Below are 72089 nucleotides of genomic sequence, written 5' to 3'. Positions count from 1 at the left end.
TGAAGTCTACTGCCTGTTTTTGCGGGGTGGATTGGAAACGCTGGCTTATATTCATGTCCCAAAGCGAATCTAATATCATTTACAAAAAATGACATTAAGAGAACCTAACGTCATTTTACCTGCACGCTGACGAAACGACGAAAACAAGAGTAATATTAAAATGATGGCCATGACCCTAGGCCGCTGAAGCTGCGCCTTTGGGAAAAGTAAAGAACTATTATAGTGCCTAGAATATTAAGATACACTTACATGTGTGCCGACCGCCGAGCGCTTACAACGGGAGACACTGGCACTGTCGATGATGCTTTCCTCCGGAGGCCACCAGACGGCGACACCTTTAGGGACCATGCTATCCGAGCAGCGGAGCGCACCGAAAGTGCGCGTTACATGCGCGTAGCTTGCTCTTTGAATGCACTTCGAATGCGCGTTCGTTAACCCAGTTTGTTGCGTTTAGTTGAGAGGCATTTCTGCTGTTGCACACATCGCATGCCTCCGCATGTCTTTGCAGTGTTTTTTTTCTGTGCGCGCTGTTCACGCTTGTGTCCATTCAAAAAACCGGGATGTCGTCGCAGAAAAGGAGGCGCAAGGAGAGCGCCCGTTTTTTTTTTAAATTTGTGTGAGTGGATACTGCTCTAACAACGAGCGCATCTTATTACTTAGCGGCCTTCCAGACCGAGTCCGCTGAGTCGAGTAGGATAAAACATAAAGTGAAAGGATCGAAGACTAACTGCAGCGGCTGTCGTCAGTGAGAAAGGTTTTAGTGATTGCTACGGTTAGCGCTCCTTCAAAATTACAGTCAATGGTGGGATCAATAAAATTTCTCATGAAAGTCTCAAAGAAAGAATAGACTTTATTTAAAGTCCAGCAGTTTTACCGGGTGAGGTGGGAAAAGAGGAGATAAACCCCTGTTCTTCTCACTCTCTGTTAATTATGATGGCAATACCTCAGGTGACCACTCGAAGTCCTTGCACCCAGTCGGCATCTTCAGCTTGCCGGACGGCCCAAAGCTGATCGACCAGCTCGTTGCTTGTGAGTGCCGTCTCCCAGCGGCAGCACAGCGTACGCCGCCGATCAGCAACAGTGACCACAGCCATGGCGGAGGCCGGCCCCTGCCTTAGCGCGGTGGGTGGTAGCAGCAATTGGCCTCGGTTATCGTCCCTGCCTAACATTCGTCCCTGGTCACGAAGGGAGGGGTGGCAGTGGCGTTAACTTTTTCAGCACACTCTCAAAGCATGTGCAGCAGTGTGGGCCTTTCCCCGCACGCTTTACACGCGTCCGTCGGGTATAGATGAGGATAACACAGGCGTAATATCACCGGGCTGGGGTACGTATTTGTTTGTAATAACCTCAGATCTACGGCCTGTTTTTTGTCCAATTTCTTCTGTGGTGGTGGGTATTTTTGTTTGTTTAGCCTGTAATGTTGTGTAATGTCGTTGATTGTGGTCAGATGATCACCCCACGACCATTCCAGTTGTTGTGTGGATAGAGGCATCACCCCGCTCTTGGAGGTGAAAGCGGCCACCGAATCAGCCGCGGCTCGGTGAGTGAGATCTCGAGCCGCGGCGTAGGCCACCTGCACGGTTTCCTGCGAGCGGGAAGCTGGTGTGAGCCGGCGTCCACAGAAGGAAGACATTCGCATTTTCAGTTTTTAGATACGAGGACGACGACGACGAGGCCATCGCTCCTCGAAGCTCGCCGCCGTCCTTGTTGACATTACTTGATTGTAGTATCCGGGCCGCCAGACACGAGATGCGACCGCGCGCGAAGCCACGGACGGCCCCTTGCGAGTCGCTGATCACGACCACAGCCTCCTGTGCTGCGACCAGTGCAAGAGCAATCGCCGCCTCTTCCGCCGCCTCTGTGTGTTCCGTACGCACCGTCGAGCTCGCCAGGTATTTGCCTGTGTGATTCACAACGGCGATAACGTGAGCACGCCTTCCCTTTGGGTATCGCGTGGCGTCCACATACACCACTTCGCCGCTGTTTCCATATATTCTTTCGAGGTCACTCGCTATTTTGTTGCAGCGCCCGACGTGGCGTGTCGGGTGCATGTTCTTGGGGAGCGGTGGGACGATCAGACGGTCGCGGATCGCGGTAGGAACCACAGTCTCTCCCCGCATCGCGTGTGGCATGTAATACTTAGAGATTCGAGGATGCGTCTGCCCGTTTGAGACTTGGACAATCGCTGGTATTGCGCAATGTTGTGCGCCTCCATCTGTTCGTCCAGGGTGTTGTGTAGGCCCAGCTCGAAGAACATGTCGATGCTCGTGTTGACAGGTATGCCAACCGCCCTATTGAACGCCTTGCAAATCATGCAGTTGACCTTGTTTTGTTAGGACGCCAGCCATTTAAGATAAGGGGCAACGAACGTTATGCGACTGATCGCGTACGCCTGTACGAGGAGGATCGCACAGCTTCCCGCATACCGCTGCGTCTGTTCGTTATGCGGTGTAAGAGTCGAATCGTGTCGCCTACTGGACGTTTAAGTTTTCGAACTGTCTCACCCTTGTGACCGTTGGCCTGTAGATGTAGTCCCAATATCATTGCGTTCTCTGCGCTTGGTATGGGAACGCCGTCAGCCATTATTACTCCGATTTCTGATCTCCCTCCACCGAGAAGGACGGTTTTGCGGCCTCTCTCGTAGGTCTGTGTATCAATAGCTTGGACTTAGCCGCCGAACATTCGAGGCCAGTACATTTCAAGAATTCCTGCACCGCGTCCACGCCCATCTGCAGCGTTCGCTCCACGTGGCCATCACATCCTCCTCCGGGGACCCAGAGGGCGATGTCGTCCGCATAAAGGTGGGGATAAAGACCCTCTATTGTCGCTAGTTTCTTGGGTAGGCCAAAGAGGACGAGGTTAAACAACATGGACGACAAGACGGAGCCCTGCGGCGTACCTGTAGGACCCGTTTCGAATTCCAGTGATTCCACGTTGCCGACAACGACGCTCGCACGCCTGCCGGTGAGGCAGTCGCGTATGTAATTATAGCATTTTTGGCCTAATTTCAGTGATCAGACACGGTCGAGAATCACCGCATGCTCGACGCTGTCAAAAGCTTTTTCAGATCAAGGCTAAGAATTGCCTAGGTGGAACTAGAGGTGCTGTCTACAATCTGATGTTTCAGCTGCAGCATCACGTCCTGTGCGGAGAGGTTGCGGCGAAATCCGACCATCGTGGGGTGGGGCAGACATCAACGTCATCGAGGTAATCAGTAACGCGAGTCAGGACAGCGTGTTCTATGGCTTTACCCACGCAGGACGTGAACGAGATCGGCTTTAGATTATCGATTGTCACCTGCTTGCCCGGTTTGGGGCTCTCTCCCCTTTTCCATGCATCGGGGAGGGAGCCCTCTGGCCAGCAGCCGTTAGTGTATTCCGTTAGTTGCGTAATTGACTCATCGTCCAGGTGCCGTAGAGTCTTGTTGGTTACCCGATCCGGGCCCGGAGCAGGCCTGGTGATGAGGTTGCTTAAGACCGCCCCAATTTCGGCTTCACTAAAGTCCACTTCTAGCTTCTCATTGTTGTCTTCCTCATACATTGCGTGCTGTATTCTTTCTCCGGCTCTAAAATAGCGCTCGCGAACAGCCTCAAGAAGTTTATCTGGCGTGCCCCCAAAGTCACGTACGAGCCTGATAATCTTGTGCCCCTGAGCGCTCTTGGTCTTTTCCGGATCCAGAAGGTGCCGAAAGGGGCGCTAAGCGTTCGCACCACGCATCTATTTGTCTCTCGAGGCCATTGCACGTCTCTTCCCAGTGTGTGCGGCATACCTAAAAAGCGTTTTCTTCTGTCTCCCTGTCCAGTTTAGCTATGCACCTACGTAACGTCCTATTATGTCTTTGACGTTTCCATCTTTTTAGCAAACACTGCTTGGCCTTACACATGTCTAGGAGCCGGCTATCTATCACGCGAAGGTTTGCCTCAGGAGGGTTCTCGTGCGTTCTTGCCTCCACGTCTGCCCTGAGCGTCTCGGTCGATTCTTCAATATTCGTTATTGATTGGTCGCCTTGCTCATGTTCCTTGCGTGTCTTAGGGAATGCATCCCATTCCACGAGACGGAGCCTGCGTCCTCTGGTCTTTCCTTCGCTCTCGAAGTGACACCCGCTAGCACGCAATCCCATATGTATTTTAATCTCTATCAAGGAATGATCACTTCCGAGATTCTCCTGCGTGTTGTGCCACTGCGCGTTGGTTATGTTCGCCACGAACACAAGGTCTGGTTGCGTGTCAGCGCCGGCGCTGTTGCCCCTGCGCGTGAGATTGGCAGCCTTCGTGATGAGCTCTAGTCGCTGGTCTGCCGAGTCCTCCTACAGGAGCCTGCCCTTGGGGGTTTATCGTGGATTTCCCCAGGCCACGTGAGGGGCGTTGAAGTTTCCCGCTACGAGTAGCGGCTGATCACCGCTGACTGCATGTACCTTGCGGAACCGCTCCCCAAATCTGTGCTGCAGTGAGGGCTCGCTGTATACGTTCTATACAAATAGTTCTTGACCCCTCCTCGAAATCATCTCTACGAGCACGTGCGTTATCTTCACCCCTTGAAGCTCACGCTCCCGCACTTTGAGGTTGTGACGAACGAGCACCGCAGCGGCCAGTGGCATCACCCCAACACTAGTCGACGCAACTTGGCGTCTTCTTTTCCTTTGCTCTTTGTTAGACACTGCTGCATCTATGGCTTTTTTACACGGTAGTTTGACCTGATAATTTGTGTCCTGTAACAAGATAACGCCCGGCTTCCTCTCACAGTTGTAAACAAACTGCTGGAGATTGCCCCTCTTCTTTCTGTAACCTCAGCAGTTGCACTGCCATATTGTGTACTTTTGTGGATGTTGTCTAGTGTGTGTGTGTGTGTGTGTGTGTGTGTGTGTGTGTGTGTGTGTGTGTGTGTGTGTGTGTGTGTAGTTTGTCGTGCTTAGCCATCGTGATACGTGCATGTTAATGCAGCCCGTCGCCCGATAGACTCGGTTGTTGGTGCTGTGTTTCTGTGTCTGTCAGTGGTGATTATTGGTGCTGCTGTTGTAGTGTCGCATATGGTTTACTGGTTGCCTGCATTGACCTGCCCGCAAGAGGTGGGGGCCTAGCTTCGATTTCGTCTATTCGCTTCGTAAGCGTCGCAATCACCTGACTCATTTGTTCCGCGAGCTTAGCCACCGAGTTGTCGACCATTGTAAAAATTTTGTTAATTTGTTCCGTCTGGCTCACGAAACGCTCGCGTAGGCTTGTCTCAATAATCCTTATGCGTTCTTTTAGCTTTTCGTAGGAGGTGTTGATGATGTCGTCGGGTCTCTCTTCATTGGAAATGCCTCTGATGAGCCCTTTAAAAGTGTTCTCAGGGGCGGCTCTGTAGGCGCTCGCCTCAAACTCTCGCTCTCCAATGCGGAGTTTGCTGACGGCTCCATATTTCTCGGCTCAGTTTTCCGACGGTGTGCTGAGCGCCACAATGTTCTATTTGTAGTTGAGGCAGATACTATCCTCTTCGACTGCTTTGCGGCCCATCTCCACCGCATTGCGCAGGCAGCAGAAGATTCGGTCCGTTTTGTAGTCGGAGACGTTAAAGCCACCTCGAGGGCGCACGACGACATTATAGTCGTTCATCGGTAGAACTGGCATCCGGCTGTCCTTGACTATCTTGCGAACTTGGCGGGCGCTCTTCCTGTTTCGCCTCACCACTGTCCCGGCAGCCGTCAAGATTTCTGTGGTTAATAGAGTAGCCATCTGCTGCTGCCCTCGCTGAAGCTTTTTCTGTGTCTTTTGATTTCACACCATCCCGAGCCCTCGCGGAACTCGTCAGGATCCATCTCCTGTCTGTCGACTTGTACAACTTCCATTTATGCCTAAGTGCGCCTCCGACGTCTCTGAAGAATAGCGGGGGTCTTCGAAAAAGTCCGGTGACACGTCAAGCCTAGCCCACTCAACCACCTAAGCGTCCGGGCAATGGTGTCGTATGTGTTCGATTTAGCCTTCTATTCGCCACTGACGTGGCGGCACACAACACCAAAAATGACCGGAAAATGGGACCACCTGCAAAACTGTGGTACCAGAAAGGTCCTCGCAACTTCCGTCGATGACTAGTGATACAGATTCCTCAAAACATTTAACAATCCACAAAAAACGTAGGGTAATCACGGAGCGATACGATATGCGTGAGCACTCCGTGGCCCCCTAGCGTTGACCTTTTCACAATCTCAAACTAAAAAAAAAAATGGCAGATCCCATACACAGTGGGAATTGATTATATGTGAACCACGGATGAGAAATGTTAATATGTCACTTTAAATTAGCACAACGTTAAGAGGTGGACATAAATGATGTCGGACATGACTTGTGCGCATGATTATCATGTATGGATGTGTCGCTTAGCTTCGTCACCTATTCACGTCACGTGATACCAAATTTATTACATGTGGAGCTTGCAAAACGGCCCCGAGCACTCTGTGAGCATGGTATGTTGTCATGTTCTTACATGACACGCGTGTGAGGATTCCAATATTTGCACCAGTCATATATTTCGTCATGCATTGACGTCACGTAACATCAAATTTGGTATACATGGAGCTAAGAAAATGGCTGTGAGCGCATCATGAAGCGCCAAATTAACTCCAATGTAGCGTTGACGCGTGCGCACGCTGGGCACAGTGACGCTACGTTAGCAAAAGGCGAGTACTTTGTAGTCTGACGCCAGGCGCAACCAGCGTCCGTCAACACGGCCTGATGAAATGTGGCATGCTGCATTTCGCGCCGATGCGTTATTTGGACAACACTGTGTCTCCCTCTTTTAGGAGCCAAGCTCCTTATAGCGGCACCCGTTCGTCCCTCGTAGTTGTAGTAGTAGTCGTAGTGTGTATGCAGTCTTACATTTTGACCTCCAAGGTGGTGCCGGTGAGATATTTCTTCTGTGCGTTGTTGAAGAAGAAGAATAACTTTATTTATGAAGTCCAGCGAAGTTGATTTGGGGCGGGCCTAGGCGTCGGCCACGAGCCCTTGGGCTCGGGCGGCTTCCTCGGCTCGCTGGACGGCCCACAGTTGTTGTTCGAATGAGGAGCTGAGCAGAGCCCCCTCCCAGCGTGTCCTGCGGTCCGAAACTGCCTCTTCGTGGTTTTCATCGTTGCTTTCATCTAAACTCGAGCATTCCCATAGTATATGTGAAAGTGTCGCCCTTTCATCGCAAACCTTGCATTTTTCTGTTAAATACAGATCAGGGTAACAGAGACTAAAGAGAACTGGATTCGGATAAGTATATGTTTGCAGTTGTCGCCACGCAACTGCCTGTTTTTTATTTAACCTGTTGTGTGGCGGAGGGTACTTTCGCCTTTCTAGCTTATAGTGCTGCGTTATTTCGTGGTGTGCGTTGTTGAACAATAAAAAATTCCCAGCGTGCGCGTTAACTAATAGCCGGACTCTCCTGTCTTTCATTCCCCCTTAGCAGCCATTGGCATGTACATTGAGCATTATCTGACAAGAACGGGTTGCTATGTTATACTCGCTGGGCATAACCTCCTTGGTTTTAGAAAGATTTAGCGAGCGTTGGGCCGCAGTGCCATGAATATAGTGAACTAGTATATACCATGAACTCGAGGTGGTTAAAGGTGGGAAGTAGACACGAAGCGCAAGCCGTAAGAACATGTGTGTGTACCACCTCTCGGTTAGTCCTTGGAATGTCCGCTGGATGGCGGTGCATATGCGGAATATATGATGAAAACATGCGAGATGGTGGTACTTGGTGCGTTGAATAGATGGACGAATGGACACACAGACAGATGCATGGACGGACTCACGGATGGCTGCACCGACGGATGGACGCATGGACAGACGCAGCGGCGTTTGCATGGACGAACGCAGAGACGGACGAACAGATGGACGTGCGGACGCACGAACAGACGCACGCACGAACTAAGGACGGGAGAATGAACGCACGGATGGTCACACAGACGGACGCATAGACAGACGGAAGTAAGAATGAATGAACGGACGGATGCTTCACCCCACTCTCCATCATTCACTCTGTGGATATGCTGCCATTCTTGTGACAGAGGTGTGCCGGACGCGTTGAAATGCGCATACGTCAAAGCAAGTCAAAGCAACGAAGTGCGCCCCAAGCATGCGAATATATTGTTACGTGAAAATGGCACGAGGCGTGTCTATTTAAAATCTATATTTAAACTGATGCGTATGGCGTCGACTAAGATGGAAGCAGCACGCACAACCAACAGACCACTTCCTCGTTGTCGTCTCCTGACTGCTGATACATCAGCTACGTAGCATTACCCGCCCCCCCCCCCCCCCCCCGGCGGTAAAAGCGCCGTCTCGGTGCACATTAACTACGGTCTTCAGTAGACAGGTGGTAAGGTTTTGGCCTGCTGACGTGCACAACATCACTGGTGTGGTTGCAGGCAGGCTTGTGGTCTCAGATGCAGGGATGGTCTCATAGGTGACGTCGGCTACCTGGCGGATGATACGGTAAGGACCCATGTAGCGAGACAATAACTTCTCTGATAAGCCAACTCGACGAACTGGGCACCACAGGAGAATAAGAGAACCGGGTGAGAAGTGAACGTCAGCATGCCGGCTGTCGTAGATGGCTTTCTGGTTGGCTTGCGAAGCCGAAAGTCTAGAGCGGGCGATTTGACGTGCGTGGTCGGCACGAGCAATAGCGTCGCGTGCATATTCGGTTGACGGCGTTGTAGTGGTTGGAAGTAAGGTGTCGAGTGGTAACGTCGGATCGCGGCCATAAAGCAAATAAAAGGGTGAATAACCAGTGGTGTCGTGGCGCGAAGAATTGTACGCGAAAGTCACTTGAGGTAGCACCAGGTCCCAGTCATGGTGGTCGGAGGACACATACATCGCGAGCATGTCCGTTAGGATCTGATTGAGCCGTTCGGTAAGGCCATTTGTTTGGGGATGGTAGGAAGTGGTCAGCTTGTGGTGCGTCGAGAAAGAGCGCAGAAGATCGTCGATCACACGGGACAAAAATGCGCGGCCACGATCCGTGAGTAATTGGCGAGGAGCGCCATGGTGTAGGATGACGTCGTGGAGCAAAAAGTCCGCAACGTCAGTAGCGGTGCTGGTGGGGAGTGCTCGAGTGATGGCATACCTAGTCGCTTAGTCTATAGCAACGACGACCCACTTGTTGCCCGATTTCGACTCGGGAAAAGGACCGAGAAGATCTATACCAACACGGAAGAAAGGTTCGGTTGGGATGAAGATCGGTTAAGAAGTCCAGCCGGGGGCACAGTAGGTCGCTTCCTACGTTGGCATTTATCGCAGGAGGACACGTAACGGTGAACGGACCGGGCGAGACCGCGCCAAAAGAAGCGGCGACGCACGCGGTCGTACGTCCGAGATACACCCAGATGACCAGCAGTTGGTTCATCGTGAAGCTCGTGCAGCACGGTTGAACGCAAATTTTTCGGCACGACAAGAAGGAGCTCAGGGCCATCTGGCTGGAGGCTACGACGGTACAGCGTGCCATTCAGGAGGACGTACATGCGAAGTGACGTGTCGTTCGGAGCAGATTCGAGACGGTCAATAGGTTGTCGCAGAGAAGCATCACGACGTTGTTCATCACGTATCTGAAGAAACTGTGACATTGACATGACGCTGAGGCTAGGCTTGATGTCTGGTTCGTCGGGCTGATCAACAGGGTAGCGGGATAAGCAATCGGCGTCCAGATGGAGACGTCCAGACTTATAAGCAAGCGAGTAGGAATACTCCTGTTGGCGTAATGCCCAACGACCAAGTCGTCCAGTGGGGTCCTTCAGAGAAGAAAGCCAACACAGCGCGGGATGATCTGTGATGACACGGAAAGGGCGGCCATACAAATAATTGAAGTTTTTGCGCACACACACAAGGACACAGAAGAAGGGAACACAAGGACCAGCGCAGACTAACAACTGATTTTTATTCAGTAAGAAAAACAGAATATATACGCTTACTTGCACCCCATGATCACCGCGCATGAGCAAAAACGGCATCGTACAATCTTAAAAACCAAATATCACATGTTGTTCAGCAATTCAATTTCTTTTTCACTAAGCGATATCGACGGATGGCTGACGCACATATCTTTAAGTCTAGAGATGTGCCACGCTTCTACTATTTCTCTTGTTGTCTGATTTGGGTGTACATACACCACCTCAGTTTGATCAAACAACGGCTTACATGCACTAAAAGAACAACGCGCACAGTGCAGTGCTAAATGTGTTTCCGGCCTCCCTTTCAAGTTGGTCATGTGCTCCTTCAATCTCACATTTAAGCATCGGCCAGTCTGACCGACATAAAAGTTCCCACAACTGAAAGGGGTCTTATAAACTACCTTTCTTTTGCACTCAACCACCTGATGACCTGCACGCTTGGAACAATTGCCTCCGATATCTCTCGTCCTTTCCTCGTACAGATTATTTACAGCCGGACACACGCCCCCTAGTTTGTTCTTTGCCGAGAATACAACTTTGACACCATATTTAGCTGCCACCTTCTTAAGTTTATGGGAGAAACCATGCTCGTAGGGGATTACCGAAATTTTCTTTGTATCTTGGCTTCTTTCCTCTTTCTCCCCGGATTTCATTTTCTTCATTAATCTTTCGCTTGCAGTTAGAAGAAACGAGTTAGGGTATCCTGCCTTTTCCAGCTTTACCTTCTGTTCAAGGAAAGATTCTTTTAACTTGTGCTTACATGTTTTTGTAAGAGCTGAATTGAAACACCCCATTGCTATACCGTTTTTTACTATCCTTGAATGGGAGGAAGCGTACTGCAACAGGGGCTTCTCTGTTCTAGGCGAATACTTCCAACACACATGGTTCTTTTCAAAAACAAGCTTCATATCTAGGAACTGTAAACAGTTTTCGGTGGGTTGTTCAGATGTAAAAACTAGGCCTTTGCCTCTCCGTCTGAAAGTCTCCATTACACTTGTGGTGACAGCATCCCAGTCTGTGTCTACACCCAAAATCAAATAATCATCAACATATCTGAATATTTTTAAGGACTTGCCACCCAATTCAGAATCAACCAGTCTGTCAACTTTGCTCAAAAAAATTGTACTCAGTACAGGGGCTACCTTGGATCCAATACACACTCCATTCTTTTGACGGAACAGTCTATCTTGAAATAGTACAACCGTGCTGTCCAAGTACATGCAAAGTAATTCAAGAAACGTTTCTATTGACATTCCACTGCGATTACGGAAGGCCACTTCATTATTGTCCCGTTCAATGCACTCTTTCACAGAAAGAGTGCTCATGCGCGGTGATCATGGGGTGCAAGTAAGCGTATATATTCTGTTTTTCTTACTGAATAAAAATCAGTTGTTAGTCTGCGCTGGTCCTTGTGTTCCCTTCTTCTGTGTCCTTGTGTGTGTGCGCAAAAACTTCAATTATGCAGCAGTACCAACTAGCCCGTCTTTCCGTATTATTGCATACAAATAAGGATGGAATTTCGAAACCGCCCAAACAAGAACGAGACATTCCCGTTCTGTTACAAAATAATTGCGTTCAAACTTGGAAAGCAGACGGCTTGCGTACGCGATTACACGGTCGTTTCCCCGCTGAATTTGCGCCAAAACTGCACCAATTCTGTGACCACTCGCGTCTGTTCGCACTTCTGTGGGAGCATCGGGGTCGAAATGTGCAAGAATAGGAGGTGTCGTTAGAGCAGTGATTAGCTGAGAGAAGGCGTCAGCTTGAGGAGGGCCCCAAGAAAATGCTACGTCTTGTTTGAGAAGGTCAGTGAGTGGCCGGGCGAGTGCCGCAAAGTTTTTCACGAACCGGCGAAAGTAGGAGCAGAGGCCCACAAAACTGCGAACATCATCGACAGAGCGCGGGACTGGGAAGTTTGTTACAGCGCGTACTTTCGCCGGGTCTGGCCGTATGCCGGCAGCGTCAACAAGGTGACCCAATACGGTAATCTGAGGAAGACTGAAGTGGCACTTGGAAGAATTGAGCTGCAGGCCGGCCCGTCGAAATATAGATAGAATGGTCGAAAGGCGTTCAAGGTGGGTTGCAAAGGTAGGTGAAAAAATGATCACGTCTTTCAGGTAACACAAACATGTCGACCATTTAAATCCTTGTAGGAGCGTGTCCATCATTTATTCGAAGGTCGCTGGAGCGTTGTAGAGCCCGAATGGCATGACCTCTAATTGGTAAAGACCGTCAGGAGTAACGAAAGCGGTCTTTTCTCGATCCATTTCATCTACAGCAATTCGCCAGTAGCCAGATCGGAGGTCGAGAGATGAAAAGAAGGTGGCGCCATGGAGGCAATCAAGGGCATCGTCAATGCGTGGTAGAGGGTACACGTCTTTTTTGGTAATTTTGTTGAGGTGGCGATAATCAACGCAGAAATGCCATGACCCGTCTTTCTTTTTTACTAATACCACGGGAGATGCTCAAGGGCTTGTTGATGGTTCGATTACGTTTTTCGTAAGCATTTTGGCCACTTCTTTCTGAATCACTTCTCGCTCAGACGCTGACACGCGGTACGGCCGACGGTGAATGGGCGCAGAGCCACCAGTGTTGATTCGGTGAGTGACAACTTTAGTCTGGCCCAAGAGACGATCGTCAGTGTCGACAATGTCACTGTATGAGGCCAAAACTCTGCAGAGGGCGTCGACCTGGTGAGGCGACAGCTCCGATTCAATCATGTTTCGAAAAATAGCATCGTCTGATCTGGGTGACCGTGAGACTGTGCTTCGATCAAGAGCAGATACAGCGACAACACTGAGCATCGTCCTCTGTTATGGCAGTTAGCTGGGCTAGAGACATCTGGCAGGGCAACACTTGAAGGGTAAAACCAAAGTTAAGGAGCGGAAGTAACACACAGTTATCCGCTATGGTCGCGATGGTATAGGACACAGTAACACTGCGCGTCAGCCGAACGTCAGTAATTGGCGTAACGATATAATCACCGTCAGGAACGGGAGGGGTCGATGACAAAGACAGGTACGTGACGGCTCGAGGTAGCAGGCGAACGAAAGTGGTTGGGCTCAAGCGGCTGGTGGGCTTTGCAGAGTAGTCGGCAAAGATTGGTAGATCAAGGCTGAGGGTACCAGACGAACAATCAATTAAGGCCGAGTGTGCCGAAAGGAAATCAAGGCAAAGTATGAGGTCATGAGGGCAGCAGGCTAGCACGGCAAAAAGGACCACGGCGTGATGACCGGCAATGCTGACACGAGCAGTGCACATTCCGATTACTGGTACAGTACCACCATCGGCAACACGTATTGCCTGCGTCGTAGATGGCGTCATAATCTTTTGTAAGCGGCAGCGTAGAGAAGCGCTCATAATAGACAGGTGCGCACCTGTGTCAATGAGGGCGGTCACAGGAATATGGTCGACTTGTACTTCAAGCAGGCTATTGTGCGTGGGAAGCGTCAGTAGATGATTTTCGGCCGTCATTGGTATTGCAGCTTCACCTCTATAAGCTGCAATATCTAGTTTTCCTGCTGCGGTCGTCCAGAGAAGCTAAGCTCGGCGAGGAAAAGCGCCGAGGTGGCGGAGAGCGGGATTGGCGACGTAGCGGCGACGGGGAGCGAGAACTGCGGCGACCGGACGAAGGGGCGTCAGGGTAGTGGCGACCGGGCAAAGGGGCGTCAGTGGAAGGCTCGTAAGATGACGACGAATAGAAATTGAAGGGTGCGGCGACTGAACGTCGAGGGGTCGTCGGATGCATGAGCGCCGAGGTAGAGAAAGTCTGACGTGGTTAGTTTGACCAACGGCGGCGGCAATAGCGAGAAACGTGCCCAGGCTGGTGGCAGGAAAAACGAATAGGCCGGTGGTCGGGTGTTCGCCATTCCGAAGGGTTACGGAAGGGCATTGTTGGAGGTGAACGGCGAGCGTGTCCTCGGGAGTAGGACGGGGCTTCAGCGCGAGTCAAGGGACATGCTGATGGAAGTCCGAGATTCGCAAACTCCTGCCTCACCACAGCTTGTATTAACGCCACTGACGGCTGTTGTTGGTCAGAGGCGAGCGTTGCGAAAACGGGTGGCTCAAGAGGAGCCGGACAGGCGGCTTCGATTTCCCGACGAACAATGCGTGTGACGTTGTCATACGTGGGGGACTGACGGGCGGCTTCACACGATGAGGTCGCGGCCGTGTTGGGCAGCCGGGTGAATCGCTGAGTAATACGGCGGCTCTTGGCTTCTTCGAACCGCCGGCACTCTTTAATGATGGCGTCGACGGTGGCAACGTCGTTGTAAACTAGAAGATTAAATGCGTCGTCTGCTATGCCTTTCAGCACATGGGCCACTTTCTCCGACTCACTCATGTGCTCGTCAATCTGGCGGCATAGGGCGATGACGTCGTGGATGTACGCGACGTACGACTCCGTCGACGTCTGTGCACGAGCCGCCAGTTGATTCCGCGCTGTGATCTGCCGCCCAACGGTGTCGCCAAAAAGGTCGCGGATCTTCTCTTTAAAGAAGTCCCAGCTCGTAATCTCCGTTTCGTGCGTCTCGAACCACACTCGCGGTGGGCCATCGAGGTAAAAAAGCACATTGGCAAGCATAAGAGTCGGGTCCCACCTATAATTTGCGCTGACCCGTTCGTACCGGTTGATCCATTTGTCGACGTCAACGCCATCCTTACCGGAAAATACACCGGGATCACGAGCAGGAGGTAGAACGACGTATGTAGAAGTCTTGGTAGGGGCAGGTGGCGAAGACGACGGTTGTTCAATCTGTGACATGGTTGGACCTATGATGATGCGGCCGTTGCGGAGCTTCGTAATGAAGATGGGGAAGTACCCAGCACGTCGACCAAAAAGATGTTACGTGAAAATGACACGAGGCGTGTCTATTTAAAATCTATATTTAAACTGATGCGTATGGCGTCGACTAAGATGGAAGCAGCACGCACAACCAACAGACCACTTCCTCGTTGTCGTCTTCTGACTGCTGATACGTCAGCTACGTAGCAATATATTTCAGGACCGGCACCTGGCATGGCAATGTCGGCGTGACGCGACGAAATGAACGCTGGCAAGCACGCGCACCGCGTCACGCCTAAATGTATTGGCCCCTTGACTGCGGCATGTAGTCATGCTCTCACATGACACACATCTCATGGTTATCATGTTTGCACCGGTCACAACTCTGCATCACCATGCCCCTTTCCTTCGAGAACCTCTCAGGGCTTGCTCGGCCGCCGATGGAAGGAGGTTGGTCGGCGAAACTACGCTTTCGAGGGGGGGGAGGGGACAGACGGTGCGCCCGAGGAGTCTCTGGATGCTTGTTTTCTTCTTTATCGTTGACCTTGAGGCGCCTCTCTGGCGCTTGGTTGCTAGAATGCCGCGGCGCGCCCTTTTTTTGAGCGCTCGTTTTTGAAACTGCCCCTTACTTTAAGAGTATTATCTCATAATATTCAAAACCACACAAATGAGTGCAAACAGTCGGCACACAACAACAGTCCGTAACACAGTTCATCGCTCACGGCGTGTCACACTCATAATAGAACACTCAATACAATTGCACATTGCGATTCTATTGCACAACGCATGAAATATAAACACAGGTACTTGAGTACGACTCTCCACTCACATTTCAAACAATAAAAATGTACAAATGGCTGTCTTGACAACAATTGTACAATCCTACACATCACGTCACCGCAACTAACACTTTGACTCGCTCGACATACACTTGTGACGCAGGATAACTACAATACAACACCTTAAGGCTCAACACTACCAAACACACTCCGATTCGAACTCAGAACCTAGCCTGTGTACTTCGAGCTGCGCTGGCTCCGTTTCTGCCGGTGCTTGCTGGATCTCTTTTTATTGTTCTTGTTTCCGTTTCGATACGCCCTTTCCAATGACGGTATCTGAGGCGGTGTCTCAGCCATCGTTGTCTGTGTTGCCACCGTTAACGGGTCATAACGTTCAACTGATCCTGTCTGGTTATTCACCAGCTTGTTCACGTCGCGACATTGGGCCTGGCTGGCCGACTTCCTCACCTTTTCACTGTTGGTCGGTTGAGGTCATGCCGCCGTAAGTACAGCCCAGCTGCACGGCACGTTCTCTCGATCAACACGATCATCACCCGATTCACTGTCTTTTGCACCCGGGCTTCATTTTGAGCTCGGGTGGAATCTTTCGCCAGATTCTCTTCCACTCTAACTCTCGAATGTTGGGTTGCTGGAGGCTGCAATTCTGGGCCTTCCCCCAAACGTTCGGGATTGTTCGGCCCTCGCGCTCCATCAATATTTCCGATGACGATGTCGTACAGGAGGGTCGTCATGCACAGAGCAGTTACCCTTCACTGAAGTACGGGGTTTCAACTTCAATCTTCACTTCAGGAAGTATCCGAATCGTGCTGTCAATTAGGGAAACTGGTTTCGTTTTGCCTGATAATTAACTTTCCCGAACCAAGTTTCTCTGCACGATAACAGTGGAGCTACCGGCGTCTCTTAACACTGTAACCTTCTTGCCCGCAACTTCTTCAGGCAGCTTTGGCATTCCCTTCGTAATAACGGTTGGCCATTTTGTCATTACAGCACCCACAAAAGGAAGTTTCTTCCCATTTTTTAACTCCATGAATCCATCAGTGAGGTCATCATCATCGGCTTTTCGTGCCGCTTGCACACAGAATACCTGGTGAGTTTGACTCGCTCCTTCACGACATGCGTCTGCTTTGTGCCCAGTCTGACCACATTTGAAATATTTTACAACAGTAGGGCTCGTAAAGTTATTTCGACAGTTGCTAGCGCGATGACCCACTCGTTTACATAGAAAACATCGTGGAACGCTCTCCGGTGCACGCTTCTTTTGTTCGGGTGCCGATTTCTTCGAATCTTCGGGACGCTTCTTCTTAACTTTGACGAAATTTGTGCCACCTTGCGCTTCCAAGAATCGGTCGGCCAATTCAAGCATGTCTTCAAGTGACTCAGATTTTCTCTCTTTCAAGTACAGCGACAGGCTTGGGTGGGAACTAGTGAGAAATTGCTCTCTAATAAGAAGCTCTCTAAGCTCATCGTACTCCTGTGCTGTCCTTGAAAGTTCGATCCATCTGTCGAAATAATGGCTAGGTAGGGTGGCGCACTGCGTAGCCGTCTCGCCATCAGCTGGCTTTCCTGTCCGAAATCTGTCCCGGAAAACTTCCACATGTCATGCAGTTTATTTCAGTACAGACCTACTGGAAGGCCGAGGAACGCCAGAAGAGCGAGGAACGCAACAGGCCGAAAATACAAAACAAACGCCAGCTCGGGTAGCGCGCGTGCACCAACGCTGTGGCTTGCCGTTTCATGCTGCTTCGTCGTCGTTCGCATAGTTCCCTACATTGGCCCCCGGTGAATAGCATAGCCAACCTGGCGACGTAAGGCGTAGTCACCATAGCGGGGTCGTAATACGGCTTCAGGCGACTCACATGCACAATTTCTCGGCCACGACGGCGTAAGTCATGAGACTGTCAAAGGCTCAATCTCATATTTGACTGGTGACGTACGGGCGAGAATGCGGTAGGGCCCGTGGTATCGTGCCAGTAATTTCGACGAAAGGCCAGGAGTGCTCGGTGGAATACAGAGCCAAACGAGAGCACCAGTCGCGAAAGTAGAGAGATGTCGGTCGGTGTCATGCCGTAGCTTCTGGTGGCCTTGGTCCTCGGTGGTCAGTGAACGGGCCAATCGTCTGCAATCTTCTGCGTACCTGGCAACATCAGAAATTGCAGTGTACTCAGAGGAGTCGGGCGTGTATGGGAGGATAGTGTCCAGCGTGCACGATGGTTCGCGTCCGTACGACAAAAAGAAAGGGGAGAACCCTGTTGTCGCGTGCGTAGCGGTGTTATACGCATACGTGACGAATGGAAGGACAGTGTCCCAATTGGTCTGGTCTGAAGCTGTGTACATCGTCAACATATCACCGAGAGTGCGATTAAATCGTTCTGTGAGGCCATTCGTCTGCGGGTGATATGCTGTCGTCATGCGATGAACCATGTTGCACTGAGCGAGCAACGCTTGAATGGCGTCAGACAAGAAAACACGCCCCCGGTCGCTCAAAAGTTCGCGGAGAGCACCATGGCGAAGAACAAAGTTGCGCAGGATAAAAAACGCAACTTCTCTTGCGGTTGCTGCGGGTAGTGCAGCAGTCTCCGCGTAACGCGTTAGGTGGTCCACGCCGACAATTATCTACCTATTTCCAGAAGACGACATGGGAAGTGGTCCGTATAAGTCGATACTGACGCGGTGAAACGGACGCGCTGGACAAGGCAGAGGCTGAAGTGTACCGGCAGGGCGTTGAGGTGGGACTTTACGTCGCTGGCATGCAGTACAAGCACGTACGTACTAGCGGACAAATGTGTACATGCCGCGCCAGTAGTACCGCTGACGTAAACGGTTGTACGTTTTGAGAGCGCCAGCGTGAGCGCTTTGCGGGTCGTTGTGAAAAGCAGTACAGATTTCCGAGCGCATGTGGTTGGGTATCACTAACAGCCACTTCCGACGTTCAGACGTGTAATTCCGCCGATAGAGTAGGTCGTCTCGAATAGCGAAATGTGTGGCTTGACGGCGGATAGTTCTTGAGACCAAATTAGCTAACGGATCAGTCAGAAAGGCGAGGAGTTGGGAAATCCACACATCTTTGCGTTGTTCCGATGCCATGTCTGTGAAGTCGATTGGTGTTATGACAGCTGAAGAAGGTGACGAGGGGGTTGGGTCAGCCGGTAGCGGCGAGCGGGATAGCGCATCAGCGTCGGAGTGCTTGCGGCCGGATCGGTATACAACACGAATGTCGTATTCCTGTAGGCAAAGTGCCCAACGACCAAGGCGCCCCGACGGGTCTTTGAGCGATGATAGCCAGCATAGAGCGTGGTGATCCGTGACGACTTCGAAAGGGCGGCCATAAAGGTATGGGCGGAACTTCGTCAAAGCCCAGACAATTGCGAGGCACTCTTTTTCCGTGACGGAATAATTACACTCGGCTTTCTTGAGAGTTCGACTCGCGTAAGCGACAACGTATTCTTGGTACCCTGGTTTTCGTTGAGCCAATACAGCACCAAGACCGACACCACTGGCGTCGGTGTGGACCGCGGTAGGCGCAGCAGGCTCAAAATGACGTAGTATTGGAGGTCATAGTAATAACCGCCGAAACGCGGTGAAGGATTCGTCGCACTCTTTTGACCAAGCAGAAATGCCTTTGGAAGTTGTCAACAGGTTCGTAAGAGGCGCGATGATGGAAGAGAAGTTGCGCACAAATCGACAAAAGTATGAACACAGGCCGATAAAACTTCGAAGCGTCTTGATGGAATTTGGCTTCGGATAGTCGGCCATGGCGCGGAGTTTCGCCAGATCCGGGAGAACACCCTCTTTGCAGACGACGTGACCCAGTATAGTGAGGTGACGTGCGGCAAAATGGCACTTCTTGATGTTAAGTTGAAGGCCAGCAGAGGTGAGACACGTGAAAATAGCACGAAAACGAACAAGGTGAGTTGAAAAGTCGCGAGAAAAAACGACGATGTCGTCTAGGTAGCAAAGGCACGTGTTCCACTTGTAGCCGCGAAGGATGGTGTCGATCATCCGTTCGAAGGTAGCTGGGGCGTTGCAGAGTCCAAACGACATGACGTTAAACTCATACAGCCCATCAGGTGTTACAAATGCAGTCTTCGATCGGTCAGGATCAGCCATTGGAACTTGCCAATATCCTGAGCGTAAATCTAAAGAGGAGAAATATTCTGCCACTTGCAAGCAATCGAGAGCGTCGTCGATGTGTGGCAACGGGTACATATCCTTCCGAGTTATCTTATTGAGCCGGCGGTAGTCGACACAGAATCGGATAGACCCATCCTTTTTTCGCACAAGTACAACAGGGGACGACCAAGGGCTCTGCGATGGCTGGATGACACCACGCTTGAGCATATCGTCGACTTGTTCGTTGATAATACGGCGCTCATCCGCTGAAACTCGATATGGTCATTGGCGTAAGAGAGCATGAGTACCGGTGTCAATGTGGTGCGTGATGTTCGCTGTGCGACCCAAAGATGGTTGAGCGCAATCGAAGGCAGAACGGAACTCTCGAAGAAGGGACAAGAGTTCCCTTCTTTGTGTCGGCAATAGCTCAGCGGCAACAGAGGGCTGGAATGAGTCTCGCGCGGGCAGTGTGGCCACAGGTGGCGCCATAGCATTGAGCTGGAGGTGAGGTGCGTGTTCGCCGAACTCTAGAGGGTGCAAGAGGTCAACGTCTTGTATGTTACCCAAACACTCTCCGCGAAGTAAGGTAACTGGCGACGATAGCGAGTTCGCGATGAGCATGGCGGTAGCACCGGATTCCACGGTGAGTACGGCAAAGGGCAGGTGTAGGGTACGGCAGCGGGTAAATACATCAGACGGGGTAAACAAAACAGTTCCGGCAGGAGCGGCCGTACAGGTCAGAGCTACAAGGGTGGATGTTCTTGGTGCTATTTCCATGTCTGCAACAACGACAAGTTTGTAAGGTTCAGGAAGAGAATCCACAACACAAGAGGTTGGCAGCGGTGTAAGGGCAACTTCTGCACGTGAGCAATCTATGATGGCCCGATGACGTGAAAGAAAGTCCCATCCAAGAATGACTTCGTGGGAGCATGATGCCAGCACAAAAAATTCAATGGCATTAAGTGCACCTTGGATAATGACACGTGCCGTGCACACAGCTGTAGGTTCTAAGCACTGCGAGTTGGCCGTGTGGAGCATCAGGCCCGAAAGAGGTGTCGTCACCTTTTTCAACTTGCGGCATAAGGTCTCACAGATTATGAGAACGGCGGCCCCTGTGTCGATTAGCGCTTGTGCGGTGGTCTCCTCAACATTGACGTCAATAACATTTTGCGGCGAGAAAGATGGAGGCCTTAAGCAGTTCGAATTGTATGCAGCTGTTGCCTCCGGAGCTGCAGCGATCAGTTTCCCTCTTTCGTAGCAGGTCGGCGACGCATAGGTGACAGGGAGCGTCGCCGGGGCGATGGTGACCGATGGTTTGCGTAGGGTCGAGAACCGTCAGTTGTGTACCTTGATGGCGTCCTAGACGACGACGCCATTAGCCTGCCCACGATGTCGACCGGAGGGGGATCTCAGCGACAGTGGCGGGCGACGTGTCCAGCGATACCACAGGCGAAACAGATGGGCCTATTATCCAGCGTCCTCCAAGCGTCTGAGCGACGGTAAAATGGAGCTGAAGATCTCGCGTAGGAATACGGCGCAGCGATTGGGGTTGTAGGCACGACATAGGGTGGCGTGGCAGGTTGAGCATATGGCATACGCTGTTGCGTAGCGACGGTGCCGTACGTGAGAGGCGTAGTGACTGGTGGTTGCTGATGCACCGGCGGAAGGGCTTCAGTGACTTGGGTCCGAATGGCGTGTTGGAGGTCCGGTGCCAAAGCTTGCGTGGGCTCATGTGTCAGTGGCAGCAGTGACAGCTGGCGCGCTACCTCTTCGCGGACGAAGTCCTTGATTGTCGAAAGCAGCGGCTGCTGATCGGTGGGATGGGCAGCTAGGTGCAAGCTTGCGAGCGTGTCTGGCGTCGTGAGGGCTTGACGAGCAATTGCGCGCTGCCTACGCAATTCATCGAAGCTTTGACAGAGGGAAACGAGGACAGCAATTGTGGGGGGATTTCTCGCGAGCAACATCTGAAAGGTGCCGTCGTCAATGCCTTTCAGTATGTGCCTGATTTTTTTTCCTTGGGCATGGTAGAGTTGATGCGGTTGCATAGATGCAACACATCTTCAATGTAGCCCATGTAGGTCTCGCCTGGTTGCTGTGCACGGTGACGTAAACGGTGCTCGGCTTGAAGCTTGCGTGCCGCAGGTCGTCCAAAGACGTCCGTAATAGCCGTTTTGAATGCAGACCACGTAGTAATGTTAGCTGCGTGGTTATTAAACCACGGTTGCGCGGTATCCGCAAGGTAGAATGTGACGTAGCCTAGCTTACTTGGGTCGTCCCATTGGTTACTTGCGCCGACTTTGTCGTACCTTGCCAACCAATCTTCGACGTCCGACTCAGTGGAGCCCGTGAAATTAGGAGGGTCTCGTTGAGGATACACGGCACCGCAAGTGACATAGACGGTCGAAGGTCCCACCTGGAGAGGCGTCTCGGAGGCCATGTTCGTGTCACGTAGAGGGGGAAGCGTACGGGAGCGAAGTTCCAGGTTTGTATGGTAGTCCACACACCTCCAGCAGATGTCACGCAGTTTATTTCAGTACAGACCTACTGGAAGGCCGTGGAACACCAGAAGAGCGAGGAACGCCAACAAGCCGAAAATACAAAACAAACGCCAGCTCGGGTCGCGCGCGTGCACCAACGCTGTGGCTTGCTGTTTCATGCTGCTTCGTCGTCGTTCGCATAGTTCCCTACACACAGTATATCGAAATCGCTTCAATAAAGTAGGCTTCACTTTTGTATAGTTGGCCGCTGTCACAAAACGAGCGCACAAAAAAAGGCGCGCCGCCATATTCTCGCGACAAAGCGCTGAGAGGTCAACGATCAAAATAGAAAACAAGCATCCAAAGAATCCCCGGGCGCGCGTCCCTCTCCCCTCGGAAGCGTAGGTTCGCCAACAAACCTCTTCGCATCGGCGGCCGATAAGCCCTAGAGAGTTCTCGATGGAAAGGTGCGTGGATATGCAGGGTTGCGTCATCCGTCGCGGACGGCCCTCGTACCGTCTCGCGCTTTCCCCCAGCCTTCGCTGTGTATCGCGCCGACGAAATGATGAGAACTTTCTGGAATCTCGCGCGGAAAGTATTTAATCGAGCTGCCGAGATGGGAGATGGGGAGAAAAAGGAAGCTAGTGCCCGTGAGCGTGGGGTTATTCCGCCGTGTCTGTCGGTGAAGGTTTTGTCCGTAGTGACAAAACACGAGAAGAAGAAAGTATGCGCCAGAGTGCGTAGGGTGTTCCGCCTTGTGGGCGAAGCCTTTTGTCTTCCGGGACAAAGGAGGAGAAGAAGAGGATTTCCACCTGAGGGGTGAAGACTAGAGCTATAGGCAAGAGTGTATGTCTACCGCTATTGAGCGAAGACGCGTGGCAACAGTTACGCGTGTGAAGCCGACGTGTTTCCGGCGAAGAAGTTTGGAGCCTGGAGAGCGGCCAATCGAAGACGTGAGGTTTCCTGAAAGAGAACCTTCGGGGGCAGCGGAACGACAACGACGTTGGACTTTGAGTGAGTGATTCTCGGAAGAGTATCATTCAAACTTTTGTTCCAAGAACTTTGGACTGAATAAGTTTTCTAACTCTTTAGTCTTGAAGTGTCTTGGTTTTTCGATGCATGCGACTGCATTGTAGTGCGCATTGTTGTCTGCATCCGTTGTTGTGAGTGTGGCTGATTTTACTGTGTAGTACATTGTTTGATTGGTGACATATTGTATTCAACTATTGTCGAGTGTGCATACTTGTGTATCGTTTTGATCTGCCATCGCTGAGAATATGATTTTGTTTTGTTTATCAACTCTCGGCTCCGACTTGTTCTTTGGGCCACAGCCGCCGTTCGCTGGCGCGCCAAATAGGACCACTTCTATATTGTCCACGCTTTCGTGGTGCGGTTTGGAGGGCCGATACTTCGGCCCTTGAATTAGGCCGGCGATCGCCTCCCTAATTAACCGGACCTGTGACAATTATTCTGGCGTCCGCGACAAGGACCTTTTGGTGCACAGTGTGTCCAGAGTAGTGAGAAAGAGCCTCGAGTTGCTTATAGTGTTATCGGAACGATTTTGTTTGTTGCTCAGTGTTCTCGTTAACGAGTGCAGGAGAGTGTTCTGATATACTGATTTAGGCAGATATTTTTTGCACGCGGCAAGGTTTTATTCGCGAGACACAATGGATCTCGAAAAGTTAGTAGCTCTTGTTCAGAAGATGGGTCTTTCTGGCACCGAACTACGGAAGTGGGTCATCCAGAAGGAAGAAGAAAAAGAGAAGGCCAAAGAAGGAAAGGCAGCTGAGCTGGTAAAAAAAAGGTTGGTGGTCTAAAGATTCAAAGCGGAAAAAGAGGCTGAGTTGGAGAGAGGGAGGTTGGCAGCTGAGAGAGCCAAGGAAGAAAACACAGCTGAGTTGGAGAGAGAGAGAGGCTGGCCACTGAGAAGGCCAAGGAAGAAAAAGCAGCTGAGTGTGAGAGAGAGAGAGGTTAGCAGCTGAGAGAGGGAAAGAAGAAAGAGAGGCAAAGGAGCGACAGCTGAAAGAAGAAAGAGAGCAGCAATTGAAGTTGGAGCTGGAGAGAGAAAAGCTGGCAGCTGAAAGGGCGAGAGAAGAGAGGCAAAGGAGCGACTCCTGACAGAAGAAAGAGAGGAAAGGGAACGGCAGCGGCAGCACGAGATGGAACTTGAGCGGCTCTATTTGCAACAGCGAAGGGAAACTCCCGTCCAAGCTAGAGTTGAAAGCAGCGAACGGGAAGATCATGGCTTCCGCTTGAACCCAAGCAAGCTGCTCGTAGCGTTTGATGAAAGGAAGGACGACCTTGACGCGTACCTTCACAGATTTGAGACGATTGCAAGGAGCCATAACTGGCCGGAACATCAATGGGCAACTGCTTTGAGTACTTGCTAGAGTGGTGAAGCGCTCAGTGTGTACGGTAGGCTGACGCCGACCGATGCGGCCAACTATGTGAAGGTGAAAGCTGCTTTACTGAAACGATTTAGATTTTCTGTGGAAGGTTTCCGGGACAGATTTCGGACAGAAAAGCCAGCTGATGGTGAGACGACTACGCAGTACGCCACCCAATTTAGCCTTTATTTAGACAGATGGATTGAACTTTCGTGGACAGCGCAGGAGTACGATGAGCTTAGAGAGCTCCTTATTAGAGAGCAATTCCTCACCAGTTGCCACCCAAGCCTGTCGCTGCACTTGAAAGAGAGGAAGGCTGAGTCACTTGAAGGCATGCTTGAATTGGCTGACCGATTCTTGGAAGTGCAAGGTGGCACAAATTTGGCCAAAGTCAAGGAGTGACCCGAAGACTCGAAAAATTCGGCACCCGAACAAAAGAAGCGTGCACCGGAGAGTGTTCCGCAATGTTTTCTGTGTAACCGAGTGGGTCATCGCGCGAACAATTGTCGTGCTAACTTTACGAGCCCTACGGTAGTAAAGTGTCTCAAGTGTGGCCAGACGGGGCACAAAGTAGACGCATGTCGTAACGCAGCGAGTCAAAGTCACCAGGTAGCCTGTGTGCTAGCAGCACCGAAATCTGATGATAATGCCGTCACAGGCGGATTCGTAGAGTTGAAAAATGGAGAGAAACTTCCTATTGTGGGTGCTGTAACGACAAAAACAGCCAACCGGTGTTACGAAGGGAATGTCAATGCTGCCTGGAAAGGTTGCGGGCAAGAAGATTACGGTGTTAGGAGACACCGGTAGCTCCATGGTTATCGTGCGGAGAAAATTGGTACGGGAATGTGAGTTAACAGGCAAAACGAAACCAGTTTGCCTAATTGACAGTTCGGTACGGATGCTTCCCGAAGAAGAAATTGAGGCTGAAACCCCGTTCTTCAGCGGGAAGGTTACTGCTCTATGCATGACGACCCGCCTGTACGACCTCGTAATCGGAAACATCGACGGGGCGCAAGGGCCGAATGATCCAGAACGATTGGGAGAAGACCCTAAGATAGAGCCCTCGCCAACCCAGCGACCGCGAGATACAGCGGTGGAGCATCCCGTGATGGATCTCACTCGAGCCCAAGGTGAAGCCGCGGTGCAAGAGACAGTGAATGAGAAGGTGATCGTGTTGAATGAGTTCACGTGCTGGGCAGCTGGGCTTACGTCGGCACGACCTCAACCAACCGACAGTGTAAAGGTGACGGAGTCGGCCAGCCAGGCCAAATGTCGTAACATGAACAAGCGGGTGAATAACCGGACAGGATCGGTTGAGCGTCATGACCTGTTAACAATGTAGGAAGTGACAAAGATGGCTGAGACGCCGCCTCAGATACCGTCGTTGGAAGGGGCTTGCCGGAACAAAACCAGGAAAAACAATAAGAAGAGATCTAGAGAGCACCGCAAGAAAGGGCGCAAGCGCCGCTCGAAATGCGCAGGATAGGTGCCGAGGTCGATTAGGAAGTTTTTTGATAGTGCTATATGTTAAGTTAATGTGGTTGTTATCCTATGTCACAACTGTATGTCGAGTGAGTGAAAATGTTTGTTACGGTGATGTGATTGTACAATTGTTGTGATGAGAGAACTTTGTACATTTGTTTTGTCTGGAATCTGTGATGGAGTAATGTACTTATGCAGCTGTGGTTATATTTCATGTGTTGTGAGATTGAATTACAATGTACAATTGTATTGAGTGATCTATTGTGAATGTGACCTGTCATGAGCGACGGACTATGTTACAGTCTCTGAGAGTGTGGGGACTGTTCGCACTCGTTTGTGTGATTTTGAATATTATGTGATAATATTATTAAAGAGGGGGGCAATGTCACAAAACGAGCGCTCAAAAAGGGCGCGCTGCCAAATTTTCATGACGAAGCGCCGAGAGGTCAACGATAAAAAAAGAAAACAAGCATCCAAAGACTTCCGGGCGCGCGTCCTTCTCACCTCGGAAGCGTAGGCTCGCCAACGAACCTCCTCGCATCGGCGGCCGAGCGAGCCCTAGAGAGTTCTCGATGGAAAGGGGCGTGCTGATGCAGGGTTGCGTGATCCGTCGCGGACGGCCCTCGTACTGTCTCGCGCTTTTCCCCAGCCTTCGCTGCGTATCGCGCCGACGACATGATGAGAACTTTCTGGAATCTCGCGCGGAAGGTGTTTAATCGAGCAGCCGAGATGGGAGATCAGAAAAAGAAGGAAGTTAGCGCCAGTGAGCATGGGGTTATTCCGCCGCGTCTGTCGGTGAAGGTTTTGTCCGTAGTGACAAAACAGGAGAAGAAGAAAGTATGCGCCAGAGTGCGTAGGGTGTTCCGCCTTGTGGGCGAAGCCTTTTGTCATGCGGGACAAAGGAGGAGAAGAAGAGGATTTCCACCTGAGGGGTGAAGACTCGAGCTACAGGCAAGAGTGTGTGTCTACCGCTATCGAGCGAAGACGCGTGGCAACAGTTGCGCGTGTGAAGCCGACGTGTTTCTTTCGAAGAAGTTTGGAGCCTGGAGAGCGGCCAATCGAAGACGCGAGGTTTCCTGGAAGAGAAACTTCTGGGGCAGCGGAACGACTACAACGCTGGCCTTTGAGTGAGTGATTCTCGGAAGATTATGATTCAAACTCTTGATCCAAGAACTTTGGACTGAATACGTTTTCTAACTCTTTATTCTTTAAGTGTCTTGGTTTTTCGATGCTTGCGACTGCATTGTAGTGCGTATTGTTGTCTGTGTCCGTTGTTTTGAGTGTGGCTGATTGTACAGTGTAGTAAATTGTTTGATTGGTGACTTATTGTATTCAACTATTGTAGAGTGTGCATACTTGTGTATTGTTTTGATCTGCCATAACTGAGAATATAATTTTGTTTTGTTTATCAACTCTCGGCTCTGACTTGTTCTTGGTGCCACAGCCGGCGTCCGCTGGCGCGCTAAATAGGACCACTTCTAAATTGTCCACACTTTCGTGGTGCGGTTCGGGGGGCCGATACTTCGGCCCTTGAATTAGCCCGGTGATCGCCTCCCTAATTAACCTACCTCCCGTAGACTTGCGCATCTTCGTTTCAATATAACAATAATCGTAACTCGATAGGCATTTGTTGCTGCTCAAAGAGCTGGTTTCGGAGCACTTGAGTGCCTACGTCACGCACGTCACTCGATCGCTCAGCTTGCACTCACTCTGGCATATCTCAGGCTTCTCGTATTGAATGCCACCACTACTGATTATGATAGCGATGCCAAATGAGAAGCACGAGTATCTGTAGCAGCTTCTCGATAGACCTGCAAATGAATGTCTTCGTAGTGTCCCTCTATCAACACGCCAAGCAATGCCGTTTCTATGAGGAGCGAGAGGCCGCGCTATGATTAGAAGAGAAGGACGCGTGTGACAGCGTATTCCCTCTAGGCCAAACACACTTTGAAATCTACTGTATGTTGTGCATGTAATGAACCCGCCTCAAGCCAACGTTTTAGGGGTGAAGCTCCTTATAGCGGCACCCGTTCGTCCCACGTAGTACGAAACAACTATAACATTTTGACCTCCAAGGTGGTGCTGGTGAGAGACTTCTTCTGTGCGTTGTTGAACAATAAAAAATAGTGCTCAATGTACATGCCAGTGGCTGCTAATGGGGAATGAGAGACAGGAGCATTCGGCTTTTAGTTAACGCGCAGGCTGCGATCACCATTAGCAGCCGTTGGCATGTACATTGAGCACTATGTGACAAAAAAGGGCTGCTACGTTACACTCGCTGGGTGTAACCTCCTTAGCTTTAGAAAGGTTTAGCGAGTGTTGAGCCGCAGTGTCATGAATACAATGAACTTGTATATACCTTGAATGAACTCGAGGTGGTTAAAAATGGGAAGTAGATACGAAGCGCAAGCCGTAAGAAAATAAAAGCCGTATTCACCGCCCCTAATTCCACATTAGCAGCCATTGGCATGTACATTGAGCACTATCTGGCTGAAAAAGTTTGCTACGTCATACTCGCTGGGCGTAACCTCCTTGGTTTTCGAAAGGTTTAGCGAGCTTTCGGCCGCAGTGCCATGAATGCAGTGAACTAGTATATACCATGAACTCGAGGTGGTTAAAGGTGGGAAGTGGACCCGAAGCGCAAGCCCCTAAGAAAGTGTGCGTGTGCCACCTTTCGTTTCGTCTTTGGAATGTCCACTGGATGGCGGTGCTTCTATATGGGGAATATATGATGAAAAGAGGCGAGATGGTGGTAATTGGAGTGTTGAATAGATGGACGAACGGACACATAGACAGATGCACGGATGGACGCATGAACGGCCGCAGGGGCGGCTGCATGGACGAACGCAGGAATGGACGCACGAACAGACCCCCGCACGGACGGGCTGATGGACGCATAGGTGGTCACACTGACGGACAGAAGCAAGAACGAATGGACTGACGAATTCTTCACCCTACTCTCCATCATTCACTCCGTGAATATACTGCCATTTTTTTGTTTTTTTGCTCACTTCACCGCGATGCATGCAGTGAAGCGTTGACAGCATGAACACTGTCGTACTACAGACGCTCGCAAGCAAGTGGTTTGCGAGTAGTAAATTTCAAAAGCGAATTCAATGTGAATCTAATAATGGTATAACCAAAAATAACACTTAAGTTAACCTAATACTTCTGATAGTTTTTAAATGGAAAGGAAACCTTTTTTAAAATAATCCTAGAACTCCAAAACAGTTTATTTGAAATAAATATTCACGAGCTGTCACCAAATAATACTACAATTGTGAAAACTGTGATAAGCTTGTATACTGCAGCGACCAGAGCCTTCAAAATACTTTTCAACTGTATGTAAAAATGCCTCAGCAACTCCATTATTCAAGTTACGTAGAACTCTGTTGCCAGCTTTTAAGTAAAATTTCAGCGTAATGTGTAAAAAATTTTGAACCGAACACCATGCATTCTTCTAAAGATTTATTGGAACAGGCAAAATTATCACAACATATACCCTGGCACCGAGAGCATGTAAAATTCAAGTGTTGAAAGCTGTATCTGTAAGAACAATTTACGTGAACAAGATGCTTACTGGCATGTGTTTTAATTCGTGAAGCTAATTGCAGTCATATTCCCTAACTTCAATGATGAAAGCAGGAAAGGATTAATAAGATGCAGTTCCACCACAGTAAAAAACAGAGTGAAAGTGCAGTTTGCAGCAAGAACCCAGGCAGCACAGAAGGTTGGCCCAATATTGGGGATAGATCGGCATTGCCTGGCCCATGAACGGCCCAGTTTTCACAACGTACCGCCAAGATTGGCTATGCCAGCCAAATAGAACGGCGACGTTGGACCAGCGTTGACAACGTACCCCCAATATTGGTTCTGCCAGCCGAATAGAATGGCTATGTTGGACCAGCATTAACAACATTCCGCCAATGATGGCTGTGCCAGTCTATTAGATTGGTTATATTGGGCCAGCTTTCAGAACTTTCCGCCCATATAGGCTGTGCCGGCCTATTAGAACGGACACATCGGGCCAGGTTGTACAAGTAGCAGCCAATACGGGCGGAGCCATCGAATAGGACCGGCATTATTGGCCCGCCGTTTGAACGTTATTGCCGGTGTCAGCTGAAAAGTCAACATCACGATGTCATAATATTAGAATATGAGCCGATTTCTGCATGTGCTGCTTTTTTGGCGCTGTTCTGGCCCCAATTCACGCGCCGATTTTTCAAGTTAGAGAGTAATATATGTGCCGGGCACAATATTAGAACTATCTTTTCGTCATTAAACCATGCCCCGCCGCGGCGGTCTAGTGGCTAAGGTACTCGGCTGCTGACCCGCAGGTCGCGGGTTCGAATCCCGGCTGCATTTCCGATGGAGGCGGAAATGTTGTAGGCCCGTGTGCTCAGATTTGGGTGCACGTTAAAGAACCCCAGGTGGTCGAAATTTCCGGAGCCCTCCACTACGGCGTCTCTCATAATCATATGGTGGTTTTGGGACGTTAAACCCCACATATCAATCAATCAATCATTAAACCATGCACAGCTCGTTGAAATGCATAATTGTTGGTTGAAGTTGTGCAAGGTAGACTTTTTAAGTGAAAAAAAATTAGCGGTCAAGTTTCTCTGTCAGACGTGACGTCCGATGCGGTGCTATCCGTACGTATGACGAAGCTGCTGCGGATACCGCTGTCTTACGCGTGCATGTAGACGTCGAATATCTGACGCAAATCTTATCGTATCATGTGTCGGGCTAGCTATCTACGCGACCTATTCGAATCTGTTTTGCGTTCACAGCGCAGTACGGTTAACGGCACTTGCTGCTGCTTGACGTGTGGGAAGAGCGGGGGTCGTCAGTTGCGTTATGGTGACTGAATGATACAACATATGCAGTTGCCGTGATCTAACACACAGACGCGCGTGCGCACGCACGCACGCGCTATATTCATGCAACGACCACACGAATTCCCAATAAACAACATCGCAGCGAACGGTTGGTAAGGTGTTGCGGAGTGTGTGGGTGTCGTAGGGCACCCTGTCGGTGCCCAGCTCGTTGCGAACGCGAATTTCGGCGTGGAACGCATCTTTTTTATGTACTTTTTTTACGTGTGCCCAAAACGGTAGGCTGCGCGATAGGAGAAGTACGACACACAAAAAAAGAAGAAACGTGAATGCATAGGGCAAATCGTTAATAACAAAAAAAAAAACACGCACGCTCACGCCACTGCAGTGGCGTGAGCGTGCGTGTTTTTTTGTTATTAACGAAGCACATGTGCTTCCATAAAACATGACAGCCAAGAATGATGAAGTATTCATTTACATACAAATTACTATGAGTTGCTCAAACTCACGCAAAAGAACATAATTTTCTTCTTTGGATATTGATCGAGTGCCTTGGAATTATGCTATGTGAATTTGACACATCAACAGTGCATTATGATTCCCACCATAAGGGGCCACAATCTTGGCAAGTAATAGAAGTACTTTTCCCACCTGATGTGCACCTAACGTAAAGAGGCCTTGTTTCTCAAGTTAGCAATATATATATATATATATATATATATATATATATATATATATATATATATATATATATATATATATATATATATATATATATATATATATATATATATATATATATATATATAACCACTGGAAAAATATACCAGGTGTAACCAGAAAAAGGTGCACCCCTGCAGTTTTAAAGTTTAAAAGAAGCAATGACATGCCAACCATCCAAAATAGAACGCCCGAGAAAGGAGCATCAATCAGTATTACAGCAGCTAAAAGCCTGCTAACAGCTGAAGGTAGTCATGCTGCTCTTCTATTCAAGTATAGTGTACACTGAGAAAAGATACTGAAGATACACCATCAGCAAATGACAAAAGCAATACAGACAGAGCTTTCTCTTATAATACAAAAAGTCTTTAGCTGAGGAGGCAAATAAGTCATTGGCACACAATAAGTGCACAAAAAAAAAAGCTGTCGCACGAGGCTGTCAGCGCTTAGACAACACAGGCAAAAATACAGTAGACTGAAGAAGGGAAAACCCATAGCAAAAATTACCATACTCCTGAGTTCTTGCTTTGCGTGCAAATGAAGCTAGCGTGAAGTTGAACACTAGATTAAAGCACCACAATCAAAATCTGGAAGTCAATGCTTTAGGAATAATACAAAGTACTGAAGAAGCGTGCAAAGAGCATTCCTGTGAAGGCAAATATAAAAAAATACTGAAAGCTCTGTGGCCCTGAACAAGACAACACCACAACCAATCGATGAGCCGTTCGGACACACCAGCAGTTCTGGCCAACACTAAAAAGTCACAAAAACATACCTTTAATGCCTTTTTTACAATAGAACTTCAAAAGAAATGTGCATACACCAATGCCAGAAGTATCGATGGAAGCTATTACTCATATTCAGCTCATCATTGAAACACTGACAGAAGATACTTGTACCTGCATGCTTAATTACTTTGGTACAACTCAAGAGCGTCGACGCCAAGTGGCAAAAAAATTATGATGGAAGACTACAATGTGATCAAATGCACACGTCAACCACCAACCAAGGTCCTATGCTAGAGTGAATATCGCAAAAAGTCTTGAACGCCTAATGTCACTGGCTCATACTCAGTGTTCTCAATCAAAATCTTGACCTCCCACACAGCATATTATTTCAACAACCTGCCACCTCTCACCATGTCATGAAACAAGCTCGAGTATACACAAACCCTCCTCACCGTTAGGTAGTTAGATAGCTCCACTAGTGCTTCACTCTCGGAACACATAGACCAGGCCCGTAACTAGACGGGTAGTGAGGAGGTTCTGAGCCCCTGAAGTATTTTCATGCTCTGACTTTTCGTCAACAATAGCTTAATCTGGGCAAGTTGGTTCATCGTGGTTGTGTTCTAGTAACAGTGAGAGAAGTTCAGAAAGAGACAAAAAGGACAGGAAAGAGCGCTGACTGCCAACTAAATTTTATTGAAGGTACTACGCCTACTTTTGTACAGAGTACAAGAACAGTGCTCATGCACAACGACACATGTGAGACCATGATAATATAATCTTAACTGAGAAAAGAATACTCTCTCTCCGAATGGATGAGTGAAGGTATACTGATGCACTGATCCATGGCCTTCCTGACAAGAAAACGCTTTCACAGTCTCTCTTTCATTTCTTGTTCTTGCTTTTTTCAAAAACAGTGTTTTATGAAACATAGAACTGCACTTACATTCTTTACAGTGTATGGCCATGCGACTACCATGGCCATTCTTAACATTTTAAGCATGCTGTCTTGCTCAAACATTGGGGCATTGCCCAGTTTGTCTTATGTTTACGTTTCCACGTGTCAATAGTATCTCATACACAACATTATATTGGCATTCAGTATACCTATCTTCGTGACGAATGGTGAAATAATGGCTATTCCTGTTGCTTTTTAGTACACACACTTTTGAAAACTTGCAAGGGATGGCAAATAACAGGATAAAATCATATCGGCTCGCTATTTTCTTTATATTGTGAAACACCTTATACACGTACGGTATAGCATGCAAAGATCTTTGGTCATTCTGTTTTTATTTTGGTCCTGTTTTGTTTAACTTGACTTTCTGCAGGAGCGTTTAGCACACGGGTGTGATGGTGCTGTTGGGATATCCAGCATCCTTTAGTCTTTTAATCTGGTTTTTAAAGATTACCTCATCTTTGTGCTCACATGACTTCTGAACGGTGGCCTCAATGCACGTGGTGGCAATTCCTCTGTGTAAATTGTGCAAATGTGTAGTTATGTGTTATGATGTACTAAAAAAGATGTCCCAAGAATCAGAATAAGTGACAGTAGTCAAAGTTTTTGTCACTGCCTTTATACAAATACCAGTTTATCTGTTGCCTCCTGCAGTATTTTAGGGCCTCTTATATAGATAGGATGTTTTCTCACTTTTATTACATTTTTGTATTGATGATGCCATATGCTCAGGAGGTAGAATGTCGTTATGTTCTTTCTGATAACTTCTAGCTTCTGAACAAAGATAATGTTTCAGAATAATGAAAAAAGACTAGTATAGTATTAGGACATGGGAAGAAAGCAGAGTTTATCAAAAATGAATGCATTAGTTGGGAATGAGAAAAAAAGATGGATGACAGGTCAGTAATGTCAATTAATTTATATTAGGACACATGAAATGTAGCAGAGGGTGGCAGGTGATTAGTTCCAATGAGATCGAGAAATTATCAGCCATAATATGAAATTGGCTCATACAGGACAGGGAACATTGATTGGGCTTCCACCCTGCAGTGGACATAATATAGGCTTAATGCTAACAATGAGCAAAGCCTGTGAAATTAATGCTCCATGAAATGAGCAGTACTGCACAGATTGCTGTGCTAGACTTCCCATTTTGCATGTTTTTACCAGCTTATCCTGCTCGCTGTTCAGACACAAAGCTTCACCAGAAAAACAATGTTATACTTGGTGAGGATAATGCCAGTTAATCCAGTGTTTTATCTACGCCTTTCCTTGCTTAAGTCCTCCTCCAAACTATACGATTTTTCTTGGAAATGTTCTGCTTACAGCACACCAACCGATCAAGTGAAACAATTTTATTGGGGTTCTGCAGGACGCGCCCTAGTATGCTATCACCATTTCACTTCACGTCACAACATACTGGTGGTAAAAATATTCTCTGGCAGGGTACAGAAGTGCATGCACTGAGCTAGCTTGTTCAGCGCGGTCTATTCCAGAAAGCTGAACCTATGTTTGGTACAGAATTTTGTAACCACACGATGCTTGCACAGATTAAATGTGGCCACACATAGCAACTTCTGAGCTTTTTTATGAAATGATCTCGCAGTATCTGAAAACATTTGTTTTTTTGTTTACTTCATAGTTCCCAATGAAATATTTCTCTTGTTCCTCTCATTGAATAATGGCATTTGGTGTGACTAAGGTGTTCCTAATGCCTCACTATGAGATCAGAAAAACGATTCTCCTTGAAATTGCTTCACAAGCATTTCCTAAGATATTGAATGACACTGCTTGCACATGTACAAACATTTGCTAGTTTTATTGAGGGTTGATGATAAAGGGAATCAGTTGGTGCATCCAAGCTGGACAGAGATTGACTGGCCCTGAAAAGGGCCGTTTAGTTATATATCTTGCAGCTTGTTCCAGGTAGACAGGGCTTCATTCTGTAGAAATGGTAACTCATCACACTGGTTCCCCAGCATGAAGAACATAACTTGATGCTAACACTGACTCAGATGTTCTGAAATGTCATAGAGGGTACATGAAGGCTGGGTACATGAAGGTTGCAGTTATACTAACTGTACAGTCAGCATGCTTGTGTGATATGTGCATAGCTGCATCAAAGCCACGTGTGAGAATTGCGTGAACAGCTGAAAATCTCAATGGCTGCATAGCTTCAGAAGTCTGTCATCCCTTTTTTGCCAGTTTCCAATATCAACCTTCCCTTTTCATGCATCTTCTTTCAATATATCTGGGGTTTTAATTCCCAAAACCCCGATATATAATGAGAAGCAAATTTTGAACATCTGGTGTTCTTTAACATCTTCACTTGTTTACAGCGCAACACCAGAAACACAGGACAGGGAAGGAGCAAAAGAGAAAGAAAAGATGGCGCCGACTCTGAAAAAGACGGCACTGACATCATGACACGCACATGTCGTGATGTAAGGTGCCCAAAGAGTGGCCTCCCGTGAGAATAGTGAAGAATTGGGAATAGGATCTACCAGTAAGGGCTTTGTGTGCAATTCACAAACAGTGAAAAAGATCCACCAGGGGTGAACCACAGGTGGTGCACTCTGGTTGAGAGAGAGCAGAGTAAAACAAATGTGCCAGACAGGAGATTATAAATGGTTTTGCCTGGAGCTGGTGCCAAACCGAGCTCTGATTAGGCGTAAGGGAGTATTGAGCGCCAGGCCAATCTGATCCCATACCTGTGATGGGGTGCAATGTGATGACAGGTGCAAATTCCATTTTCTTTTTTTTTTCCATGGGTTTAGGGAAATAGTTTTTCAGGGTTCAGATGTAAATACCTCCGACATACATACTAACATGCCTATTCTTGGGCGTAGTCATGCCTAGCCACCAGATTGGGAGAAAAAGGTATGTTTCCCGAAATGTGCGATAAAGTGTTTGGTGCTACGCCTTGACGGAAGTATTGATAGGTGCTTTGGAAATCGGTACGCCATTTCTGTAATCGTTAAATATGCAACTGCATGTGCCACTGCTAGAGATAGCGTGACACTCCCAGCCATTTCGGGGTAAGCCGTTTTAATCTACATGAAGATGTTAATGAGCCCGTTCTCCATCACAGCAGTAGCTGTGGCCATTCCTTCAACTAGGCCTACTGCAGCGCCAACTAAACGTCTGCATGAATTTAGCGCTAGTACCGTACATAATAATCAGCACGTGCCTTGGGTTCACTTCGATGGTGTTGTGAATTCATCTTGCGTGACAATGGTTTAAGTTGCATGCGTGCCTTAATTATTATTGCAATAGGAGACAATGATTTATCGGTACGCATGGTGTTGCTTAGCTCGGTCCTCAGTGTTCGAAGCAGGTTCCGCCTTGTGAGTGCATGAGAGAGGCACAAGAGTTGATTTCTGCTCTGTGTTTCTATAATTCCCTAGCCTGTATTATACAGGAAGCGGATAGTGCTGGTGTGCGTCAGCTGCCTCGGTGCGCTCTCAACCGCCTGCCTGGTAAGACTGATAGCACATTCTATCAGCGCCTTGTCGTACTCCCTCCTCACACTGCGACATGTCCTCCACTTGGAGGACATGATGACGGAACAAGATGATACGAAGCCCAAAACCGCAATGTTTGCAAGCCACAACCCGAGCAAACAATTCAACGGTGAGGCCAGAAAATCTACCTGACTAGGCCTGGAGCAACAAGCCAGAGAGCATATTCTTGGCTGGATAGATGGATGGATGTGGCCGTACCCTTTAGATCGGGCGGCGGCTAACGTCACCTAGCCGTAATGCTTAGTGAACTAACCACTAGATTTTTTTTTTCCCCTTTAAACAGTAAAGTTGGACAGGTACTTTGAAGTGAAGGGTTTAATTTTCACTCGTGCCTTGACTTTAGCCATCAATCAGATAACCTCCTTCTAGTTAAGTCTACCCGCTTAAAGTCTATTTTGCCTTCCCTGTCCCTAAACACCAGTGCTTTGAAAAACTCTGCGCCGTCATCTTGAACTATAAGATGAAGCCCCTTACAGAGCATTGTCAAGTGTTCGGCACTTTTTCTTTCTCTTCGCACGCACTGCATATTGTGTCTACCTCTTCATATTTGGCCCGATATGTCTTGGTTCGCAATACTCCCGTCCTGGCCTCAAACAGTAGAGAACTACCCTGAGTATTATCATAGATTCTTTCTTTGGCAATTTCCTGCTTAAAAGTTCGATAGATCTCTAGTGCGGACTTCTTAATCATGCCAATTCTCCACATGTCAGTCTCCGTTTCCTGCAGTTCCTTTTTAACCGATAGTTCTTTCTGGTTTGGCCACCTGCTGTTTTCTAAGTATTTACCAGTCAATTTCCTGGTTCGCTTCCTCCATTTTGTATTGACATTCTTCATGCACAAGTAGCTGAAAACCTTCATAGCCCAACGCTCCTCCCCCATTTCTCTCAATCGCTTCTCAAATTTCATCTTGCTGCTAGCTTCCCTGCCATCAAATGATGTCCATCCCATATCACCTTGTACTCCCTGGTTTGGTGTATTCCCGTGAGCTCCTAAAGCAAGCCTACATATTTCACGTTGCCTAATTTCTAATCTTGCTTGAACTTCTGACCTCATGCACAAGACCGCGTTGCCGAACGTCAGCCCAGGAACCATGACCCCTTTCAATATTCCTCTCACAACATTATACCTATTGTAATTCCACAGTGCCCTATTTTTCATCACTGCTGCATTCCTGTTATCTTTAGTCGTCACGCATATTTCGTGTTCCCTCAGGTACTCGGTCCCATTGCTTATCCATACGCCCAGTTATTTGTATTTATCTGTTATCTCTAGCGTGACTTCCTGTATTCTAAGCTCACTACTTTTGTTATCATTAAAAATCATGACTACTGATTTTTCCTAACTGAATCTAAAATCTAACTTATCTCCCTCATTACCGCAGATGTCCATCAACCTCTGCAAATCTTCCTTGTTGTCGGCCATTAGCACTATATGATCTGCGTAGATTAATGCTGGTAGTGCCTGATCAATGAGCTTTCCTTGTTTGACTAAAGAGAGGTTGAAGCCAAGTCCCCTTGCCTCTAATTTGGCCTCTAATCCTTGTTGGTACATCATGAATAAGAAGGGTGACAGTGGGCACGCCTGCCTAAGTCCACATTTCACCACTGTGGGCTTGGATACCTGTTTTTCCCACTTTTTAACTACCTTGTTAGTTTTATAGATTTCCTTTAAACGATTAGTGACTCCATGTTTTACACCCAGTGTGTCTAGTATTCCCCACAAGTCCTCTTGAACCACGCTATTGTACGCTCCCTTGAATTTGCGCAGGCCGGTAGGAAGCTTCACAGCGCAGCGCCTGATCTTGTGAAAGGGCGCAGCCATGCAGGCAGGGCATTCAATTCCCTCCCTATTTTTTGTATACTACTGTCCTTGTGTACGTCGTAGAACACATAACAGTAATGATAGCAAACAGATCATTGATTCGGGTAGGCTTGGTGTTTTCATTTAAAATGGAACAACGAGGAAGCTGCTGAAGCTCGTGCCTCTATACAGCTGGTTTATATGGAGATGAAAATTTTAACGAAAAAAAAAATGTAATGATAAACAGTAGGCTCATAACAAACAACATTTCTCTGAGGGTGCATGGAATATATGTCCCATGCAAGGCTATGCATTGCAGTCCTTACTGCATTAATTATGTACACGTACTGCAGGGCATGCAAGTGTATGCAGACACACGCTGACGAAATGGCATTTTTTGCTACATACAAACGTGCACCGCACCAAATAAGACGCACGTGTTTGTATAGTCAGGGAACACTCGTGAATATTGATGAAATCACACAGCTCGCTTACAGTATAAAACAAACACAATTGCGAACAATAAAATGCGACGCTGTTTAAAGAGGCGGACCCAGGTTACGAGGAGAATTATCAGTATGGCATACACACCACGTGTCAAGCTTTTGCAACATCTAAAGAGACTAAATATGGCAAGTTGCCTTTGTAAGTTAACATGACAGTACCAAATGGAGAAGCCACACGAGAGAACAATTCATCGTGGGCTAAAGAATGTGTTTTAAATATTATACACAGCTTTGCAAGATAATATCGACGAGTTTTACTCGTCTAGGTGTGGGAGGTGTAGGCCTGATAAAATGCGATGTTGCTTCAGAGCCTTTCTTTCGTAATATTGCAATTTTATTCAACTCTTTCAAACGCGGCACCGTAAATTTCTACTGGGTGCTCGAACACGGCAAGCAGGTCGCGGGGCAAAATCTTTGTAACATTTTATTACCGAAACAGCGATACTAGCAATACTTGAGCTGCACTTGCTGTTTTCTAAATTGTAACCTCCTCAATCTCATCACTGTGATCAGGAAACAGAGAGGAAAAGTACAGCAGTAGTACGTAGAGAAATATTCAATTTCAAGCCCTTTAGCAATATCATCTAAACAAATTGCCAGTTCACTGTTGAATTCTCGATGGAAACAAACAGCTGATCAGAGACGCAAGCTTGGCTTGGCACTGGCTTGGCCGTTCATACAGAGCCAAAAGCCGCTGCAGGAAACTGGATTGCGGATCGTATTGAGACAAACTATTTTATACATTTTTGTTTTCTTTGTTTCATTTCTCTAATTGCTCTTGTGATGGCGTGGACCGCGCTTCGTGATCTCATGTACCGGCGCACTCTTTGTAAGTTTAGTATGGCGCACGATAATACATGATTGCGTGCTTTAATTTAAAAAGGTTCGCGAGTATGGCAGCAACACTGCAATGTCGGGAAGAGGCACGAGGACGAGGATAGTAGTAGAACCAGTAGCAGCTGCATGCCCGGGTGGAGCGACTGATGCCCAGATGGAGGAATGTCAACCCGATGCCTTTTGTGTTGGCCGTTCTGGCAGTTCCGCCGACTTTATAGAAAGAGACGACCCCGTCGCTTGTCCTCTTCTCTTTTCCTTCGGGCATCAGCGACAACATTGACGGACGACGTGTTCGACTTCACCGTGCACGTGAGTATAGGTTGGTTTTTCATTCGAGTGAATTCTTGTTCAGATTTGCAACTTGTCGACTTCATCCTGATCACCTGTCACCGGCAATAAGTCACATACGTGTGATATGTAGGTGAAATAAATGATAATGCACATTTTCTGCTCCATTTGCGTGACTTAGCTACACCAGGACATGAGGTAAAGCCTTTGTCGCCTAGCCACTAGCAGGCAAGATCGATCACTCGCATCCTTCAGTTCACGAATCAACGCGCCCGCCTTAAAATTAGTAAGCTGCTCGCAAAGAAATCTTACCGAGGCAATTTTGTTTTCTGTAAACAATGCACCGTAGATTTGTCTTGAATAACAAAAATAAACTTGAAAAATAAATGTCGCGACCTTTTAGAAAACGCCGTGTCTAAGAGCTAGACGCGACATTTTGTAAAAGGCTCATTAAATTCAGTATGTTTTTGTAGTTTCTGCTTGAAATTATTATTGTCTATGAATTTCATGGCCCAATCTTTTGCTTCGGCTGAAAATCTCGGCGGCAAAAACTTTGTTCAGTGTCCCTTTAAGGGCAGGTGTAGATGCCATCATTTCAGTCGCAAATCGTTTTGCTAGTCGGTCGACTGGTTAACAATAAGGGTACTAACTAGAGTTCCAGATTTCATCAGCAACACATCGTCATGGCTTCATCAGATGCTGCATTATATACATTCTATCCTCGTTTTTAAATAGGTGTACCGTATGGTCCACTGTTACAGGAAACAAGCGAGCTCATGGACAGTGAGCCATGTGGTGCTAACTGGCAGCGAGGCTTGTGAATGGGACGCATGCGCATAGAATCGGGGTGCGCCCAGTTTTGTCTGCCATTTCTCCGCCTGTACGCATGACAGCATTGAAAAGCGCATCCGTATTTTAGCTGCGCAATTTATCTAGCCCAGTGCCTCCTGCTTCAGGGATTTCCTGTGAGCACAAAAAATGCATGATTTTAATCGTTGCTGCAGTGTTTTGCAAGTTGTCACCGTAAAGCACATCATATTTTTCGCATAATGCTCGCTGCAACTAGCAAGTTTCGATGACTCAAAATGCTGTTCAGGTCTGATGTAGCAAACATTTTAAGCTCGTCCTCGTGACCATGAAATATTGGTTTATTAAATAATGGAAGGCAGAGTTGGTATCAGTTGATTTACAGTGTGAAAATGAAAAGTGCGAAGAACCGTGCCTCGCAAGTAAGCCCCGAGAGCATGAGCAGAGAAGTAGCAGATGAGGATGCGCATGTGCTGCATCTCCAAATCTCACCAGCACTAGTGCTTGACGGACTGCTGGCCATGCACTAGCGTGTTCCTTCTGAAACAGGACTTTGGCCCTGTAAGCAAGTTCTTGAAGGGCATAAGTAAAACGCAGAATGGGCCCCCTAAATGCACCCATCCTTGAACCATTGGGCTTATGAATTAGTGCCCTTTTCAAAATACAACTATTCTGAGCTACAAATTGTGACAGAACAGTGCACGAAGTTTAAAAAATGGGAAAAGTCTTTAAATGTCCCCTTTATACATAGTGTTCTTGTGATGTCACTTCTGCCGTTGTCGCCCTCTCCCACCATGCCCGGGTAACTCCCTGGGTACCTACGGCAGTTCACATGCTGCAGTGCGGTTTGTTGGGGGCTCGTCATCTGTTGCTGTGAACGATGTGGAAGCATTGTGGTTTTTTGTTGTCTTACTTTAACGAGCTCATTGGATTAGGAAGGCCTCGCTCGTTCACTCGATACAAGACTAGATAATAAGGATGTGCGACACATATACCAGCCACGGCGTACACCGGCTGCCCGCCACAACCTATGAGGGCCTATTATCTCGCTTTCACTACAAATTGCCTGGCCCAAAAACAAGTGAAAGCTCAAAATCTCTCGAGCCGCAATTTTAAGAGTGGATGTGCGAAGCGCAGCTGCTCCCATCGAAAACTAGTCGTGCAGAGCTAGGCAAGTTTACAAGAGATATAATATTATGAATATATTGTCACGGCCTACGCCACCAAAGTAGCAATGCCCCCCCCCCCCCCCCCCCCCCCAAGTGTTTTAAACAGTGCTGATGTTGAGCTTGAGCCTCTTTGATTGCAATTTGTGGAAATAGTCGAGGAAAATATTATACAAGGCAGATAGCGACTTTGCGTGGTGTGTGCCGCGGTAATGCCAGTCATCACTTTATTTTTCGCGTATGCTTTAACACACTTTTCATTTTGTATTTTGCTTTTGTTGTACGCTAATGTACAGTGGAGTCACTGAACATGATAGAGACCGTGTATAGAATTAATTGACTAATTAAAAAAAATCCTGACGCCCAACTTGAACCGATCGGCTATACTTCAAAGTGAACTAATATTGTTTCCCATTCTTTATAGTTTGTTTCAATGCAATACCAAATCTCCGCGATCGCCATCACGATTTTAACCGCCTTCCTCGCCATCATGATTTTAACTGCGGACAAGTTTGTATGTACAGAATCTTGGTAAGCTATATCTGTTTGCAGGTAAATACTTGGGTATGGCACTTACCCGTAATGAAGTTGCACCTGAAGATGCAAATATTGCAAAGTTTCTTCAAGTAGCTTTTGTTATTCTGCACCAGCCAAATACGCTGGTACTTTTAGGAAAATCGGAATGTGCGTTCTCAATTTCAGGTTATAACTTTCAGCGAAGAAACACCCTAAGCTCTGCTCCCTCTGCGTGGACTACTAAATCAAGTTGCCTCACTAGCTGCTCATAATTTCTCAAACCTGCATCGTGAAGCAAAACTTAACGGGTGCAAGCACGAGGAGACAACATGGCAGTTGTAGGCGATAGATTCGGTTGGTGCCCGGGCATGTTGGAGGCGCATTTCGGAAGTGACGAAAAGGCGCTGCGAGATGCACGTGCACACTTTGTATAGTTGCTGTATTGGACAGCAAACTTTTTTTCTTATCTGAGCAGTTTTACCAAAGGAAGCTTCATCATATGGCGTGATAAATGAAGCGAATCCACTGGTTGAACCACATCATAGCCTCGTTGTGCTTTTGTACTTTTTTTAGCTCGCAAAATTTATTTGTACATATAAGTGACAACTTGCCAGTAATAATGCAGCACTTGTTTCTTTATCATATGATCATCTCCGGTGTGCTGCTGCCTCAATATTTCAAATTCTAAGCATTTACACTATTGTATGCTAACTTTTCCTTCAAAGTGAGACAAGCCACATGTGTATCGTAGATCAAGAAGCATGCCAGTTTTACGTACTTGCAAGGTAAACATCGGAAATGCACAGTTGATCAAAAATACTAGTTTAATGGTGCATCTACAAAGCAGAGCACCTGTGGCACCTCGGGAACAAGATAATGCCACATATGTTACAAGAGATAATTAAAAAAGACAGGGGACGTTCCGTGAACAAATAGAAACAAAAATAAAATGGCACGTGGCAGCGAGCGAAGGCGGCAAAGGGGGGGGAGCCCGTGGGACTTCAGCGGATGAACGTAAGGTGTGTGTTTAATATGTGGAAGAAAAAAAAAATTCAAAATTTTGGCGACTGAAATGAGGGTGACTTAGTGAGTGCGCTCATGACGAGAGTAAACACGGTTATTATTATTTTTTTTTTTTTTCAAATCTCTTTTGAAAGCCACAAAAAATCTGTATGTGGTCCAGCCTAACAGAAGGTCCGTGAAGGCAAATTATGAATTCGTCGTTGTACAAAGGCCTATTTTTTTTTTTTTTCATGCGCACCATCCCCGCCGCGGTGGTCTAGTGGCTAAGGTACTCGGCTGCTGACCCGCAGGGCGCGGGTTCGAATCCTGGCTGCGGCAGCTGCATTTCCGATGGAGGCGGGAATGTTGTAGGCCCGTGTGCTCAGATTTAGGTGCACGTTAAAGAACCCCAGGTGGTCTAAATTTCCGGAGCCCTCCACTACGGCGTCTATCATCATCATATAGTGGTTTTGGGATGTTAAACCCCACATATCAATCAATCAATCATGCGCGCCATAAATAGTGCTCAAAATTTAATTGCATATGTTGTTTTCATCCTCGCTGTATTCCGTGCTGTTTATGATGCAAAAAAAAAAAGTAGCACGCTGAAGTGCTGCTGCTTTTGGGCAACAGTTGAAAATGGCGGGGTGCATGAATGCGGAATACTGCCGCTTACACTCAAATCACTCTTGTGGTCACCTCCCACTGTTTGCAGCATGTGTTGTGTATACACAGCTGCATATTTCCTAGCTAGAAAAATTTGATTTTAGGTGTTTCACGCCATTTTCCATGTAACTATTCCACAATTGCACACACTGATCAGCAGGCTTTCGATTGCGCTGAAGGACACAGGTGCCATAAAATTCATAGTCGATTCTTTCAAGAAACCGTATGTAAAGGCTGAAGCTTCATGCGTACATACACACACACATACCATATTGTTTTTTGTACTTTATGAAAGCTGCGAAGGTCTCATGTGCCTCCAAGCGTAACCTGTCTTATTTATTCTCCATCACCGCAAAAGTTTTGTGAGTTTCTAATAAAAGTACTTTGCGCATGGCCACTTTTGGGTAATTTTTTTGTGTAGGTGTTATTTGAGCAGCCTACAGTGTTTACTTTATAAGCCTGTATGTGTATGTTGCATTATAAGGATGCAGAATGTGTGTAGCTAAAGGATGCAGAATGTGTGTAGCTGTACAATATAGATGAAGTGTAAAAATTAAGTGTGTCTATTGTAGTGTTCTTGCAACCAATCTTACCCCCGTATTCTAGAACGTCCCTCCACTGAACGCTTCACCTTCACTTGAGATGGCTGATGGGAGCGCCGTCTCTAAGCAGAGAAAATTGCTGCATGTCAGCAATAATCTGCTGTGATTCTCGAGTAGCGCAGCGTCGCTTTCAAACGAGCAGCGGCACAGTGCTCAACTCTGTCAAGGGAAGGGTGAAAGTCGAGTCGGGGAGCGTTTATGAATATGGGGGTTAGTTGTGTTGTCTTGTTAACCTGCCATTAACACTGGATTGATGCTACTTTGCTCTAGCTGTACAGTGCTCTCCAAGGCTCAAGGAGGCACCGCACGGGGAAGGCTCGGAGCAAACCATGCGTGAGTTTCCTTTCATTGTTACACTATGCACGTATTAAGTGATAGACTTTAATGTATGCTATTTGTATTGTGCAAGTTTTTGGGGACATACAACTTCCAACACTTATATGTTCTGACGAAAATCACGCAAGAATGAGAGAAGCTTGTGCAAAGATTATGCAAGAGTGTAAGAAGCTTTTGCAGAAGTCTGTGAAATGAAGTTTTGAAATTTTGTGGCAATGTGTCATTGTACAGTGGTCAACAGTCTTGCTCTGCATGCTTGACTGCAGGGTTCCCGGCTGCACAGGCGCATCTACGGAGTGCCTGATGCATGATGGGCCAAATGTCAGCCTGCACACTGGTGCCTCTTGTCCCCGTTTGTCTGTTACATCAGTGTCTCTTGTAAAGGGGATCAACTGTGCTACCTTTTTTCAAATGTAATGAGTTCTTTTTCCAGATTATTGTTGTTTTAAGGTAGAGCCTCACATTTCTATCAAATACTGAAGATTCTATTTTTCCTTCTAGATGCTATGAAGTCACTCCTTGTGTTACAATAGAGTGAACACTGTTATGAGAAAAGCTACTTTATGGAGTTAACTCACTCCATATTGACTTAACACACAGAATTGGTGAAAACTACACTCCATTCCAGCTGCATTAGGAATAATATTCATTTGCATACTTCTGTTTCTTTTGTTTGTTTGTTGGCTGGAGGTTTGGAGTATAGGGTGGCCAGAGGGCACTGTGTAGTCTTTCTTCATCTTCCCAATTTTGTGAACATCAATTGATAGCCGTATGGGAAGCAGCCAGCATGCTGAAACAGCGGTGCAAGCATGCAAGATGTTCACCATTGCATGCAGTCAGTTGCTGTGAGCAACCTACTGCATACAATTAACTGCGAGTGGTGAACTAACGCTGCACTATGTGTGCCTCCTGGAAAGCTGCAATGGTGAAGTGCCACAATCGTATAGTAACATAGATAACATCGCAATTTGTTTGTTGAATAATTTTGCAACAGAATCAATGGAGTTTTGGATAAATTTGTGTATCTGCCTGGTTCATCAAAGCTACAGAGTCAAATGCGGTATATACTCGCGTATTATGTGTACTTTTTTTGTCAATCCGGTCATGTGCGAAGCTAGTAGGTATCGCTGGCCTAAAAGCTCAACTGGGAATATATGTTGCAGGCGCTGTCACAGCTGTCTCAAAGCGGATTGTCATTTGTTTGCTAAGCCTGTTCAAGTGCCCCTATTTTCTTGAAGTTCTTCCGGACAGTGCTCACAAAAACCAGTTCCCACGACAGGGTTATACCAGAGAACATAAGTACTCTCCAATAATTGTTGGGAACCCAACGTAAAGTAAGATGCAGACAAGGAAGCGCGATGCCAACACAGTGCTGTGTGTGTCGCCCTTCATGTGTGTGTGTGTCCATTCCTTGTCCCAGTCTTCTATTGCGTTGTGTTCCCTCCGATATCTAACCAACACACCCAAGCTTCTATGCTAAGTCTTATTCAACGCACTCTTCTGCTGGCTCCCATACTGAATATTGCATGTCGAAGAACTCCACGCTGATGTGCTTAGCGGTAGCACGGTTTCAGTTTTCTTCGGTAAGCTTTATAACAGCAATCTGCCTCGTATATAATTATTGTAGCCTATCACAAGGAACGGTAAAAACGCAATGGCCAGATGGCGAAACCGAAAAAAAAAAAAAATGAGTGCGAAAACCTGCCTCATCTAGTTGATGTGACAGGTCCTTGCACGCGTTCAACATCTGTGCTGTGTCTCGGGAATACATTCTTGCCGTGGAAGAGGTGGGAAGATAGGAGGCAAACCTTTAGGCATTTCGGACTACACATAAACAGGTTTCAGTTTTCAAGTTCGATATTCTAGGGAAAGCATAAAAGTTCATGGAAGAAGGGACCTTGCACTCAGCCGATTTTGCGTAAGACTGCACTCGCCTGCTCGACAAGAGATGTGCCTGACCAGAGCATCATGAAGTCAAATGTGTCTGTGTGTGTGCTGGCAAGGTGGCTCGGGCTGGTTGGGGAGGGCAAAGTATGCGAGCAAAAAGTTTCTTGTAGTAAAGCAGGCTGGCTAATTATACTGGTGAGCAAATTATGTGAGGATGCAAATTGTGCGAGTAAATATGGTATGTACTCTTGTATGTTTCAGCTCTATTGCTACGGATCCTGCGGATCCAACTTGGCATCCGGCAGCAACAAAGAGAGGTTCTGCAGGAGGTGCGACAGCTGAAGCACTAGGTTCGGCTCTTGTCCGTGCCTCAACACGCCCAGCCAGCACAGCGCCCCTCTGACCTTCCCCGGCTGCCTGCTGGTACAATTGGAGAAGTGGAGGCAGCAGAGGCAGCTGTGCAGAGTAAAGCTGCGGCTGCGGCTTTGGTGTATATTTCTTGATTTTTAATATGCCTTTGTAACATGCAGAAATTTAGTACTGCTTTAAGATACTGTGTTTCGGGAAACAAACTAGTCAGGTTATCTCATGAGCCACTGTACTACAGTCGAATATGAATAATTCGTACTCAAAGAGGCCAGAAAATTTGTTCAAATTAAAAGAAGTTCAAAATAATGAAAGTTACCGTAATTACTTGAATCTAACACGCACCTTTTTTCCGGTTAAGAGAGTTCATAAATCGCATGTGCGTTAGAATCGAGTACGAAAAAAAAAAATAAGTATGGTCATTCTATTGCCATCGCCACTTACAAAATGGCCGCCCCCTACGTGCGTCGGCATGGCGCGTCGGTCATTTCTGCCTATGTGTTTCCCATGCGCGGCACTTCATACGTGTGCTGAGGAGTTCGTCATCTTGTAGTACATTAGCATCGACGGCATGGTAGGGCCGACTCCAAAAACTCGACGAGTGCACCACAATGCTGCTTCTAAAAAAAAAGTCGTCGCGTGTGCCGGAACGAACAGAAATCGGGCCGCATCGCGGTCATTCGGAGTTCCCGAAACGTGCGTGCGGGACTGGCGGAAACAAAAGCAGAATATTGTCGACAGCAAAGATTCACGCAAAGGCTTCAGTGGACCACAGCAGGGTCGGTTTCCACAAATTGAAGAGCTGCTCGGCGAGTATGTGATTAAGCAGTGAGCGGCACAGCGGCCCGTGACGACAGAACTGCTCCAAGTGCAGGCTATGCAGTTAGCCTTGGAAAAAGGGCTAATGCAGAGCCATTTTAATACGAGCAGGTGCTGGCTAACGAACTTTATGAAGAGAAAAGGCTTTTCCCTCCGAAGGCGAACGGGCATATGCCGGAAGTTGCCGGAGGAGTACGAAGAAAAGCTTCAGAGTCTTCAGAGGTTCCTCCTAAACTTGCGGCACAACAACGGCTACCTGCTTGGGCAAATCGGGAATGCCGATCACACGCCTCTTTACTTCGACATGCCTGGCACCACAACCGTCTAGGAGAAGGGGGCGAAGCAAGTTTGTGTACTGACATCGGGCCACGGTAAAACTAGAGTGACAGCAATGCTCTGTTGCACGTCAGATAGGCATAAGGTTCCCCCGTACTTCATATTTAAACGGAAGACGCTCTCAAAAAGAGTCGTTTTCGCGAGTGGTGTGATCAAGCGGGCTAACGAGAAAAAAGGGTGCGCGTTGCAACCGATGTCTTAGTGTTTTTTTTTTTTTTTTTGTCGTGGAAACCGGGCGCGCGTTACAATCGAGGGCGCGGTAGAATAGAGTAAATACGGTAAACGAGCGGAGGGCTCACCATGCAGTGATGCATGTGCATGGAGAAGTTTTATTCACAAATTACAGGACATCCGTCATTAATTAAAGTAGTCAATACATGTCTGTACACGTTGGCCTTGCAATGAGTCAACAAGTTTTGCGTGCAGTTTGCAAAACATTTGTACTTCGGCTTCAGTATTCTCCTGGCAAAAGAAGTTGCGCGCGGCAATGTCCAGTGCTGACACTCTTCGAAGACAACTGTGTTTCCACTGTTACCATCTGCGCTGCAGCCGGAGCGTGGCCAGCACATGATGAGAATGGAGGAGCGTCTCCACCTGGAGAAAGGCAGATTGGCATTCGAGAGAGAAACACTCTGCGGCAGCTTTTTTTTTTTTTTTCTCTCTTCATGCGCGGTGTTGAAAGGAAAAGAGTCTCTACATAGCAGGAACGAAAAACAGGGAAGCGTGACACCGGCGCGTTGCAGATCGGCATGAGAGAGCCAACTCTCTGCGACAGCTTTTTTTCCCCTCTTTCTCTTCATGCGCAGTATTAAGAGGAGAAGGGTCTCTACGTGGCAGGGACGGAAAAAGCCGAAGTGGGGCACAGGAATGTCGCAGATTGGCATTTGGCAAACATTCCACCGCAGTCTTTTCTTTTCTTCATTTTCTTCTTCAAGCACAGCGATGAGGTGTCTGAAGTGCCACCGAAGGATTGGGCGGGGTGCTGAGAGCATTTTCGGAGCGCGGTATAGCTTTGATAGGACCACAGCGTCAGTTCGAATTAAGTGTGTTGGAATTAATGAGATTCGACTGTATTTACTATAGTCTGTGAAGTCCGAGTGAACTGTCCTAAGCTAGCAGACGATGTAGGCGGCATCGTGTGTTTGATGAGCAGTGACTAGCAATAGCCTGCTTAAAACAGACATTCAGTAATTTTGTTCATTTATCACCCTATTTCGTGTCCGCTGCGGCTCTCTCTACTTTGAGCTACAGTTCACCCTGCCTTGTGTTAGCCGATTTCTTACTTTTTTAAAAATCTAACATGCTCCCAATTTCGCAGTGTGAAGAAAAATGCACCTTTGTTTATTGTGATGAGATTTCTATAGCGACATGCCTCTTTGTTGGCTATCACAGAAAAATATAAACAGCAAATGGTGCGACCATCTAGTGCGACCTTTATTTTTCTATCAGTTTCATCTATGACCAAGATTTGGTCGCTCTAAGGTTGCCTCTTAGTACGCCTTGATCATGTTCATTTATCTTGTTGTGCTCTGCTTACAATGCATTGATTAAAAACATGTCCAAGCTTCTTTTTGAATTCCACATATTTTATCGTTTTTCACCTGTAGAAGCTACTCCTGGTCAACATTCAGGCAAAGACATTGTAACCTCGAAGAAACGTGTATTGGAATTTGAGCACTGTACAAAGTAATTATACTATTTCATAGCTAGAATCAATATTTATTAAGGGTTATAACAGTGTTGTATTTGATTTCATAACAGCTAAACTGCATTCAGAGAAGGACTCTGAAAGGTTCTCACACTGAGTGTGAGAGGGCTGATGTGGAAACCATTTTAGGCCAAGTGAGTTGAAGTTAGCGTAAAAAAACAATGAAATGTTGTGATGCCCAAAAATTCAAGTTGTTGTTTTCAGTGTCCTCTTCTTGCAGATTTTTATCACGAAAACATTTCGATGTGCTGTTGCATTTACCCCATCTATGCTTCTTGCATTTTTTTACAGCGCAAGCACCTCCTGCAGATTGGGGGACGTGGCCTCCGAGAAATTGGTGTGAATGCCATGAAGGCTGTATTGGCACATGACGTGCAAGTGCTGTACAGCCTTCATGGCAAAAAAGGGAAAAAGGCCTTTGTGAACCTGAGGCTCTGTAGATTAGTGACAGGTTAGACTTGTTCATTGTTTTATGTGTGTGTACCCTTGTGTATTCTCTGTACTGCAGTGCTTCATGTGTACTATGGTATTTCTGTTCTTGTATGCAGATGTCATCTGCCAAAAAGCAGGGTGCGACCAGGCGGAGACCCTCAACTTTATTAAGAGGTGGCTGCCAGGGTCTGGTGATCGCTGTGGGGGCAGGAAGCGGCGCTTCAGAGAAGCATTTGTTGTGGAGCAGCCCGATGATCCCCACTCTCAGAGTGCAGATTATCGGCTGCTCGCGGCAGCTGGCTTCCTGCCCAGCCACAGCAGCCAGGGCCTTGACAGCACCACTGTCACTGTGCCCCCAACGCAACCTGACCTGCAGTAGAGCGGGCCTTTTTTAGTTGTGTATATATATTTTTCAATGTATACATTTTTTGTTGTACCAAATAAATAAAAAAACAAAGAATAAATAGTCTGCAGACTGTCGGTGGTGCACTGTTCGGCTAGCTTATGCTGATTCGGAAGCACCATCACCATGTTTTAGTTACAAAAAAACTGCTCTAAACTATGAATATTCTCGATTACCATGTGGGGGACATATGTGGGGATTGCAAGGGGGGGACATAGGCTTTCAACATTTACTTCCTAACGACTTTTTTCGATCTGCTGTACCAAATACCAGTACCAAATAAAGCACTCGCTATTGCAAAAGATAAATTGGTAAAAAAATAAACTGCACTTCTAGTGTTAGCAAAGGGAATGAGGTATAAAAGATGAAATAGATCGAGTAACTGCTTTCAGTTCTCAGCATTCAATTTTCTGTTGCCCCAAGTATACAGGGCTGCAAAGCTACAAGAGCGGGTCATCGAGGCATATTGTTTAAATCTTCCGGTAAGAAAAATTCCCTACTAATAATGGTGACATAATGGCAAGCCAATCAGTAGCCAATATTCGTCGTGCAGGAAACATCGGTGTAATAACGGCATTTGACTGGCTGCAATGTGGCCCTGGATTGGTCCAATGTCGGTCGTACATCCGTAGCCAATATTCGTCGTGCAGCAAACATCGGCGTAAAAATGGCATGTGATTGGCTGAAATATGGCCCAATGTTGGCCGAACATTGGCAGCTTTGTCGGCAATACGATGGACCTTCGTCGGCCCAATGTTGGTTGCATACTGGCTAAAACATCGGCAAAACGTCGGCCCATCATTGGCTTGAACGTCGGCCCGACATTGGAAGAAGTTGCACTTCCGACGTCGGCCCGACGTCGGTGCCGATGTTAGCCGATGTTGGTCCAAGATTGGTCCAACGGCGGCGTGCTGCCTGGGAATGCTTTATCTGGTAATAGTTATAAAATGAATAGTGCTGCTAATACTTGGGCTGCATTTATTGTGGTAGTTCAGGGCTTACAAAAAAAATAAACCTTCAGCTGATTCTATGTTTTGCCGCTTCAGGGTTATCGCATCGGGGCTAATTATTTTTTAAATATTGGGTATTTCGTGTATGTACAATTAATTTTGATTACCGAATGCTATTTGGTCCGTTATTTAAATATTTGCACACCCCTTGTTGTGTTGTTGCTACCGATGACCCACCATCTTTTTGTGTGAATGTGATTTGGCATCTGTACACATCACGAGTGCTTTTTGTTTTTTTGTGCTGTATCTCATCTCTCATTGAACACACCCTTGCACATGCCTCAAGGTATGTAAATGGGAAAAAGAAAACGCACCTAGCTACAAGTGGTGACAATTCGTGACATGCAATGCAAGTAAAAACATAAGTGGGTTTGGTAAAAGTTGCTCTTAATCTTGCCGTCCATTAGCGAAAAAGATCAGTTTATTGCACATGTTTTTTACTCTTAGCTTACATCAGTTAACTAAGTATAAGCCTGTACATAAGAACGTACTTGTTTATTATCGCATTATTTGTGTAATAATGATAAAAACACAAGGTCAGACAGCACAAATAACTCTGCTGAGATAGGAATAAAGTTAACTAAGCAAACTACAAAAAAAGTACATTTTAATATTCAGCACACGCCAGACAGAAAATGCTGTGAGTGCCAATACAGTGACGAAATTCTTGCCGAAATCACGAGCGGTAGCCTGTATAAATTATATTTGTAATATCAATAAAATGTATTTTTTGAGAAGCTTTGGAAGCATCCATTTTCTGGCTAAAGTTGAGTCAAATGCTTCCATAATTTGAGTGCTTTGTTGCATGACAATAATAAAAACAAATGTAAAACTTGACATCAACATTTCGATGTTGTCCTGAAATAAAAAAAGAAAATGCCATATGTTGATTGTTTTTGCCAGAGAATTCTGGATATGAGAAGATTAATTGAAGCTGTCATAAGATGTGTTGAAAACAAAAAAAAAATCACTTGCCACTGCAAACTGCTTGGGGAATGTGAAGTTCACGTATATTGTTATTACTTGTATGTGAATTGCTTTATATATTTCTCACAGCAATAACACATGCAGCACAACATGCCATATTAAGATGTGTTTTTGGCCTTTCGGGATAAAAATATCCTTTTACTTGGGATAAATTTAGCAAATAATTGACAAGCCTGACAACTAAGTACATGCGTATTGCCACGTGTGTTTTATTTTGATAAAGTCGGGTATCACCCACAAAGACTTTAAGCAACACTCGGCGGAGCAATTTTTCAGGAGCTCCGTGACACCTTGAGGTCACACTGTTAAGTTTGTGGACAGGATGCGAATAGTCTAGTGCTTACGCTGCCACCAGCAATAACCCCATAATTTTCAAAAGCACTTGTATAAAAGCAGATGCACTGTACTGCTTGTCAGAATATTCATGGCCGACACACTGTTTACCACTATTAGGGCAGACTATGTATTGCTTGTAGTTTGTATTTCCATACTGCAGGCAAAGTTTCGCTAAAATGAAAAGTTTGGTCTCAACCCCGCCGACTACTGCAGTCTTCAACATCATGGCCATGTGACAATATTAGTTTTTGTGTCTCTCCAAGAGGTGTTTACATCCATAAATCCAGAAAGTTGAAATTTCATTTCTTAGAAATGTGCAAATGTACAACTGCAAAATTATGAAGTCTACTACTAACAGCTACCTTTTTTGTTTTATTGTGAATTCATTTGGTGAAGCAGAGCAGTACACAAGTGCCACTATTGATGGAGACTATGTGACAAAGCCCATTGATCCTTAAAGCAGCTTGCATCTCAAGCTGTCTAGCATGACGTTCGAGTGAAGGTTTCTAAACAAATTTCCAAATGAGGCCATTGTTGCGGATGATTGCGACCCTGCGACAACAAGCAGAGAAAGAAGAATGGGAGGGCACGAGCGGTAGAAATAAACATTAACGTTCTTGGTGTAGGGCTCTGGTCTTGAATACATGACAACAATGACGTGCTGGTCACAATGACCTGCTTGTGGTCCCCCATTTTCTCAGATTAGCAATGGGATGTAAAGAGCTCTTATAATTGCACAGCAGAAGTCCTTGGACACCATTATTAATAAAGAAATGGTGTACAGCTAATAGTTTAGGAATTCACACAAATAAAACACAGTTCATTATCTTCCATTTGAGTCATAATGCTCTTTCAACTACCCCGGCTATTACTAACAAAAGCCACAGGCATCTTTGTTTCACCAAGTTCACATTCTTGGGATTACTCCTAGATGCTCATCTATAGTACTATCATCACATTTCACTTATAAGACAGATGATAGCTCATGGTATCAGATCATTATTTAAAGAATGACTATGCTTCAACTTTGCTTAAGCTATACTACGCCATTATCCACAGTCGTATTACCTACTGCATCACGTCATGGACCAACACCTATCCATCTCATATCCTCCCACTTCAACATCTCCAAAACCAAGCCATTCGCATCGTAACATTCAGTACTCTATTCACCAGCGTGCCCCCGCTTCTTCAGCAACACAGTGTACTAACAGTGTGTAATTTCTTTAAACATACACTGAGGATTCTTCTATTTAAGTGTTTTAATGCTTCCATGACAGCCAATGTCTTACAAAAATTTCAATTGGTAAACGCTAATTCCACCAGGTTCACCTCTAACAACAATTTTTTACTACCCCATACACGCACTAACAACGGCAATTACACTACCATATTTGCTGCCATACATTTTTGGAATTCAATATCACTATGCACTAAACAATTGTCATTAAATACTTTTAAGCAGATTTTAGATGTCTGGTGTATCATTAATTGAAGTTCCTTTTGTTCAATATTCTACTGCCATCTTTTTCATAGCCATGTATACTTACTGAAGATTGTTTTATTACCATTTCAGCTGGAATTTACATTACAAGTTTGCCTTACATTACAAGTTTCTATCATAATTACTTGCCACTTTTTAGTTGCCATTTTTCTGTAGTTATCAACATGTATATTTTTCACAGGAGCCTTTAAGCCTTGTGCTATAGGACCTTCTTCTGTATATACTAACCCATATTCGTTTACGTGTTTCGCAACACATAAACATTTTTGACCGACTGACCTACATAGCCATAACACAGTAGACAAATTGACAGGACAGTCCGAATGGCTTACCCTATGGAATTTTAATAGTTTAAAATATCACCAGCAAAAAACATTTCAATTTAAGGATTATGAACATGCTATAAATTGAAGTCATTGCGCAGTGGAAAGTACACCCAGCCCTCGAAAAGTTGAGGTGGGCTCAACTTTGATTTCACCTCTGATGACAGACAGTACTATGGTGTAACTGTGCTTGCATATGACCTAACAGACCAGACTTTGCTTGTTTCAGGTTAAGTGAATGCGAAAACATCCAGCACTACAAATTGTATTTGCAATTTTTTTAATTCGAAGTATATATGAAGTCTCCATGAGAGCAGGCTTGCTCTGACAATTCATGGATTCATTTTACATTTTCAAATGTTAGCAAAGGTTATGTTGCACAACAGTTGCTTGTCAAGCAGAATGAGAAATTATGTGTACTAAACGCCTTCAGAAAAAGTCCACAAAGGCGGATGCTGTCCTTATTGCAACTTGTCCACACTGAGCCGAGCAGCAATTTGCGGCGGCATCCCAGCTCCGGTTACTCATCCACATTGCTTCAGGGGCCAGCCTAGAAGTAGAGAGGATAAAACAAAATGGTTTTAAATTTTGAGTTCAGCAACCTGCTGTTTAGTGACATTTATAGTTCTTTTTTAGGACAGTTGCATGCGAAGAAGTCAGCACTTTTAAGTGTGTCAAGATCACAGAGCAAGTCAAGGAGATGGCATAGCATCGAGTACAAAACCAACAGCTGCACAAGTTGCTAAATCAAAGACTGAGCGCAAAGAATGGAAGCAGAGAGAGAGGTTTGCATTGTTAAAAAAGTTAGGTGACATAATCCCATATTCAGTCTACCAGACTGCTTTACCATTCAAGCTGAATACACATGAATCACAATAGTGAATAGGAGCGATACTCTAATAGCGAGATGAAAGACTGCCAAGTAGTTTCTAGCTTTGTGTGGTTGGTTGCCGCAGTTACACGTTTAACAAAGCGAGAGTGAATTGCACGACAACAAAGAAAGAAGCACCGGCCATTCTAAAGGCACCCAGAAGCTTCTACGAAAGACGGTGGTGCAGTATCTGTATTGGGGATCCCACTAGCTGTTGTGTAAAACAGTAAACGCTGTCAAGATTTGAGAAGAAACTGAAGCTATAAAACTGACACAAGCAGGATTAATCACAGTGCCATCGATACTAATTAAAAAATATTCAATCTCTCTCATAACTGCTGTCATTTGGGTGGTCATGACGGCATTCAGTGGACATACATGAAGCTAACCAAGCAGTTCACATGATCTGGCATAAAAGAAGAAACAACAAGATAATCCTATCATGAGTGATTGATTGATTGATATGTGGGGTTTAACGTCCAAAAATCACTATATGATTATGAGAGACGCAATCATGTGTGCCAGATTTATAAAGGAGAGTTTAGGCAGCTGACTCCATATATGGTACAATCAGAACACTTTTCTGCACTGTTGGAGGTCACTCACATGGACTTAGGAGAATTTGGTAAAAAAAAATCTAAAGGTTATGGCTTGTAAATGGTTGGTGGCAGCAAATGCAGAAAAAGCCATACCAACAGTCTGATTTCCTTTCTAAACTAAAAGATGTGTAACAAAAAGTCAGTATTAGTGAGACAGTGAACCAGATTCACAGAGTCATCAACCCAATGAACGGGTAAACCAACAGCGAATTGCGCTCATGTTTACTGCTCCATGTCATTCAGCAGTTAATGGGCTAGTGAAGCCAGCTAATTAAGACATATTTTAATACTTCAGCATGTGTCCAGACTTCACAGAAGGATGGAAGAGCTGCCTTTAAATGACGTAGCTCATCGTGCACAGCCCTAAAAAGCATCTCTTGGGTGCACACTTCTTATCCATTTTTACATACTGCAGCCTCAATGAAGCTATTGCATGAGTGGGAAAAAACAAGAACAAAAATAAACATTCATGCACGGACTTTCGACTGCTCCTGCAAAGCAACATATTTACTGTATCGTTTAGCTCAGAGACAAGACGACGATGAACACGTGGCTGGGCCTCGCCATAACGAAAGACCCCTGGCCGTTTATTTGCTGGGCTTAAGTAGCCGCGCTCACAGCGGGGAAGGGGGAAAGAAAGAAAAGGAAGGAACGTAAAGCGCACGAAACGATGGAGAGGAGGAGAAGACGATATCGCCTAGGGCGAATGCTGATAGCAGATAGTCTGGTCTGTTACATCTTCTCTTCACACATTTTCAAAACACTGATTTCTTTTGCACTCATTTACTTGATGGAAGGATGGCCCGTAGTGAAGGCGCTTCGGTTCGCTGCGCTGGCGTCCTGACCTGCGCAGGCCAGCCAGTGGGCTTCCTGGAGTGTCTGGAGAAATGGTGGCGCTATAATCTTCTTCTGGCTGAGCTGGTTGCACCTGGTGACACCCCAGTGGGTTGTCCGGCGTGATGTTGCCGCGGTGTCCATCACTGAACTTCGTCGGGGGCCTCGCGTCGGGGTTCGGATTACCCTCGGGGCTGACCTCGTCGTTGAAGTTTTCGTCCGTTCGCAGCAACTGTGTTCAGTTCCGTCTCAGGAGCCCATGGTCTTCCGTTCTTACCACGTATGATCGTGGTGCAGTCTCTCGTACCACTTTCGCTCGGCGTGACCAGCTTCCTTGTTTGATCCGGACCACATTTCCGGCTTCCAAGGGTGGTAGTGGCCTGCCTCGGGAAGACTGTCGCTGTTTCCATACGGGTATGCCTCCGTCGACGTTGTATTCTGGAAGAGTGGCGTGCAGGCGACGACCTTGCAGTAGTTCTCCGGGTGAGTGACCGCTGTCAAGGGGAGAAGATCGATAAGCCAACAGACCAAGCCATACATCACCCCGGGACTTGTGGGTTTTCTTTAGAATACGCTTCACGATCTGTACCCCCTTTTCAGCTAAGCCATTTGATCGTGGGAACTCTGGACTTGAGGTGATATGTTCGAAGTCATATCGGCGCACGAAGGACGCGAACTCTCGCGATGCAAATTGAGGCCCGTTGTCGGTGCAAACTTGGTTGGGAATGCCGTATCGCGAGAAGATAGCAGATATCTTGTCGATTACTTCCGTCGCCGTAGTACCTCTGAGTCTCTCGACGTCAGGAAAGTTAGAATGGGCATCAAACACAACTACGTAGTGTTCTCCAGCGAATGTAAATAGGTCTATGCCTACGCGATGCCACGGTCGGTCGGGCGTTGGCTGTAGCAGGAGGGGTTCACTCGGTTGACTGTATGCGTACTTTCGACATACGATGCACGTTCGCGCTCGTCGCTCAATGTCACTGCTCATTCCCGGCCAGAAAACCAGTCTACGGGCTCTAGCTTTGCACTTGTTCATACCTAAGTGGCCTTCGTGAATTCGCTCAAGAATTTCCGCACGCATTGATTTAGGCACCACAACTTTGCAACCCTTTAGCACCACTCCATTGACCACGGATAGCTCTTCCGCATACGGTTTCAGTACACCGTCTATTGCCATGCCATCTTCCATTTGTTTCATGGTGCGGCTGAGAAGCGGATCTTCGAGGGTTCCCTTCTGCAGCCGCAACATAGTCGCTTTGCTTATGATGCTGGTGACTACTTGCGTTGTGTGGACGTCCACGTCCTCGACTTGGTCGCCTCCGCCAGTTGGTAGTGCAGCCCGAGACAGCAGGTCTGCGAGTAACAGGTCCCTACGAGGTACAAACTGCAACAAAAAATCATATTTCATAAGTCGGATGAAAAACCGCTGTATCCTGGGTGGCATATCTGCAATGTTCTTTTCGGCAATCGCAAGTAATGGCCTGTGATCAGTTTCTATCGTAATGCTTCGTCCATACACGAACTGATGAAATTTTTCACAAGCGAAAACAATTGCCAGTGTTTCCTTTTCTATCTGGGCGTATCGCTCTTCACCCGGCGTCAGCGCTCATGAGGCGTAGGTCACTGGGCGCCAGTCACCCCCGTGTCTTTGCAATAAGGCAGCGCCAATACCTGTTCCTGAGGCGTCCGCAGTGATCTTAGTGTTTCTTTTTTCATCAAAAAGAGCCAGCAATGGAGGATTAGCAAGCGCTGCGGAGATCTGGTCCCGTTCGCGCTCATGGGCTGTTGTCCACTCAAACACCGATGCTTCTTTCACCAGGCTACGCAGCAACGCCGTTTTATCACTCAAAGCTGGCAGGTATTTCCGAAAGTAGTTCACAACCCCGAGTAATCTGCGCACACCCCGTTTATTTTTTGGGGCTGGCATGGCACGGACGCTTTCGATTAGATCGGGGTCCGGACGAATTCCGTCTCTTCCGATAACGTCGCCAAGGAATGCAACCTGCGTGGTGCCGAACACGCATTTAGCTGGATTAAATGTCAGCCCTTCCTCTTGCGCCCGCCTTAGTACTGCGATGACGCGTTCGTCGTGTTCTTCCTTTGAGTCGCCCCATATTAAAACGCCGTCTACGTAGACGCGCACTCCCGGCAGCCCTTCGAACATCTCTGTTAGAGTCTTCTGGAACACCTCGCTGGCTGAGGAAATTCCGAAAGGCAGACGCAAAAAACGGTACCGCCCAAATGGTGTCGCAAAAGTGCATATTCGTGAAGTGGCCTCATCTAAAGGAATCCGATGAAAGCCGGCATTAGCGTCGAGCCGGGAGAAATATTGTGCTCCTGCCAGCTCGCTCTCTATGTCCTCTCTTGAAGGGATAGGATAGTGCTCCCGCTTAATGCTCCTGTTCACTGCTCTAGGGTCCATGCAAATGCGAAGGGTACCATCCTTCTTGTGCACAACTACCAGGGGGCTGACCCATTATGTTGGTTCATCCAACTTGACGATGATTGAGGCCTTTTCCATTCGTTGCAGTTCTTGTCGCAGGCGTCCTTTCGACGCTATGGGTACTCTGCGGGCAGGCTGCACGACTGGAACGGCATCCTCTCGTAGCACCATTTTGCAGGGTCGCCTGACGCAGCCGGTGCCACTGAAGAGGTCAGGAAATGCAAGCTGGAATTTCGTTTGCCCATCGCCTACCTTCACGGCGTCCACCGTCACCGGTACCAGACCAAACTGCGGACATGTCTTTAAGCCAAGGATGGCTTGGCGCCCCTTTTTCACGATAAAGAACGAGACTGAATGCTGTGCTTCGTTTATCTCGAGATCTTCGGTCGCCACGCCTTCTTACGAGGACCCCACTTCTCACACCATGTATCGTTTAGCTCAGAGACAAGACGACGATGAACACGTGGCTGGGCCTCGCCATAACGAAGGACCCCTGGCCGTTTATTTGCTGGGCTTAAGTAGCCGTGCTCACAGCGGGGAAGGGGGAAAGAAAGAAAAGGAAGGAACTTAAAGAGCACGAAACGGTGGAGAGGAGGAGAAGACGAGATCGCCTAGGGCGAATGCTGATAGCAGATAGTCCGGTCTGTTACATTTACCAGCCAATGTGGCTGTGAGTTGAAATGATAGTCAGCCTGACAGGAGAGAGAACTAAAGAGGCTGAAGTTAAGTACAGAAAGAGAGTGAAAAGGAACTTCGACAAAAAACAGAATATAGCTGTGCCGAGAATTGAGGTTCGGGACTAGGTGCTTGCGATGAAAGAATTGCAAAACTCAGCAGTAATTCACAGAGGGCCATTCTCTTTTGTCAAAATGGCAAGCCAGCAGGGACATTTAAAGATTGCCCGATACGTTGGCCTCAATAGCTCCTTCGAATTGGCCTCCACAGCCAACATTTTAAAGGAGTACGACACCACTTTTCAAAGGTGAGTTTACCCTACCATGCGAATTTTATGGATACAAAGATCACTCTTAGCAATTGCGAAGGAAATGAAATCGTGAAAAGATATATTATTTCTTATATTATAGTCAACTTATCCGTGGCACTTCAGGCAATTCTAGGGACTTTATGCTGCAATCTGGCTAGTTGTGATGACATCAGGTACAAAAACGGCCACTAATCGTCGCAAAATCTATCAAAATGACTGCTTGTGGGTTGGCAATAGAGCCACAGTGCGTAGCAGCCGAGCAAGTTTCACAATTTCTCAAACAACCACATGACGAGGAGCTTATATTGTGTTACGATGTCAGGGCACTGTAGATATTGAAACTAGCTTTTAAAATAATACTGTTATTACCTTCGGAGTGCACTCGCACTTTGCAGTACATTTTCTAGATGCTTGAAAGTTGGGCCTTTTGTTTCCCACAAGAAAATAAAAAAATTGCAGTTAGTACCCCTTTATTATCCGGGGAGGTTAGAAAACAAGTGCTGCGGAAGTAAAGTAAGCTTAAGCAGTTGCAAAAGACAAATGATTTCTTGCATAGGCAACTAGAAGGACTCAGGTATTAAATGAAGAAGTTAGAAACGATGACAAGGAGAGAATGTGTCTCTGTATTATGTGCAATCTTTTTTACATACCACCTGTTAGCAACTAGTACGATAGGCCAAGGTTAGTGTGCATTGAAAGAAAATGTGAACTAACTTTTGCAAGATCACCAAAATTTGAGTATGTGTTTTTTAAACAATGCATAACGAATATGTGTCAATAGCATATCATTGAGTCATTTGTTAGTTACACCTTTGAGTATAATTACGGTAATAATGTTAGCATAATCTGAACAAATTAAACATTACCTGTAAACCTGAGGTGTAATGATGTTTTCTTCTTTTTTTCATGGAGCCAAAACTAGCAGTGTTCTAAAGGGCCCAAGGAATTTCTCAGCAAGGTGCTGTAAACAGATTATAAATTGTTCATAAACTGGTCATTCACAGCCCTACAGCTAGTGTAGCACTCCCTGTCACGTGCACTCGGCACACAATCGTAATTTATTTGCCTTACGCGAACATTCATTTTCTGTAAAAGGGAATGCCAAGGAGGGTGCATTTTTTAACAATACGCGCAACTTAGCTGCAGCTGGTTATTCTCTTCATTCACAGGACATTTGTCAATTAATTTACGTGTAAAGAATGAAAGCTCAAACTGCTAACAATTCCGGATTGCAGTTTTGATGTACACACTGCATTCTTTCCCACAATAACTGCAGTGATTTGCAACATGATGCTTACTCTGGGCACGCGATTGTAAAGATTCCCACATGCCTTCCCCAAAATACATAGCAGCTCTGCGGTGAAGCCTCATGTGACGCGTGCGTCCATTTGTATTATTTTATAGCTTTCGACAAGCACTCAAAGTTGTGGATTGCAGTTTAATTTTCTTTTTGTTGTGGTTTAGTTTATTACACTGAAGTCTATGCGCACTAAAGGCACTGTGCAACAGCAGCAATAGTCGTGTTCGCGCTGGGTAGCGTAGTAACCGAAGCTGTGCCTGCCCGAGCATCGTTTGCGAACTTGAGCGCACCGACGGTCTCGTAAGCAAGCATTTTATGGCTCTGTTCGGAAATTAAAAAGAAAAAACTTACCGAGACCAGCATCTCGACGTATTCTTAATCTTTACTGGATACGACGGTCCACTTCATGGTATCTCCTGCAGTCGTTGAAAGCGGACCATCACTGCCGGTGGCAGTGAAGTGCAGCTTCGGCAAAGGCACGCTCACTGCGTTTCTCGGCACACTTGAAATTTCCACGCGTCCCTCCGAATGTTCGGAAGGCGTTTTTCTCGATCAAGACTGCCTCATCAAACACAGCGCACGCGAAGCCTTGCCTGGCAGCTGCCTGCAGCATCGTCATGGGCGCAGCCTTGTTTGCTGACGACATCACGCACGAATCAATTAGCACGCAGCTTCCGAGAGCCTTGTAAGAGCACCTGACGCAGTGCATTGTGGGTGGGTCTATCCGCTCGCCTTTGTAAGCTCGCCGCCCGGGGAGTCTTTGCATGCTTGTTTTCTTCTTTATCATTGACCTTGAGGCACCTCTCTGGCGCTTGTTCACCAGAATGCAGCTCTGCGCCCTTTTTTTTGAGCGCTCGTTTGTGCCAGACACTTACCTATACCGTCCGTTCGCGTCACGTAATACCGAGTTTGGTACATGTGAAGCTAGCGTAGCGGTCGCGAGCGCATCGTGAGCGTAGCATGTAGTCATGTTGTGACATGACACGCGTGTCATTTTTATCAAGTTTGCACCAGTAGAATACCTTCGTCATCCATTCACGTCCCATAATAGCAAAGTTGGTATAAGTGAAGCTTGCAAAACGGCCGTCAGCGCATCATAAAAGTGGCATGTAAGCTTGTTACATGGCACGCATCTCATGATTATCATGTTTGCAACAGTAACATACCTTCATCATCCATTCTTGTACTGTAATACCAAATTTGGTGTATGTGACGCTAGCGACACGGCCGTGAGGGCATCATGAGCGTGGCATGTAGTCATGTTGTCACATGACACGCACGTTGTTACGAAGCGCGCCTCAGACACGTTACAAAATCTCACCGTTGCAACCACTGTTATGAAAGACGGCGACGCCAACACGGTCCCGAAGGCGCCACTGCTTCGAACTCCGCCAGGAAGGTCACCAGCCGTTTGATAGCGTAGGTTTCTCAGCTCGCGACTGCTTCTGTGCACTGCTGATCGACGAGCGGACGAAACGACGGTGTGTTAACAAGGTTTATGTACATCATAGATACAGAGGCGTTACAAATTCGGCACTGGGGCCGACAGCTTAGAGACTCGGATAGCCGGGCTCTCTTCTCTGACACACAGGTCTACTGCTCGCGACGCGCCGCAGGGCTTTTATGTATATACCGGGAAGATTCTTTGAGTAACCAAATGTCCAACCAGAAGCGCCACTGGGCCGCGTCATTTTCATCGAAGCCGGAGCCGCTGCGCGTGGTTGCAGCCAAGGACGAGTGACGTCGCCACGCATTGTGTCAGACTCGCCAGACAGGAAGGCGCCGATCGCTTCGACGGGCTCGTGGTCTGAGGTGACTCACTGTGCGTGCGCGGCAGAAAGGCACTGCCGCGTGATGACGCCGTTGAGTTGTTCGCGTCAGGCGGGCTCGCGTGCTGGTTTTGACATAGATTGCCTTTTTCAGAGGCATGGACGTTCGCTGTGGACTCGCAGGCATAACAGCACCCCCGCCACCAGATGATTCGCCAGAAAGACGAGCTGCTTCCACGTGGCTCAGATGTCAGGCACGCTCGTTCGCAAGGTCCCTCCAGGTTCGCCTCCAGGGCTATGGGGAGAATGCAGCTCCGGACTGTGTTCCGGGAACACATCCAATTCTTGAGGATTGATCCCAGCTCCACTGGCTTGTCGCCACAACTTGTCGGCCAGCTTCGCTCGGCTCTTCTGACGATCTTTGGTCTCAGCACTTGTCGATGGTTCTGCAACTTGTCAAGAACGGTTCGACAACACACGACACATGCAAGTGCCCTCGGTCACCCGACAGAACTCCAGACAAAGTATGTTGCAACATATACCTAGCTACGTGTCTATCGGAATTTCGTTCCCTCTACATCAAGAGGCACATGTTGGACACAAGACGTTTACACGTACAACAACGTAACGAAATAGAATAGAACATAAAGTTGGCTCCTTGAGCTCCTTCTGGACGAGAGCGCTCAGCTAAGGCCGTGATGAGGACAAAATTTTGCCCCGAATCGCCAGCGAGAAACAAAAAGGTGGAGAAAGTACTAACTAAAACGCATGGCTCAATGCGTCTGCATTAGCGTTTAGCTTTCCTTTTTTGTAGCGAACGTCAAAGTTGTGCTGTTGGAGCATCATGCTCCATCTCAGTAACCGGCCGCTTTTAGGCGACGATACCTCTGCGGTACCAAGAGCTGGTCATACTTGCGACGTTGCACAGCGGAACAACGATACGGCTTGCTAGGGATTGGCTCCTCACAGGTTAGCTCGATATCGTGTTCGATCACCGTCGTGTTTCCGGGACGGTCCGAAAACACGTCTCCAAACTCGGAAACAATCTTTCTCAGGTCGTCCTTCTGGACTTAACCTAGGCTCTAGGTTCAACTGCTCTAAGGTTACTTCCGATTCCCATCGATTACATCACTAGAACTCAAAATTTCTGCTCCCTCTCTCTCTGAAGCATTCAACAGCAGATTTACGACCACTTGACGTTGAACGTAAGGTTTCATCAAGTTACTGTGGTAAATTTTGTTTGGCCGCCTTCCTAATTTCACTTTAGAATGCGTATCAGGAAACTTCCATATTACTTTGGCGGGTCCTTCCCAATGAACATCAATCTTGTTCTTTTTGGACGGCCGCAGCAGCATTACCTGGCTTCCTACTTCAAAAGCGCGCTTCTTCGCCGATTTGTCGTAGTACTCCTTCGAAAACACTTGTACAGCTTTCATGTAGCTTTCCATTAGCGTTTTAATCGAGAGGTCCTCACGTTGCTCTCGAATAAGCATCTCTCGATCAACCCTCGACAGCTCGCTCCAATTTTCCGCTACAGGCGAGAGCGTTGCACCCCTCTCGCTCTGACTCAATGGAACCATGTCGTCTCCCCCTGCTACGGAAACCGTGCCGGTCGCTTCGGCGACGGGCCGCTCGAGTGACTGCTCACATGACTCACACGGAGAATTTCCTCTCTGAGGTTCCGTCGACTCGCCGCCAAGGTCACTTGATAGTTCACCACATTGAACAAGATCAAGCTCCTGCGAAAGCTTCCGCACTTGCGATCGCGTGAGGGCCATGTACGCTAAGTTGGGGAAGAACGATTTACCCTGCTTTTTGAGAAGCTGGTCTGAGTTGTTAGAGAAAAGATAAAGAAAACGATCGGGAAGCACGGCAGACAAAGCCACTTCGGTGCGAAGCTTACCGAACGGGCCTTCAATGACAACCGTAGCGATTGGTAAGCAAGCACTCTGCTCCTCGGCGACTTGCGTCATCCCCACGCATTCTCCTGTAATGTCATCCGGAGACACCAATGAAGGATGGACAACGTCCGTGGTTGCCGCTGCGTCTCGAAGTGCTCGACACGTTTTCCCATTCATACTAATTTCTTGGGGATACGGCTCTGACAACCGCATGTTCTTTTCCGATTGTCGGATTGTTGCGAAAGCAAACTTTTGCTTACAGTTTATCGCGATGGGCCCTTCCTTTTTGCAGTTGTAGCATATTAGCGGCTTCCGTGAATCAAACGCCCGTGTGGTATCAGCGCGTTGTTTAGAAACCTCATTCAATTTCTCCGCTTCCTTTTGCCCTTCTCCTACAGTGTCCTTCGTAAGAGACGGGTCCTTCTTGAAATTACGGTGCGGAGCGGGTTTCCGTTGATCAGGTTTCTTTGAAAAGCCCTCTTTCCTTTCATCTTTTTCAACGCGCACTGCCCTGCTATGCAACTTTCGGCGAGTATAATACTCCTCAGCTAACTCTGCTGCCTTGTTTAGCTGTACTTCACCAAGTTTGTCCTGCAGCCAAAGCTTGACATCCTTCTCGATGCAGCGGTAGAATTGCTCCAGTACAATGCATTCTACCACTTTATCGCGATCGTCATAAACACCTTGGCCCTTGAGCCATTCAATTAAATCGGCTTTAAGACGAAACGCAAAGTCAACCTGTGACTCATTCCCTTTTTTAGCATACCAGAACGTTTGCCTGAAAGCCTCGGGTGACAACTTTTAACGTCCCAAGAGCACTTCCTTAACTCGTCATAGCTCTCGCACGCTTCCCTAGACAAACACGTTATCACGTCGGACTCTTCGCCGGAAAAAAGAGCTAACATGTTCTGCGCCCAAAGAGACCGCTCCAAAGCATTTTGCTCACAGACGTGTTCCGTGTTCAAACTTGACGAGATACTTCGCCATGTCCTCGCCTACTACCAACGGTGGCAGTTGGTCGCGAATTCTCTGACCGCTGACCTGAACTGTCGCAGAAGCTATGCTAGGCACCTGCAAACTCTGTAGGATTGCCAATTCTATTCGTTTCAACTCAAGGCGCTCCTGTCTCTCGGCTTCTTCACGGCGTTCTCGCCTTTGAGCTTCTTCACGTTCGCGAACTTATCGCCTTTCAGCTTCTTCACGTTTCTGAGCTTCTACTTCTCGCCTTTCGGCCTCCTCGCGGCGTGCTCGGATATCCGCCCAGGCCTCATCGACTTCTTCAGCCGACACTCCTTCATCCTTCATGATCTCGAGGATCACTTGCTTTCGTTTTGCACGGCCCAAAGTAAGGCCAAGTTCCTCACCAATTTCGATAAGTTCCTCCACTTTAAGGTTCTCCAGCGTTCACATTGGCCTCTTGCTGTCTGCCCCTGTTAAGAATCTACTTTCCGTACCCACTATAATTCTACTAGCAAGACGCGCAAGCAATTTTTTGACACTGTCGTGTTTACACTATCTGCAATAACTTTGGTTTCAAAGCGCTCTGACTTGGCTTGAAACGATCACAGCTCACTCAAATGCTTCACACAGCCCTTCTCTAAACTACTATAACCTGTCCTAGAGTAGTCTGGTGAACTGAGGGGAAAACATCAGGCACTCACCGGATCGATGTCGCTGACGTCGGCCGATCCCGCAGCTGCCAACCACTGTTACGAAGCGCACCTCCGACAACGTTACGAAGGGCGCCACGAAATCTCACCGCTGCAACCACTGTTACGAAAGACGGCGACGCCAACACGGTCCCGAAGGCGCCACTGCTTTGAACTCCGCCAGGAAGGTCACCAGCCGTTTGATAGCGTAGGTGTCTCAGCTCGCGACTGCTTCTGTGCACAGCTGATCGACGAGCGGACGAGACGACGGTGTGTTAACAAGGTTTATGTAAATCATAGATACAGAGGCGTTACAAATTCGACACTGGGGCCGACAGCTTAGAGACTCGGATAGCCAGGCTTTCTCCTCTGACACACAGGTCTACTGCTCGCGACGCGCCGCAGGGCTTTTATGTATATACCGGGAAGATTCTTGAGTAACCAAATGTCTAACCAGAAGCGCCGCTGGGCCGCGTCATTTTCATCGAAGCCGGAGCCGCTGCGCGTGGTTGCAGCCAAGGACGAGTGACGTCGCCACGCATTGTGTCAGACTCGCCAGACAGGAAGGCGCCGATTGCTTCGACGGGCTCGTAGGCTGAGGTGACCTCTGCGCGTGCGCGGCAGAAAGGCACCGCCGCGTGATGACGCTGTCGAGTTGATCGCGTCAGGCGGGCTCGCGTGCTGGCTTCGACATAGATTGCCTTTTTCAGAGGCATGTACGTTCGCTGGGGACTCGCAGGCATAACAACGTCATGATTTTTATGCTAGGGTCTCTCGCTTGTGTTCGTCATGCAATCATGTCATACCGTACTAGTTTTGTAACATGTCATGTGAACGAAACTACCGCAAGAGCTGCAGGACCATGAAGTGCAAATCATTACATTCATGGCATACATATCATGATTTTCATGCTATGACTAGTCAAATATGTGCTTCATACAGCCATGTTATGCCATACCAAGTTTAGTATTGATAACACTAACGAAACGGCCAGGAGGGCTAACGGTCGTAGGCGACTAGATAGATAGGTATATACGCTCTAAGTTGCCGAAGTTCGCTAAGAAATGGTTCGCATTTAAAATTTGTATCCTTCATTTTATTTGCAACTGTCGATTTCTCTTCGCGGCCAAGATAATTTCTCGCTGAAACCGGCATCGCCAACATCGGCATATTTTCGAAATGAGCTCTTTATTGCTCTTGCGTTAATATTTCTAATTTTTCTTGGACCACTCCACAATGTCTGCATCAGTACCGGGTATTCCATTAAGTGTGTCCAAAATGCTCAAAATGAAAAAAAATCGATATTTGCTGTATTACTCTGATAGTAGTTGTTATGAAATTGAACTATGTACGTTTAATAAGTTCAGCTAGAGTCAACGTCATTGAAAATTGAAGTTGGTGTGAAAAACTCATCCTATCTTTGAGCAATATAATATTTGGCTTACTTTAAATGTTGTGGGATAATTAAATCAACCAAATGCCTGGAGTTTCACTGCTGAATTTTGTCGAACATCATTAAAGTTGGCTTTTTTCTCTTGGAAACCACGCGTATTCATTTATTCATGGATAATTATTTTGTCGATCACTCGATCGTGTATCGTAAAGGGTATAACGGGGTGTACGTAAGTTTGTAAAATTGCAACGAAAAAAATATTGCTTTGATTACGCATCGTGTCCCAACCAGCTTTCTACAGTTCTATGGGGCTGGGAGAGCCCATCGGCGCCTGTCGCACGCGCGCGTTGGGAGACATGGCTGCGGCCGATGTAGAGACGCTGCCGGCACCACTCCGCTCGGGCTCGGGCTCAGGATGATCGGCCATTGCCTCGGTATAATACGGTTGCTGCGGCTATTGCCGTCTGGTGGCTGCCAGTGGAAGGCATCGTTCTCCATGCCCCGCGATGGCCATGGTCGGCACATTAGTAAGGATATTATAGGCACTATAGAACTATAAAATGTTGCATCTAAAATGATCGTACCCTCAAAAATAACATTTGTATCACTAAAGAATTGCTGCAAAAAATATGCGCAGCCATTTTCAGCGTCCAGCGTCTCTGTTGAACGCGCCCATAGTCTCCGACGGACGCATCTAGTGTCTCTGGGAGAAAGCTATGCTACCGATACCCAACGCTCTTCAACGTATCCCTGACTTGAACTTCTCCATCTATGCTGATGAAATCACCTTATGGGTGAAAGAAGGCTGAGATGGACACATTAAAGACATCCTACAAACAGCTGTAGATATAATAACAGCAGTAACATCTCAGATGAATCTGTATTGTACCCCGAGTAACTCAGAGTTACTCCTTCTACTAGCTCATCGTCAGAACAAACACGTTTCAATGATCGAAGTTCACATAAATGGTTGCCTCATTCCTAGAGTATCACGCTTTCGTGCGCTAGGTTTACTTATCCAAAACAACCGACTTAATACGCACACACTCGAAGCTTTACGCAATACCATTGAAAACACCCAAAGAATGATAGGAAGAATCTCAGGGAAAAATGGAGGGCTCCGAGAGTCAGAGCTACTTCGTATAATACAAGCTTTTGTGATTAGTAAAATCACACATAGCCTCTCTTACCTTCATCTTAAATTAGCAGAGGAGGAATCGGTCAACACCCTTCACCGCAGAGTTTACAAATACGCGCTAGGAATTGCAATCAATACCTCTAACGCACTACTCCACCAGACAGGAGTCATAAATACCCCATGTAAAATCCGTGAAGCCCATTTAACAGCTCAATACGCATTGCTCGCGACCACTAGCTCGAGTCGCCACATTTTATCGTCTATCCGAATTAACTTCACCTCACTCACCAATGCTAAATACAACATTCCCCAAAACATACGCAAACAATTACTCATGCCACCCTTTCCTAAAAACATGGATCCAACATATCACACTAAGCGTACAATCCAAAGAGCAAAAGCTCTTCAGAAAAAAAATCCATAGAGACAATGACAGGCTCTATGTCGATGCGGCAGAATATCCATCCTCCTCATCCTATGCCCTCTCTGCTGTCGACTATAACGGCAAGGCGCTCACAACGGCATCCGTCACTGTCAACTCTTCGGAGGAGGCAGAGGAGGCTGCCATCGCTTTATGTCTATCTATCCCCAATATCACTATGATTGTAAGTGACTCCCCAACTGCCATACGCAACTTCAGCGCAGGTCGCATCTCATCAACTGCCCTTTCAATTCTTAAGAAACACCCTCCCACGCAAGACGTTGCTCTCATATGGACGCCCGCGCATGCGGGATTGAGTGGCAGTGAGGCGGCTCATACCTGTGCTCGAGGAATGACCGGCCGAGCGCAGGCCTCTGATGGCACCTTTGACCACGTGGCCTTTTTCAGCGCGAGAGATCGTCTTTTGACGTTCCACGATATAACAAATCACTACCGCCTACAGCGCACTATATACCCCCCCCCCCCTTACATCATGGGGCTTCGCGCTGCCATGAAATACTATGGCGCCAGTTACAGACCCGTATGTTTCCTACCCCATTTTTTCGCCATCTTATACACCCTGCGATATACCCCTCCCCTTTGTGCATTTTCTGACAACAAAGAGCTAACGTAGACCATATCATGTGGGGGTGTACTCGAAACCCACCACCTGATTCTCTACACATTAATAAGTAAGGAGCAGTGGGAGGCTGCTATGTGCAGCTCGGCGCCCGAGGTCCAGGACCAGATCTTGGATTGGGCCAAGAGGGTAGCAGAGACCTACGCTGGGTAGGCTCCTCTGACACTCCGCCACCGCACCTTTCCCTCTTGGGATAAATAAAGTTTTTCTCCTCCTCCTCTGGGAGAACGGCCAGTCAGGGGGCCGAGAGAGCACTGCCCAACGCGTAGCTCGTTTTTAACAGCACCCAACAGTGGAGTGCCTTGATTATCGCGGCGTATAGTTCGCAACTTTTAAATGCGAAGCATTTCTTAGCGAACTTCGGCGACTTTGAGCGTATCTATCTATCTATCTATCTATCTATCTATCTATCTATCTATCTATCTATCTATCTATCTATCTATCTATCTATCTATCTATCTATCTATCTATCTATCTATCTATCTATCTATCTATCTATCTATCTATCTATCTATCTATCTATCTATCTATCTATCTATCTATCTATCTATCTATCTATCTATCTATCTATCTATCTATCTATCTATCTATCTATCTATCTATCTATCTATCTGTCTGTCTGTCTGTCTGTCTGTCTGTCTGTCTGTCTGTCTGTCTGTCTGTCTGTCTGTCTGTCTGTCTGTCTGTCTGTCTGTCTGTCTGTCTGTCTGTCTGTCTGTCTGCCTAGCCACCTTCAACTTTTAGCTCTCCTGACCTTTTCAATAATGGTATCGATACCAGCCATGGTATGACATACCA

At 47.1% G+C, this 72089-nt stretch overlaps 1 protein-coding gene across 4 annotated transcripts; it reads left to right on the top strand.

The window, feature by feature from the left end:
* Window positions 1-39797: 39797 nt before the first annotated feature.
* Window positions 39798-51246, top strand: LOC142791132 (uncharacterized). 4 transcript variants are annotated; one of them, XM_075885423.1, is made up of 5 exons: window positions 39798-40160; window positions 45169-45231; window positions 47383-47471; window positions 50642-50801; window positions 50899-51246. In XM_075885423.1, exons 4-5 carry the CDS (start codon window positions 50699-50701, stop codon window positions 51159-51161), a joined length of 366 nt encoding a protein of 121 aa, XP_075741538.1. In that variant the 5' UTR covers window positions 39798-40160; window positions 45169-45231; window positions 47383-47471; window positions 50642-50698; the 3' UTR covers window positions 51162-51246. The 4 variants fall into 4 exon arrangements, with proteins under 4 accessions (XP_075741538.1, XP_075741537.1, XP_075741536.1 ...); XM_075885422.1 differs by having other exon boundaries at window positions 47383-47609; XM_075885421.1 differs by having other exon boundaries at window positions 45177-45231; window positions 47383-50801.
* Window positions 51247-72089: the final 20843 nt, after the last annotated feature.

Source organism: Rhipicephalus microplus, unplaced genomic scaffold (assembly GCF_043290135.1).
Source record: "Rhipicephalus microplus isolate Deutch F79 unplaced genomic scaffold, USDA_Rmic scaffold_141, whole genome shotgun sequence".
Lineage (NCBI taxonomy): Eukaryota > Metazoa > Arthropoda > Arachnida > Ixodida > Ixodidae > Rhipicephalus > Rhipicephalus microplus.
This window is presented reverse-complemented; position numbering and strand designations above follow the sequence as displayed.

What these genes read in the sequence shown, in the direction of transcription:
- LOC142791132 (XM_075885421.1), top strand. Translation starts at nt 50,525, where the DNA reads ATGCCCAAAAATTCAAGTTGTTGTTTTCAGTGTCCTCTTCTTGCAGAT. An exon ending in GCTCTGTAGATTAGTGACAG is followed by an intron (nt 50,802 to 50,898) that starts GTTAGACTTGTT and finishes TCTTGTATGCAG; the next exon opens with ATGTCATCTGCCAAAAAGCA.